The sequence below is a fragment of the Ranitomeya variabilis genome, chromosome 4 (assembly GCF_051348905.1).
Source record: "Ranitomeya variabilis isolate aRanVar5 chromosome 4, aRanVar5.hap1, whole genome shotgun sequence".
Taxonomy (NCBI): Eukaryota; Metazoa; Chordata; class Amphibia; order Anura; family Dendrobatidae; genus Ranitomeya; species Ranitomeya variabilis.
Window position 1 is genome coordinate 247,828,278 of NC_135235.1, and position 60,948 is coordinate 247,889,225.

At 51.3% G+C, this 60,948-nt stretch overlaps 2 protein-coding genes and 1 long non-coding RNA gene across 4 annotated transcripts; all 3 read left to right on the forward strand.

The window, feature by feature from the left end:
• Positions 1 to 16,031: 16,031 nt before the first annotated feature.
• LOC143764144 (uncharacterized) lies at positions 16,032 to 23,808 on the forward strand. The gene is made up of 2 exons (XR_013213071.1): positions 16,032 to 16,156; positions 22,596 to 23,808. It is a non-coding gene; the product is annotated as an uncharacterized LOC143764144 (long non-coding RNA).
• Positions 23,809 to 37,871: 14,063 nt separating this feature from the next.
• Positions 37,872 to 60,718, forward strand: NFRKB (nuclear factor related to kappaB binding protein). Of its 2 annotated transcripts, XM_077249391.1 has the most exons (26): positions 37,872 to 38,010; positions 39,583 to 39,727; positions 40,239 to 40,440; positions 41,492 to 41,619; positions 41,700 to 41,874; positions 41,950 to 42,051; positions 42,300 to 42,373; positions 43,968 to 44,052; positions 44,764 to 44,950; positions 45,065 to 45,173; positions 46,145 to 46,271; positions 46,629 to 46,694; positions 46,764 to 46,843; positions 46,937 to 46,980; positions 47,093 to 47,153; positions 47,300 to 47,474; positions 47,557 to 47,663; positions 48,505 to 48,628; positions 48,707 to 48,786; positions 49,281 to 49,489; positions 49,571 to 49,829; positions 49,936 to 50,130; positions 50,341 to 51,006; positions 51,344 to 51,450; positions 51,955 to 52,090; positions 60,312 to 60,718. In XM_077249391.1, exons 2-26 carry the CDS (start codon positions 39,593 to 39,595, stop codon positions 60,426 to 60,428), a joined length of 3,750 nt encoding a protein of 1,249 aa, XP_077105506.1. In that variant the 5' UTR covers positions 37,872 to 38,010; positions 39,583 to 39,592; the 3' UTR covers positions 60,429 to 60,718. The 2 variants fall into 2 exon arrangements, with proteins under 2 accessions (XP_077105506.1, XP_077105505.1); XM_077249390.1 differs by having other exon boundaries at positions 41,700 to 42,051.
• On the forward strand, positions 55,907 to 57,653 carry LOC143764147 (uncharacterized). Its single transcript, XM_077249392.1, has 2 exons — positions 55,907 to 57,074; positions 57,249 to 57,653. Exons 1-2 carry the CDS (start codon positions 55,991 to 55,993, stop codon positions 57,509 to 57,511), a joined length of 1,347 nt encoding a protein of 448 aa, XP_077105507.1. The 5' UTR covers positions 55,907 to 55,990; the 3' UTR covers positions 57,512 to 57,653.
• Positions 60,719 to 60,948: the final 230 nt, after the last annotated feature.

Sequence of the window (60,948 nt, forward strand, 5' to 3'; positions counted from 1 at the left end):
TTCCCAGAGCTCGTCCTGTCTTCTAGTTTAACCATCAGGTCATTCCAGGTGCACCTAACCACCAGGTCCAGAACAGTACAGCTGGCCCACAAAGTGTTAATGCATCTCAATAGAGGGATAAGAGAAGTTCTGAGACCATTTTTTTTTCTCTGCAGTGTGTTTTGTCTTTCTTTTACCCTTAACCTCTGGGTGGTTCAGGACTCAGGTGTAGATATGGACATTCAAGGTCTGTCCTCTTGTGTTGATCACCTCACTGCGAGGGTACAAAGCATTCAAGATTATGTAGTTCAGAATCCTATGTTAGAGCCTAGAATTCCAATTCCTGATTTGTTTTTTGGAGATAGATCTAAATTTCTGAATTTCAAAAATAATTGTAAACTGTTTCTTGCTTTGAAACCCCGCTCCTCTGGTGACCCCATTCAGCAAGTAAAAATCATTATTTCTTTGTTACGTGGCGACCCACAAGACTGGGCATTCTCCCTTGCGCCAGGAGATCCTGCATTGCTTAATGTAGATGCGTTTTTTCTGGCGCTTGGATTGCTTTATGACGAACCTAACTCTGTGGATCAGGCAGAGAAAATCTTGCTGGCTTTGTGTCAAGGTCAGGATGAAGTGGAGGTATATTGCCAGAAGTTTAGAAAGTCGTCTGTGCTTACTCAATGGAATGAGTGTGCCCTTGCAGCAATTTTCAGAAAAGATCTTTCTGAAGCCCTTAAGGATGTTATGGTGGGGTTTCCCATGCCTGCTGGTCTGAATGAATCAATGTCCTTGGCCATTCAGATCGATCGGCGCTTGCGTGAACGCAAGGTTGTGCGCCATTTGGCGGTGTCCTCTGAGCAGAGGCCTGAGCCTATGCAATGTGATAGGACTTTGACCAGAGCTGAACGGCAAGAACACAGACGTCAGAATGGGCTGTGTTTTTACTGTGGTGACCCCACTCATGCTATCTCTGATTGTCCTAAGCGCACTAAGCGGTTTGCTAGGTCCGTCACCATTGGTACTGTACAGCCTAAATTTCTTTTGTCCGTTACTCTGATTTGCTCTTTGTCGTCCTACTCTGTTATGGCATTTGTGGACTCAGGCGCTGCCCTGAATTTGATGGACTTAGAGTTTGCCAGGCACTGTGGTTTTTTCTTGGAGCCCTTGCAGTATCCTATTCCATTAAGGGGAATTGATGCTACGCCTTTGGCCAAGAATAAGCCTCAGTACTGGACTCAGTTGACCATGTGCATGGCTCCTGCACATCAGGAAGATGTTCGCTTTTTGGTGTTGCATAATTTGCATGATGTGGTCGTGTTGGGTTTGCCATGGCTACAGGTCCATAATCCAGTATTGGATTGGAAATCAATGTCTGTGTCCAGTTGGGGTTGTCAAGGGGTACATGGTGACGTTCCGTTGTTGTCAATTTCTCCTTCTACTCCTTCTGAAGTCCCTGAGTTTTTGTCGGATTACCGAGATGTATTTGATGAGCCCAAATCCAGTGCCCTACCTCCTCATAGGGATTGTGATTGTGCTATTAATTTGATTCCTGGTAGTAAATTTCCTAAGGGACGACTTTTCAATTTATCTGTGCCGGAACACGCTGCTATGCGGAGTTATATAAAGGAGTCCTTGGAGAAAGGGCATATTCACCCGTCGTCGTCACCGTTGGGAGCAGGGTTCTTTTTTGTGGCCAAGAAGGATGGTTCTCTGAGACCTTGTATAGATTACCGCCTTCTCAATAAAATCACGGTCAAATTTCAGTACCCTTTGCCTCTACTGTCTGATTTGTTTGCTCGGATTAAGGGGGCTAGTTGGTTCACCAAGATAGATCTTCGAGGGGCGTATAATCTGGTGCGTATTAAACAGGGCGATGAATGGAAAACAGCATTTAATACGCCCGAGGGCCATTTTGAGTACCTGGTGATGCCATTCGGGCTTTCTAATGCTCCATCTGTGTTTCAGTCCTTTATGCATGACATCTTCCGAAAGTATTTGGATAGATTCATTATTGTATATTTGGATGATATTTTGGTCTTTTCGGATGATTGGGAGTCTCATGTGAAGCAGGTCAGAATGGTGTTCCAGGTTCTTCGTGCTAATTCTTTGTTTGTGAAGGGGTCTAAATGTCTCTTCGGAGTTCAGAAGGTTTCCTTTTTGGGTTTCATTTTTTCCCCTTCTACTATCGAGATGGATCCTGTTAAAGTTCAGGCCATTTATGATTGGACTCAGCCTACATCTGTGAAGAGCCTTCAGAAATTCTTGGGCTTTGCTAATTTTTACCGTCGCTTCATCGCTAATTTTTCTAGTGTTGTTAAACCGTTGACTGATTTGACCAAGAAAGGTGCTGATGTGGTGAATTGGTCCTCTGCGGCCGTTGAGGCTTTTCGGGAGTTGAAACGTTGTTTCTCTTCGGCCCCTGTGTTGTGTCAGCCAGATGTTTCGCTCCCTTTTCAGGTCGAGGTTGATGCTTCTGAGATTGGAGCAGGGGCTGTTTTGTCTCAAAGATGTTCTGATGGCTCTGTGATGAAGCCATGTGCTTTCTTTTCTAGAAAGTTCTCGCCTGCTGAGCGTAATTATGATGTTGGCAATCGGGAGTTGTTGGCTATGAAGTGGGCGTTCGAGGAGTGGCGACATTGGCTTGAGGGAGCCAAGCATCGCGTAGTGGTCTTAACTGATCACAAAAATCTGACTTATCTCGAGTCTGCTAAGCGGTTGAATCCTAGACAGGCTCGATGGTCGCTGTTTTTCTCCCGTTTCAATTTTGTGGTGTCATACCTTCCGGGTTCTAAGAATGTGAAGGCCGATGCCCTTTCAAGGAGTTTTGTGCCTAATTCCCCAGGAGTTCCTGAGCCGGCTGGTATTCTCCAAGAGGGGGTAATTCTGTCTGCCATCTCACCTGATTTGCGGCGGGCGCTGCAGGAGTTTCAGGCTGATAGACCTGACCGTTGTCCAGCAGAAAAACTGTTTGTCCCTGATAGATGGACTAGTAGAGTTATCTCTGAGGTTCATTGTTCGGTGTTGGCTGGTCATCCTGGGATTTTTGGTACCAGAGATTTGGTGGCTAGGTCCTTTTGGTGGCCTTCCTTGTCACGGGATGTGCGTTCTTTTGTGCAGTCTTGTGCTCGGGCCAAGCCCTGCTGTTCTCGTGCCAGTGGGTTACTTTTGCCCTTGCCAGTCCCGAAAAGGCCTTGGACACATGTTTCCATGGATTTTATTGCAGATCTCCCTGTCTCTCAAAGGATGTCGGTCATCTGGGTGGTTTGTGATCGCTTCTCTAAGATGGTCCATTTGGTACCCTTGCCTAAATTACCTTCCTCCTCTGATTTGGTTCCACTATTTTTCCAGCATGTGGTTCGTTTGCATGGCATTCCGGAGAACATCGTGTCGGACAGAGGTTCCCAGTTTGTTTCAAGGTTTTGGCGGTCCTTTTGTGCTAAGATGGGCATTGATTTGTCTTTCTCTTCTGCTTTCCATCCTCAGACAAATGGCCAAACCGAACGAACTAATCAGACTTTGGAGACCTATCTGAGATGCTTTGTTTCTGCTGATCAGGATGATTGGGTGACCTTCTTGCCATTGGCTGAGTTCGCCCTTAATAATCGGGCCAGTTCGGCTACCTTGGTTTCGCCTTTTTTTTGGAATTCTGGTTTTCATCCTCGTTTTTCTTCAGGGCAGGTTGAGCCTTCGGACTGTCCTGGTGTGGATTCTGTGGTGGACAGGTTGCAGCAAATTTGGACTCATGTAGTGGACAATTTGACATTGTCCCAGGAGAAGGCTCAATGTTTCGCCAACCGCCGTCGCTGTGCTGGTCCCCGACTTCGTGTTGGGGATTTGGTTTGGTTGTCGTCTCGTCGTGTCCCTATGAAGGTTTCTTCTCCTAAGTTTAAGCCTCGTTTCATTGGTCCTTATAAGATTTCTGAAATTCTCAATCCTGTGTCGTTTCGTTTGGCCCTTCCGGCTTCTTTTGCCATCCATAATGTGTTCCATAGGTCGTTGTTGTGGAGATATGTGGCGCCTATGGTTCCCTCCGTTGACCCTCCTGCTCCGGTGTTGGTCGAGGGGGAGTTGGAGTATGTGGTGAAGATTTTGGATTCTCGTATTTCGAGACGGAAACTTCAGTACCTGGTCAAATGGAAGGGCTATGGTCAGGAGGATAATTCCTGGGTTTTTGCCTCCGATGTCCATGCGGCCGAGTTGGTTCGTGCCTTTCATTTGGCTCGTCCTGATCGGCCTGGGGGCTCTGGTGAGGGTTCGGTGACCCCTCCTCAAGGGGGGGTACTGTTGTGAATTCCGTTCTTGAACTCCCTCCTGTGGTCATGAATGATGCTTCGGCGAGTTGTCTGTGGACTCCCTCTGGTGGCTGTGAGTGGAGCTGCTGGTTCTGAGGTCGCTTCCTCAGCTGCCCTCGTTTGCGGCTGGGCTGGCTTCTCTATTTAACGCCACTCAGATCGTTACTCCATGCCAGCTGTCAATGTATTAGCACTGGTTCAGATCTCTCTCGGATCTTTCTGATGACCTGTCTACTCCAGCAGAAGCTAAGTCCCTGCTAGTTCATTTGTTGTTCATTTTGCACTGAATATATTTCTTAGTACTTGCTAAGTTCTTGTCCAGCTTGCTAACATGGTATTGCCTTGCTAGCTGGAAGCTCTGGGTTGCAGAGTGGCACCTCCGCACCGTGAGTCGGTGCGGTGGTCTTTTTGCACACTCTGCGTGGCTTTTTGTAGTTTTTTGTGCTGACCGCATAGATTCCTTTCCTATCCTCAGTCTATCTAGTAAGTCTGGCCTCCTTTGCTGAAACCTGTTTCATCCCTGTGTTTGTGACTTTCCTCTTAACTCACAGTTAATATATGTGGGGGGCTGCCTTTACCTTTGGGGAATTTTCTCTGAGGCAAGGTAAGGCTTATTTTCTTATCTTTAGGGGTAGTTAGCTCTTAGGCTGTGAAGAGACGTCTAGGGAGAGTTAGGTACGCTCCACAGCTATTTCTAGTGTGTGTGTTATAGGATTAGGATTTGCGGTCAGCAGAGTTCCCACTTCCCAGAGCTCATCCTGTCTTCTAGTTTAACCATCAGGTCATTCCAGGTGCACCTAACCACCAGGTCCATAACAGAGACCATACTATTGCACTATATTAGCACTTTCATTATGGCTTGCCTTCCTGATTTATGTGATACTGGCAGCTACGTGGGGTATGTGGCACTCAAGATCTTTCATGTCATCCTGTTGTAATTTTTACTGTGTGTTATACTTTATTAAATTTTCACAATAAAATACTCTCTTTAACCTAGGTACTCCATTTTCCTTTTCTATCAGCAGTAAGTATAAGTATTATAGGGTTCACCTCAACAGATACTTTAGATTGATTACTCTCTCATTCACAAACAGGTGTATCCTGCAGACAAGCACATCTTCCACATCAGGTTCCTCATCAGTGTAATACACACAGAAAGGACCCATGTCTTATACTCCTCTATACTCATCAAAAAGGATCACCATTTTATCATATCATCTACTATAATCACAGTAAGTCTAACTTGACAAGCATCACCATACTGCTTTACTAGTGTCGCTGCCAAGCCCCCCTATATTTCATCAATACCATTTCTCCTTAATAGCAGACTAAGCATTCCACTAAGGCTATGTCTCCACGTTCAGGATGGCCGGCGGTATCGCCGCAGCGGCGAAGCCGCTCGGCGCTAAGCCCCGCCCCCTTAATGGGACGCGATCATGCCGGATGTGTTAACTCTTCACATCCGAGATGATCGCTCTCTCCCATAGCGCCCTGTGATATGCCTTGCGGGGACGCTGCGTCCCCGCAAGGTGTACGGGTATGCTGCGATCTGAAAAGACGCGCAGCATGTCCGGAGTCGCAGGGCCGCCGCGTGCGGGTTTCCACGCATAGTGGAGACGGGATTTCATAAAATCCCCTCCACTATGCAGGAACATCTGGACGCTGCTTGTTTGACGCTGCAGCGCTGCGCAGCGTCAAACAAGCAGCGTTTCCTGAACGTGGAAACATACCCTAAAACTTTTTTTTTTAATCAGATACATTTTTCTTGAGTATGACAAATTAAACCATGTATTACTCATGACAGTACATTTTACTCAGGTAACAGTTTTTAGTGTAAAGTATCCCTCCCCCGTCCCTCACTGCCCTTAGAGACCATAACGTAAACAGACAGAACTCACATTCTACACATAATTGAATAGCATACTATCACAACCACTGAACACCTCTCATAGCGTCACATCATTCCCACCGCACTAGTTCCAGTCAATCCATGGTTGCCACAACTTGTTGAAAAGATCCAACTTGTTTCTCTTAGTGTAAATGCTTTTTTCCAGAAGTATATGATCCGTTTGTGTAACAAAGTCTTTTCTATTACTATTACTATTTTGGTCGAGTTGTCCTTTATTATTTCTTCCACGTATCCCAATATGCGTACCATTGGGTTTCTAGGGACAATGCACCCATACACCAGTTCAATACCACTATCCAGAAGGAAGACAGCCTAGGACAATGCCACAGCATGTGCAATATACCCGCCTGAGATTGCGAACACCTTGGGCAATCAGAATTAGGCCTCAGTCCAGCCTTGAATAATCTTTCAGGGGTTCTATAGGCCCTATGGATTACAAATAGCTGCGATAACCTCCCGGAATCACTCATTGAAATTTTAGGCACGTACTCTAAAATTGATTCCCATCTATCATCGTCAATATCTCCCAGCTCAGCTTCTGATTTCCCTCTATCCGTAATAGGATGTTTAACGAGAAAGGCAAATAGAAGATCCCCGTATACCTCCGAAATCACCCCCCCTCGTACCACTATATTTAAGGATAAATTCCAGCATAAGATCTACTTGCATCACTATAAGCCTCTTTCTACTTTGTGTCTGGTGTGCGTGACGAATCCGGTTATATTGGTACATCTCTGAACCCGGTAACTGGAATTCTTCCTGTAACTCCTCAAAAGGTTTAAAGACTACTCTGGCTAACTAGCTGGCCTATCAGTCTAATACCTGCCTCCTGCCAGACCCGAAAACCCTTCATTTGCATAAATTCCTGCAAATATATTTATTGCCCCATATAGGAAAAAACCTAGTAAACCAATTCACCACCCCTCTGATATGCTTCACTTTTTCCCAAACCTTGTGGATTAGGTTGATCGTACAGTACTGAGAACCCGCCTTCATAAAATGTCCTCCCTCCAAACTTTCACTCAGAGACCCCGTTTTTAGTAAGTACCTCAAGCTATTAGGAATATGTCTCCCCCCCCCCCCCCCCCCCCCGTCTCATCCCCCCAGCCTTTAAGATGTTGACACTGTGCCGATAAAAAATATAACCAAGGATTAGAGAGCCAAACCACTCTCCGTTTTCGGCCTCTGTAGTATCTCCTGTTTGAACCTTGGGCTCTTTCCCCCATATTAGTTCACCAAACAGGGATTTAATCCTACGAAACCTACATTGCAGGATCCAGACAGAATCAGAATTGTGCAGCACATAAAGCAGTTGCGGCATCACAATCATTTTTAACAGATTCACCCTACCAACAGGTGTAGTTTATTCCACGCTGAAATTTTTGTACGAATTTTTTGCAATAGCGGGTTTCAATTTAAATCATCAAATCTTGTTACAGGAAGGGCAATATGTATCCCCAAGTATTTAAATGTTTGAACCGACTTTAATTTTGTAGACGTTTCCACCTCCCCTTGACCTTCGTTATCCCCGTCTTTCGGCAGAACATATGATTTGTCCCAATTGATCGTAAGTCCCGAAAACTGCCCAAATTCCTCAATTAGAGCCACCGAGTTACTCAGGAGTCACCTCCGAATCTTCCAAGAAAAGCAAAATATCATTAGCATACAAGGCCACTTTTTCCTCCTTCATTACACAAACAAAACCCTTTACCTCTTGTGCTCCTCGTATTTTAGCCGCCAAAGGCTCCACAGCTAGAGCGAAAAGCAACGTGGACAGCGGACATCCCTGTCTAGTACCTCTAAACAATGAAAACGCCTCTGACAATTTGTTGTTTAGGTTACTTTCACACTTCCGTCGGTACGGGCCCGTTGCAATGCATCGGGCCGACGTACCGACGGACGCTGTGAAGTAACTGCAAGACTTGGGCAGCGGATGCAGTTTTACAACACATCCGCTGCCCATTCTGCAGTCCGGGGAGGAGGGGGCGGAGTTTCGGACGCGCATGCGCTGTCGAAAATGGCGGACGCAACGCACAAAGTTACATGGAACTTTTTTTGTGCCGCCGGTCCGCCAAAACATGACGCATCCGTCTCTAATGCAAGTCTATGAAGAAAAAACGCAGCCTGCGGGCAACTTTGCAGGATGCGTTTGTTTCTCCAAAGACACATTGCGACGTACGCCATAAGACGGAAGTGTGAAAGTAGCCTTACTCCGATTTTCGCCATTGGAGCGGAGTATAATAGCCTCACCCAAGAGATATATTTAGGCCCAAACCCCAGGCGTTCCAGCACTGACCACAAATAAATCCACTCTACACAGTCAAAGGCTTTATGGGCATCCAAAGACACCACTACTCTTTTACCAGCTGGAATTTGCATATTTAAATATAGCCTCCTTAAATTGATTGCTATAGATTTATTGGGCATAAAGCCAGATTGATCCGGATGAATCACCTTGTCAATCACATGGGTCAGTCTGTTCGCTTAAATCCTTATATCTGCCGTTAAGAGTGAAATTGGTCTATAAGCTGTGGATCTTTGTCAGCTTTAGGGATGACCACAACAATGGCCTCTCTCATAGATGGAGGCAGCACTCCTCTCTCCAACGACTCATTAAAAACCCGTTCCAATTTGGTTATTAATTCCACATTAAGAATTTTACAAACCTCCACCGGGATGCCGTCTGCCCCCCCGTCATATCAGCCTGAGCTGCCTTTAATTCTTCCTCTCCAAGTGGCTTATCCATCCCTTCACTATTCTCCTTGCTTAATCTGGGTAAATTAACCTCTTCCATATATTTATCTCTTCTTTTCCCTTTTGTACCCTATAGGAATATAGCTCACTATAAAATTTCCGAAAGACTTCTAAGATTTGTTCCCCCTGAGTAACCACACTACCCCCCTTCGATTTTATGGCATACACATGGGAAGACTCCCGCTGCGCAGACGCCACCACTGATAGCAAGTGCCCCACTTTCTCCCCTTCTGCATAAAATGTCTCCTTTTGAAATGCTCGCAACCTCTCTGCCTTACCCATATGCAGTTGATTGACCTCAACCTGCACCGCCTTCATCCTATTTTGTGCATCCCTTGTGCATTGGGTGCCTAGCGCTACCTCAGCTGGCTTCAACTCCTCCATCACCTCTTCATCTTTGTTTTTAGACCTATTCTTGTGCCTTGAAATATCTCAAAATAAAATCCCTCTCAGATATGCCTTCATAGTATCCCAAACTACATGACTACCTGCACTTCCTTCATTTATCCTAAAAAATTCCACTAGTTCCTCCCCAATCTTTTCCATGTCCAAGAGCTGTAGCCAGAAAGGGTGAATTTTCCATCCCTTCCCAACCCCACTCCCCCGACCTACCAAATGTAATGACACCAGTATCTGATTATGATCCGATAGGACCCTGGGCAAATACACTACCTCCTGCATCCCTTTATTCCCCAAAGCTACATCAATACGAGACAGAGAGCCATACTTCGCCGAATAGCATGAATAGATGCGTTTATCTACATTATGTACCCCCCATAAATCTATCCATCCTATTTCCCTTAAATAATTACCAAAAGTCTTCACATTCCCTTCCCCTCTCATCAAAGCATGTCTACCCATATCCCAATAGTCGTTAGCTATGTTATTAACATCACTTACATACTATAAACACATATTGACCATCTTTGTCTATTAAAACCTCTAATTCTTCAAACGGAACACTTGTATGTACCAGTAGTGACACACCTCTGGTGTAAGTTGAGAACGTCGAGAGATACGCTTTTCTCATCCATCTCTTCTGCAACATATCTACTTTTTCCTCCACCAGGCGAGTTTCCTGAAGGCATATAACCGAGGGTCTCTGTTTCAACAAATATTGCAATATTGCTGCGCGCTTAGTAGCATTTGCAAGGCCCCTGACGTTCCAACTTAAAATTTTAATTTTACCTCCCATGATTAATAAAGGCAAAAATTTGAGTAATTCCCGCTATGGCCTCTAACCCACCCCCCTCCCCAATCCTACTTTTCCCATCTCTAAATCCCAACTGAAGCAACGCCCTAGCTTCTTACCCACCCCCCTTCAAGAACTTTATCAACTCTTTAAATTAAGATCAAACTTACTCTCTATCGGTGATCTGGGAACGCTGTTTTACAGCCTAGAAATACAACCGCTTCACTCCTATACCTCTCCCACCCACCTATATCAAATTAAAATGTCCGTTGCGCCGCCGAACACAACCAACTCAGAACGATAACATTACAAGTCATATCAAAAATGACTCATGGCAATCAATTTTAGAAAATAACAACATTCAGGGATTAACTGTCCCGAGAACACTTAAAACCAGCTTCAACGGGTCTGCTACGCTCCAATGTGCTTAGCATTAAGATCCAGCCATTGTGTCGCCTCCTCCGGATTTTGAAAAAAATGCACCCGGTACAAAGCCACCACCCTGAGTTTAGCCGGATAGATCATTGAGTAGCTCAAGCCTAGGTCTCGCTGTCTCCGCTTGACCTCTACAAACTTCATCCTAAGCTTTTGGACCACTGCAGAATAGTCAGGGTAAATGGAGATCCGGTTCCCATCAATAGTTAGACCATCACAATTCCCGGCCTTCCTCAGCAGGATATCCCGGTCACGATAGTTCAGAATTTTGGCCAGAATAGCTTTCTGGGCCGACCCCGGAGGTAGAGGTCTAGTAGGAACCCAGTGTGCTTTTTCAACCGCAAATAATTAGTGAGGCTGTCACCTCCCACATAATTTTTCAGCCATTACTCAATGTACTCCGTTGGATTACTCCCTTCCACTTTTTCTGGCACAGCAATTATTCTTAAATTATTCCTACGGGAACGGTTTTCAAGGTCATCAGTCAAACTCCAGCTCTGCAATTCGCCGGATGTACTTTTTTCCCTTTTTAACAGTTCGTTAGCCTGATCTTCAACACTCCCCACACGTTCCTCCACTCTCTTCTCAACTTTGCGCATAGCGGAGTTATGAGACACCATCTCTCACTTTAAGTCATCCACTCGCAAGTTCAGAGCGGCAAGTGCAGATTTACAGTACATCACCACTGAGAATATGTCTTTTAGCGTCAGTTATTCCATTTCAGCCATCTCCACATTCATAGACATGTCAGCTTGTGAGGTCAGTTCAGCTGGTGGTGTGGCTCCTTTATCAAGACCTGTATCAACTCTCACCAGGGACCCCTGCTCCGCCATACTACTCCGTGCTCCGTCACCTGCATCCAACAAGTCCCCAGAGTCACTTATCCCTCCAGGTTTCTCAGCCTCCTCCTGTTGTGAAATTGGATTTTGGGCTCCCCCGGTGGCCACTGGTGGAATTGAACTGGTGTGCATCATCCCCTCTGTTCACCTGTTTCCATCAGGATGTGGGAGTCGCTATTTAACCTTGCTCCTCTGTCACTTCCATGCCGGTCAACATTGTAATCAGAAGCCTTTCTGTGCATGTTCCTGCTGCTAGACAACTCCCAGCTAAGTTGGACTTTGGTCCTCGTTTGTTTTTGCATTTTGTTCCAGTTCACAGCTGTAGTTTCGTTTCTGTGTCTGGAAAGCTCTTGTGATCTGAAATTGCCACTCTGATGTTATGAGTTAATACTAGAGTCTTAAAGTAATTTCAGGATGGTATTTTGATAGGGTTTTCAGCTGACCATGAAAGTGCCCTTTCTGTCTTCCTGCTATCTAGTAAGCGGACCTCAATTTTGCTAAACCTATTTTCATACTACGTTTGTCATTTCATCTAAAATCACCGCCAATATATGTGGGGGCCTCTGTCTGCCTATCGGGGAAATTTCTCTAGAGGTGAGCCAGGACTATATTTTCCTCTGCCAGGATTAGTTAGTCCTCCGGCCGGCGCTGGGCGTCTAGGGATAAAAAACGTAGGCAACGCTACCCGGCTACTGTTAGTTGTGCGGCAGGTTTAGTTCATGGTCAGTTTAGTTTCCATCCTTCCAAGAGCTAGTACTTATGTTTGCTGGGCTATGTTCTCTTGCCATTGAGAACCATAACACCTCCGACCTTTACAAATCTCCCCAACTTAGCAATCAGCTCCAGCTTCTTGCCTTTGCCGCCTCCTCTGCAGACTCAGCGTCGTCTTGGATCCGCGAGCCTCCCGCCAATGCCGACTCCTTCTGCTTCCTGCGTGTCATTCCCGGGCCTGGACAACTCTCCACCGGTTCTCCGGACACTTTATAGGCATTCGGCGGCACCTCCAAAATACTTTATTGCGGAAGGTGCAGCGGGAGAGATCCGGCGCACGTCCTCTCACATCACACGCTAGGCCACGCCCCCCCGCATTCTACTAAAACTTAAGAAGCACCGGTTCCTCTAAAGAGCTTTTGGTAGCCAATCTGAACCTGTGCTACACTCTAAGTAAGTTTTTTCTTCTCTTTTTATAACTCCTGATAGTATCACAGAAACAACCAGGTTGTTTTCACTATAGCCTCTATATATAGAAGAGCGCGGTGTTTATTATTGCTTTATATAACTTTTTATGCCAGCAGGTAAACACATAACCTGCTTTAACCACCAGCAGCTCTCTATAGCCATTCCAAACCCCACATCTTTTATCTATACGTGGAGCACATTTGTTTCTCAACGCCTTTGCATTTATTGGTTTTCAAAACTGGATCTCAAGGGGCATATAATCTCATTCGTATTAAAGAGGGGGATGAGTAGGAAACAGCTTTCAATACGCCTGAGGGACACTACGAGAAGTCACATCAGGTACATGTCAGGCAGATCTTACAGATACCCAGAGACAATAAGTTATTTGTGAAACTAGAGAAATATATGTTCTCGTTTGAGGAGATGCCTTTTCTACGATGTGTTATCATCCATTGGATTCCGTATGGTTCCGGTGAAAGTTCTGGCGGAACTGGATTTGGATCATCCTGAGGATTTAAAGGGAACCTGTCACCACGTTTTTGGAAAATGGGATAAAAATAGCGTTAAATAGGGGCAGAGGTGGGCGTTACATTAGTGTGTTTGTTATGCGTTTATTACCCACCTAAGTTGCCGAAATACCTTTGCAAAGTCTCCGTTTTCGCCTGTCAATCAGGCTGGTCTGGTCAAAAGGGCGTGTTGTCTTCCCCCAGATTTTGCGTAGTTTTCCGTTGGTGGCGTAGTGGTGTGCACATGCCCAAGGTCCAGAATCCTCTGCCAGGGGATTTAAAAGAGCGCGCTGTTCGTTATTTCATTGGTGATCGGTGGGCGCGGCCATCTTCCTTTGGCCGCGCGTGCGCAGAAGCGGCGCTCTGCTGGCCGCGGCTTCAGGAAAATGGCCGCCGCGATATCCATCTGCGCACGCGCGGCATCCCGCGGCCATTTTCCTGAAGCCACGGCCAGCAGAGCGCCGCTTCTGCGCACGCGCGGCCAAAGGAAGATGGCCGCGCCCACCGATCACCAATGAAATAACGAACAGCGCGCTCTTTTAAATCCCCTGGCAGAGGATTCTGGACCTTGGGCATGCGCACACCACTACGCCACCAACGGAAAACTACGCAAAATCTGGGGGAAGACAACACGCCCTTTTGACCAGACCAGCCTGATTGACAGGCGAAAACGGAGACTTTGCAAAGGTATTTCGGCAACTTAGGTGGGTAATAAACGCATAACAAACACACTAATGTAACGCCCACCTCTGCCCCTATTTAACGCTATTTTTATCCCATCTTCCAAAAACGTGGTGACAGGTTCCCTTTAAATGTGTTACAATGGTTTTTGGGTTTTGCCTATTACTGCTTGTTCATCAAGAGCTTTCCAGTAGTAGCCAAACCTCTGACGGACATGACCAGGAAGGGGACAGATTTTTCCAAGAGGTCCAGTCTGGCCAGGGAGGCATTCAATACCTTGAACTGTTTTGCATCTGCGCAGATTCTCATACAGCCTGATGTCACTCAGCCTTTTATGATCGAGGTTGATGCGTCTGAGGTGGGGGAGGGGGCTGTATTGTTGCAAGGTGCGCCTCCCGGTAAAACGGCGTCTATGTGCATACTGTTTAAAAAAAACTCATCTGCAGAGAAAAATTATGACCTAGGTAACAGGGAACTCTAGGCTATCAAGTGGGGTTTTGAGGAGTGGCATCAATTTCTGGAAGAAGTCATCCGGTTATGGTGATAGCGGATCATAAGAATCTGGTACATTTAGAATCTGTGAAAAGGTAAAATAGGCATTGTTCTTCACCAGGTTTAATTTTTTTGTCACATGTAGGTTGGGGAACAAAAACATTAACACAGATGCCTTATATAATTGTCCTGAAGGTGGAGATAATTGTCAACAGGTAACTATTCCACAAAAAGGGGTGGATATTGCGTCTATACGCTCCGATCTGAAAAGGTTGTTAACGCTCAGGTAAACTGTTCCTGTTAATCTTCATCTGAGAATCCTTAGTGAACATCATGCTTTGGTCTTGGCCGGCCATCCTGGTAATAAAGCCACCACTGATCTTCTTACTCAGCATTTTTGGTGGCAAGGGGTTCAACAGGATGTACGGGAGTATGTGGCCACCTGCAGTGTCTGGGCGTGTTCCAAGACCTCTCATACTCGTCCGTCAGAGTCACTCCAACCATGGGAGATTCCCAATAGGACTCGTGGGTCAATATTATGGATCTACCAGTAAATGAGGGAGATGTCAATGAGGTGAGATTCACTGCAGTGGTTCCTGAGAGGACCGTGCTCCCATCTCCTCAGCGAGCCACCCATACTGCAGTGGTTCCTGTGAAGGCCCAGCTCTAGTTTCCTCAGCACTGAGCCGCAACACTGCAGTGGTTCCTATGAGGACCACGCTCCCGTCTCCACAGCATTGACCCATCACACTACCGTGGTTCCTGTGAGGACCACGCTCGGGTCTCCTCAGCACTGAGCCGCCACACTGCACTGGTTCCTGTGAGGACCACGCTCGGGTCTACTCAGCATTGACCAATCACACTGCACTGGTTCCTGTAAGGACCACGCTCGAGTCTCCACAGCACTGAGCCGCCACACTGCAGTGGTTCCCGTGAGGGCCCCGCTCCCGTCTCCTCAGCACTGAGCCCCCCACACTGCAGTGGTTCCTTTGAGGGCCCCGCTCCCGTCTCCTCAGCACTGAGCCCCCCACACTGCAGTGGTTCCTGTGGGGGTCCCGCTCCATCTCCGCAGCACTGAGCCGCCACACTGCACTGGTTCCTGTGAGAACCACGCTCGGGTCTACTCAGCATTGACCAATCACACTGCACTGGTTCCTGTAAGGACCACGCTTGGGTCTCCTCAGCACTGAGCCCCCCACACTGCAGTGGTTCCTGTGAGGGCCCTGCTTCCATCTCCTCAACACTGAGCCCCCCACACTGCAGTGGTTCCTGTGGGGGTCCCGCTCCGTCTCCTCAGCAGTGAGCCCCCCCACACTGCAGTGGTTCCTGTGAGGGCCCCGCTCCGTCTCCTCAGCACTGAGCCCCCCACACTGCAGTAGTTCCTGTGAGGGCCCCGCTCCCATCTCCTCAGCACTGAGCCCCCTACACTGCAGTGGTTCCTGTGAGGACCCCGCTCCCGTCTCCTCAGCTCTGAGCCCCCCACACTGCAGTGGTTCCTGTGAGGACCCCGCTCCCGTCTCCTCAGCACTGAGCCCCCCACACTGCAGTGGTTCCTGTGAGGACCCCGCTCCCGTCTCCCCAGCACTGAGCCCCCAACACTGCAGTGGTTCCTGTGAGGACCCCGCTCCCGTCTCCTCAGCACTGAGCCCCCCACACATCATCTCTGATGTAGACGCAACCCAACCGTGACAGGAGGATGAGTGGAATCGCTCTTTACCCAGCATGACCCGCGGCTCCCCTCCCGTGCTGTGATGGACGTCTTCCCACACGGTAGATGCTAGAGTGTATGGGCTCCTTCCAGGTGTGACGTCATTTCCGGGGGCGTGTCATATCGGGAGGGGGCGTGTTCTCCAAGGCGGCAAAGGAAAGCAGCATGACAGCTTGTGGACGCCATGGAGGTTTGTGGTTTCAGGGTGAAAAATGCTACTTGCCGATCGCTATTCGCTATTGGGGGGAGGCCCTGTGGTGGTCGACCTATTTGTCTGTGTGGGGAGTGACCCGTGGTGGGATTTTGGGGGGTGTTGCTGGCTATTGTGGGGGACCCCTGCAGTAGGATTTTGGGGGTCTCTGCTGCTCGCTATTGTGGGGGATCCCTGCGGTGGGATTTGGGGGGCTCCGCTGCTGCTGGCTACTGTTGGGGTCCGCTGCGGTTTTGGGGCTCCGCTGCTGCTGGCTATTGTGGGGGACCGCTGCGGTGTAGTTTTGGGGGGCTCCGCTGCTGCTGGCTATTGTGGGGGACCGCTGCGGTGTAGTTTTGGGGGGCTCCGCTGCTGCTGGCTATTGTGGGGGACCGCTGCGGTGTAGTTTTGGGGGGCTCCGCTGCTGCCGGCTATTGTGGGGGATCCCTGCGGTGGGATTTGGGGGGGCTCCGCTGCTGCTGGCTATTGTGGGGGACCCCTGTGGTAGGATTTGGGGGGGCTCTGCTGCTGTTGGCTATTGTGGGGGATCCCTGCGGTGGGATTTTGGGGGGCTCCGCTGCTGCTGGCTATTGTGGGGGATCCCTGCGGTGGGGTTTTGGTGGGCTCCGCTGCTGCTGGCTATTGTGGGGGACCCCTGCGGTGGGATTTTGGGGGGCTCCGCTGCTGCTGGCTATTGTGGGGGACCGCTGCGGTGTAGTTTTGGGGGGCTCCGCTGCTGCTGGCTATTGTGGGGGACCCCTGTGGTGGGGTTTTGGGGGGCTCCGCTGCTGCCGGCTATTGTGGGGGACCCCTGCGGTGGGATTTTGGGGGGCTCTGCTGCTGTTGGCTATTGTGGGGGATCCCTGTGGTAGGATTTGGGGGGGCTCTGCTGCTGTTGGCTATTGTGGGGGATCCCTGCGGTGGGGTTTTGGTGGGCTCCGCTGCTGCTGGCTATTGTGGGGGACCCCTGCGGTGGGATTTTGGGGGGCTCCGCTGCTGCTGGCTATTGTGGGGGACCGCTGCGGTGTAGTTTTGGGGGGCTCCGCTGCTGCTGGCTATTGTGGGGGACCCCTGTGGTGGGGTTTTGGGGGGCTCCGCTGCTGCCGGCTATTGTGGGGGACCCCTGTGGTACGATTTTGGGGGGCTCTGCTGCTGCTGGCTATTGTGGGGGACCCCTGTGGTGGGATTTTGGTGGGCTCCGCTGCTGCTGGCTATTGTGGGGGACCCCTGCGGTGGGATTTTGGGGGGCTCCGCTGCTGCTGGCTATTGTGGGGGACCGCTGCTGCTGGCTATTGTGGGGGACCGCTGCGGTGTGGTTTTGGGGGGCTCCGCTGCTGCTGGCTATTGCGGGGGACCACTGCTGCTGGCTATTGTGGGGGACCCCTGTGGTGGGGTTTTGGGGGGCTCCGCTGCTGCCGGCTATTGTGGGGGACCCCTGTGGTAGGATTTTGGGGAGCTCTGCTGCTGCTGGCTATTGTGGGGGATCCCTGCGGTGGAATTTGGGGGGCTCCGCTGCTGCTGGCTATTGTGGGGGACCGCTGTGGTGTGGGTTTGGGGGGCTCCGCTGCTGCTGGCTATTGTGGGGGACCGCTGCGGTTTTGGGGGGCTCCGCTGCTGCTGGCTATTGTGGGGGACCCCTGCGGTGGGATTTTGGTGGGCTCTGCTGCTGCTGGCTATTGTGGGGGACCGCTGCGGTGTAGTTTTGGGGGGCTCCGCTGCTGCTGGCTATTGTGGGGGACCCCTGTGGTGGGGTTTTGGGGGGCTCCGCTGCTGCCGGCTATTGTGGGGGACCGCTGCGGTGTAGTTTTGGGGGGCTCCGCTGCTGCTGGCTATTGTGGGGGACCCCTGCGGTGGGATTTTGGGGGGCTCCGCTGCTGCTGGCTATTGTGGGGGACCGCTGCGGTGTAGTTTTGGGGGGCTCCGCTGCTGCTGGCTATTGTGGGGGACCCCTGCGGTGGGATTTTGGGGGGCTCTGCTGCTGCTGGCTATTGTGGGGGACCGCTGCGGTGTAGTTTTGGGGGGCTCCGCTGCTGCTGGCTATTGTGGGGGACCCCTGTGGTGGGGTTTTGGGGGGCTCCGCTGCTGCCGGCTATTGTGGGGGACCCCTGTGGTATGATTTTGGGGGGCTCTGCTGCTGCTGGCTATTGTGGGGGACCCCTGTGGTACGATTTTGGGGGGCTCTGCTGCTGCTGGCTATTGTGGGGGATCCCTGTGGTGGGATTTTGGGGGGCTCCGCTGCTGCTCGCTATTGTGGGGGACCGCTGTGGTGTAGTTTTGGGGGGCTCCGCTGCTGCTGGCTATTGTGGGGGACCGCTGCGGTGTAGTTTTGGGGGGCTCCGCTGCTGCTGGCTATTGTGGGGGACCCCTGTGGTGGGGTTTTGGGGGGCTCCGCTGCTGCCGGCTATTGTGGGGGATCCCTGCGGTGGGATTTGGGGGGGCTCCGCTGCTGCTGGCTATTGTGGGGGACCCCTGTGGTAGGATTTTGGGGGGCTCTGCTGCTGTTGGCTATTGTGGGGGATCCCTGCGGTGGGGTTTTGGTGGGCTCCGCTGCTGCTTGCTATTGTGGGGGACCCCTGTGGTGGGGTTTTGGTGGGCTCCGCTGCTGCTGGCTATTGTGGGGGACCCCTGCGGTGGGATTTTGGGGGGCTCCGCTGCTGCTGGCTATTGTGGGGGACCCCTGTGGTAGGATTTTGGGGGGCTCTGCTGCTGTTGGCTATTGTGGGGGATCCCTGCGGTGGGGTTTTGATGGGCTCCGCTGCTGCTCGCTATTGTGGGGGACCCCTGTGGTGGGGTTTTGGTGGGCTCCGCTGCTGCTGGCTATTGTGGGGGACCCCTGTGGTAGGATATTGGGGGGCTCTGCTGCTGTTGGCTATTGTGGGGGATCCCTGCGGTGGGGTTTTGGGGGGCTCCGCTGCTGCTGGCTATTGTGGGGGACCCCTGCGGTGGGATTTTGGGGGGCTCTGCTGCTGCTGGCTATTGTGGGGGACCGCTGCGGTGTAGTTTTGGGGGGCTCCGCTGCTGCTGGCTATTGTGGGGGACCCCTGTGGTGGGGTTTTGGGGGGCTCCGCTGCTGCCGGCTATTGTGGGGGATCCCTGCGGTGGGATTTGGGGGGACTCCGCTGCTGCTGGCTATTGTGGGGGACCCCTGTGGTAGGATTTGGGGGGGCTCTGCTGCTGTTGGCTATTGTGGGGGATCCCTGCGGTGGAATTTGGGGGGGCTCCGCTGCTGCTGGCTATTGTGGGGGACCCCTGTGGTAGGATTTGGGGGGGCTCTGCTGCTGTTGGCTATTGTGGGGGATCCCTGCGGTGGGGTTTTGGTGGGCTCCGCTGCTGCTCGCTATTGTGGGGGACCCCTGTGGTGGGGTTTTGGTGGGCTCCGCTGCTGCTGGCTATTGTGGGGGACCGCTGCGGTGTAGTTTTGGGGGGCTCCGCTGCTGCTGGCTATTGTGGGGGACCCCTGTGGTGGGGTTTTGGGGGGCTCCGCTGCTGCCGGCTATTGTGGGGGATCCCTGCGGTGGGATTTGGGGGGCTCCGCTGCTGCTGGCTATTGTGGGGGACCCCTGTGGTGGGATTTTGGTGGGCTCCGCTGCTGCTGGCTATTGTGGGGGACCCCTGCGGTGGGATTTTGGGGGGCTCCGCTGCTGCTGGCTATTGTGGGGGACCGCTGCTGCTGGCTATTGTGGGGGACCGCTGCGGTGTGGTTTTGGGGGGCTCCGCTGCTGCTGGCTATTGTGGGGGACCCCTGTGGTGGGGTTTTGGGGGGCTCCGCTGCTGCCGGCTATTGTGGGGGACCCCTGTGGTAGGATTTTGGGGAGCTCTGCTGCTGCTGGCTATTGTGGGGGATCCCTGCGGTGGGATTTGGGGGGCTCCGCTGCTGCTGGCTATTGTGGGGGACCGCTGTGGTGTGGGTTTGGGGGGCTCCGCTGCTGCTGGCTATTGTGGGGGACCGCTGCGGTTTTGGGGGGCTCCGCTGCTGCTGGCTATTGTGGGGGACCCCTGCGGTGGGATTTTGGTGGGCTCTGCTGCTGCTGGCTATTGTGGGGAACCCCTGCGGTGGGATTTTGGGAGGCTCTGCTGCTGCTGGCTATTGTGGGGGACCCCTGCGGTGGGATTTTGGGAGGCTCCGCTGCTGCTGGCTATTGTGGGGGACCCCTGTGGTGGGCTTTTGGGGGGACCTGCTGCTGGCTATTGTGGGATTTTGTGGGGGGGGGGGGACTGCTGCTGGCTGTTGTGGTGGACTTCTGTGGTAGGCGACCTGCTTGTGTGAGGGGGGCTGCAGGCTATTGGGGGACCCCTGACCTGCTTGTGGGGGGGCGACCTGCTGCATGCTATTGGGGGTGACCCATTTTAGTGGGGGGTGACCTGCTTGTGGGGGGGGGGGGGGACCTGCTGCTGGCAATTGGGGGGACCCCTGTGGTGGGATTTAGGGGTGACCTGCTTATGGGGTGACTTGTTTGGGGTGGGAGACCTGCTGCTGGCTATTGGGGTGACCCCTATGGTGGGACCCCTGTGGTGTGATTTTGGGGTGACCTGCGTGCGGGGGACCCCTTTTAGTGAGGGTGACCTGCTTATGGTTGGGTTTGGGGAGGCGACCTGCTTGTTGCGGGACCCCTTTTAGTGGGGGCGACCTGCTTGTGGAGGGGTGACCTGCTGATGGCTATTGATGGGCCCCTGTGGTGGGGTTTGGGGGTGACCTGCTGGCTATTGAGGGGGACCCCTGTGGTGGGGTTTGGAGGTGACGTGCTGCTTACAGGGTGGACCCCTTTTAGTGGGGGCGACCTGCTGCTGGCTATTGGGGAGACCCTGGTGGTGGGGTTTGAGGGCGACATGCTTGTGGTCGGGTTTTGGGAGGGCGCGACCTGCTGTCTATTGGGGGGGACCCTTGTGGTGGATGTGGGGGGAGACCTGCTGCAAGCTATTGGGAGACCCCTGTGGTGGGATGTGGGGGTGACCTGCTTGTGGTGGGATGTGGGGAGTCGACCTGCATGTGAGGGGTGACCTGCTGCAGGCTATTTGGGGGACCCCTGTGGTCAGATTTGAGGGCGACCTGCTTGTGGGGAGGCGACCTGCTTGTCGTTGAATGTGGGGAGGCGACCTGCTTGTCGTTGAATGTGGGGAGGCGACCTGCTTGTCGTTGAATGTGGGGAGGCGACCTGCTTGTCGTTGAATGTGGGGAGGCGACCTGCTTGTCGTTGAATGTGGGGAGGCGACCTGCTTGTCGTTGAATGTGGGGAGGCGACCTGCTTGTCGTTGAATGTGGGGAGGCGACCTGCTTGTCGTTGAATGTGGGGAGGCGACCTGCTTGTCGTTGAATGTGGGGAGGCGACCTGCTTGTCGTTGAATGTGGGGAGGCGACCTGCTTGTCGTTGAATGTGGGGAGGCGACCTGCTTGTCGTTGAATGTGGGGAGGCGACCTGCTTGTCGTTGAATGTGGGGAGGTGACCTGCTTGTCGTGGAATGTGGGGAGGCGACCTGCTGCTGGCTATTGGGGGGATCCCGTGGTGGGATTTGGGGATGACCTGCTGCTTACAGATGGAACCCTTTTATTTGGGGGTGACCTGCTGCTTACTGGGGGATCCCTTTTATTGGGGGCGACCTGCTTATGGGTTGGGTTTGGGGGTGGGGCTGAAGAGGGTTTAAGCTGGGTGGGGGGTGGACATCGAAGGGGGTGTGTGCTGGGTGGGGGGGGTCCACGTCCGATGGGTGTTGGATGTCCGATGGGGGTTTGTGGGGGTTGGACGTCCGAAGGGGGTGTGTGCTGGGTGGGGGGGTCCACGTCCGATGGGGGTTTGTGCTCGGGAGGGGGGGTCCACGTGTGATGGGGGTTTGTGCGGGGTGGGGGGTCTGCATCTGGGGGTTTGCTGGGTGGGGGGTTCCACGTCCGGTGGGGGTTGGACGTCCGATGGTGGTTTGTGGGGGTTGGACGTCCGATGGGGGTTTGTGGGGGTTGGACGTCCAATGAGAGTTTAAGCTGGGGTGGCGTTCGATTGGAGGGGGTGTCTGATGGGATTTATGGTTGGGGCAGGGGGCGCCATATTTGGATTTACGCTTGAGGGGAGGGAATGTCTGGTGGGCTTTGGATTTATCCTGTGGGGTCCGCTGGTTAATGTGAGGTGGATGTTCCTGGCTGGGGGAGCGAGGTTATGCTGTGTGGCCATCTGGTTGATGTGGGGGGGGGGGGGGGCTAATGCTTCATTGGGGTACACAAAAAAAATATGAGTGTATGCTGCTTATGCTATGCAAAAAAAAAAGGTATTTCCCTGTAGAGTAGGCCACACCACCAACTGGCACGAAGCTAATCCTTTTTAGCTTAATGTCAGTAGGAGGCAGACATGGGTCTGGACCACCCAGCTCAGTTCTGACTTAGGTTTTGGGGGGGTTTTTTTATTAACGATTTTCCTTTTTCTTTTTTTTTTTCTTTTTTTTTTTTTTTTTTCAGATACGGCTTTTGAGGGCGACAGTGGAATTGTCACTCTAATCTCCCACCTAGAATTGTCACTACCATATCATCTGTGGTCTACGAGGCAAGGCCCTAACACATCAAAAGTGTTTGTGGTTCCCCAGAGGACGGTCCATGCCACGAATCCCCCTACCCTCTGGCCCCCCCAGAGCCAGATAGAGTAGGGAGGGAAGACTAATCCGTTATGTGCCAGCCGCCGAAAGGTCTGCGTCCAGGTTATTCCATGCCCATCTTCATCATCGGTCTGTGAAGAATGATGTGTGACCTTCAGGACAGGTATATCCTACCAGGCAGTGAGGGGGCTACTTTAAAAAAAAAAATAAAATGGAAAGGACAGGACAAGTATGTCCTAGTTTGCCCCTGAGCAATATGGACATCTTCTGGGGAAACCTTCCTATTCATGCAGCCTCCATGTTTTCCAGAGGCTCCTGTGACCCTGCTCTTAAAATATCCAGGCTTCGGTCTAGGCCTTCTCTGGTGGCCGGTCCACACCGCCAGTGCCCTGAACAATCATGCACACCAACTTTCTAGTGTGTCCTACTCTGCACCTATCAGTTTAAGAGTACTTCGCTTCTGCAACAGAGGACTAAAGTCTGCCTCCCAAGACATCTGCTGTTCAATTTTGGTTGTTTTGGAAATGTTCTGTCCAAAAAACCGACGGGACAACTCTCCGACCCGCCAGGAAAAGATGAGACCTTCCTTTAGGCCAACCCCCTCCTGGCATCCATGAACCCACCAGCACTGGTCTGCTAGGCCTGGATCTAGCAGACTCTCTTCGACATGATGGGGCGTTCCCACCTTGGATGTTTCTCAGGGTCGGCTGCCGTGTCCTTCACAATTCAAGGCCGGTATTACGATCTCTGGTCTGGGACACCGAAACCTCAGACATCGGAGGCAGGCCTGGGGGGAACAGAGCCACATACCAAACCGACAGTCCAGCCCGCATGCACCAACAGCATACTACAGTTTTACAATACTTAGAAATGCATAAAATGAAACAAGCAAAGGCATAAAGTTATTCAATGCAAAAAATGTAGTTTTATAAAATTGGAAATGTTTCTATATCTAATGGTAAAATGATATTTATCCAGTATTTCTATAAGTAAAAGTCTGAGATTTCTGTGGGAAATGGTCATTTGTTCCTCTTAAACCAGTTCTGAATGTAAATAAAACATTACTCTGATGAAGTCTCCACATTGCATTTTCGCCTTTCATTTCATGCGTAGGGCAGGACAAGCCCATGATGTATCTGTGTAACACATGGAAGGTGCTATAATAACAGCCGTAGACTGGTTTCACACCAGCGTTCGGCAGGGCTGCGGATGGCAGCCTTCTTCCTCCGTTAAGGCTACTTTCACACTAACGTCGCTTGCTGTACGTCTCAATGCGTCATTTTGGAGAAAAAACGCATCCTGCAAAGTTGCCTGCATGATGCGTTTTTTCTCCATAGACTTTCATTAGCAACACATTGGGACGGATTGCCACACGTCGCATCCATCATGCGACAGATGCGTCGTGTTTTGGCGGACCGTCGGCACAAAAAAAGTTCCATGTAACTTTTTTGTGCGTCGAGTCCGCCATTTTCGACCGCGCATGCGTGGCCGAAACTCCGCCCCCTCCTCCCCGGAACTCACAATAGGCCCCGGATGCGTTGTAAAACTGCCTCCGCTGCCCACGTTGTTCTACATAAAACACACTGTCCGTCGGGCCGACGGTTTGCGACTGCCCGTACCGACTGACTAGTGTGAAAGTAGCCTTAGCCCTGCTCACTGCCACAACTCTTCATTCAGTTCCGCCTACGTCTGCATGCGTCCTGCATACCCTATCTTTAATATTGGGTACGCAGGCCAAGCGGATGCCTCCGCATGCGTTGTTTCAACGCTGCGCCGACTGCAATAAAATGCAACATGTTGCGTTCGACGCAGTTCAGCGCATCTTCAAAATGAGGCATGCCTGCGTACCCAATGTTAGATAGGGGACGCATGCAGACTTAGGCGGAGCTGAAGGAAGAGGCGCAGCAGTGGGCGGGGCTTAATGGAGGAAGAAGGCTGCCGAACGCTGGTGTGAAACCTGCCTGAGACAGGTAAGCCACTTTTGAAACAGTGTTCACATGTACAAGCTCTTAGCCCCTTTGTGGCGTGGCCAATTTTTTAAAATCTTTATATAGTAATAACTCTGGAATGCTTCAACATCCCATTGATTTTGAGATTAATTTTTTTTTTCGTGTTATATTAGGCTTTATGATAATGGTAAACTTGAGTTGATATGTTTTGATTTATTTTGTAAAAAATCAGAAATTTTACAAATTTTAAAAAATATAAATTTTTAATGATTTTCCCTTTAAGGCCGGAGTCACACTAGAGAGGAATACGGACGAGTGCTATGCGAGAAAAAAATCGCATAGCACTCGAACCAATGTTAATCTCCCATCACTTTTTTTTTCACGGCCGTATATGTGCGAGTGAAATTGCAGTATGCTGTGATTTGCACCGTATATCAGCCGAGACTCGCCAATGAAAGTCTATTTGTGCAAGAAAAACTCGCACCACACGAGCCTTCAGTGTGACTTGCGAGAAATACGCAACGGTGTCCTTTGAAAGGCCGACAATTCAGGTGCAGTGTACAGTAAAATCACACTGACAGGTTACAATAGAATAGACATATACACACAGTATAGGTGTATATAAAATCTAAAGAGATACACTACAGACCAAAAGTTTGGACACACCTCATTTAAAGATTTTTCTGTATTTCATGACTGAAAATTGTATATTCACACTGAAGGCATCAAAACTATGAATTAACACGTGGAATTATATACTTAATTTCAGTTTCACACTTTTTTGTTATGTCTTATATTCTAGGTTCTTCAAAGTAGCCACCTTTTTCTTTGATGACTGCTTTTCACACTCTTGGCATTCTCTTGATGAGCTGCAAGAGGTAGTCACTGGGAATGATTTTCACTTCACAGGTGTGCCCTGTCAGGTTTAATAAGTGGGATTTCTTGCCTTATAAGGGCTGTCCCACACGTCCAGATAATTCCGGTACCGGAATAAATCGGTACCGGAGTTATCCGTGTCCGTGTGCCTGGGAACTCACGGAGGCCATACCTGCGGCACACGTGTGCCGCCCGTATGGCGAGTGGGTACCACACGGAGCGTGTGGTACCCACTCTGCATGGTGCTGAAGCTGCGATTCATATCATCCCTGCAGTAACGTTTGCTGCAGGGAAAATATGAAGAATAGTGTTTAAAATAAAGATCCATGTGTCCGCCGCCCCCCCACCCCCTGTGCGCCCCCCCCGCTGGTCAGAAAATACTCACCCGGATCCCCCGTCGGCAGTCGCTCCTTCCTGGTCTGGCCGCAGCTTACTGTATGCGGTCACGTGGGGCCGCTCATTTACACTCATGAATAGGCGGCTCCGCCCCTATTGGAGGTGGAGCCACATATTCATGAGTGTAATCGGCCGCATACAGTAGAGAAGCCGCGGCCAGACCAGGAAGGAGCGACTGCCGACGGGGGATCCGGGTGAGTATTTGCTGACCAGCGGGGGGGCGCACAGGGGGTGGGGGGGCGGCGGACACATGGATCTTTATTTTAAACACTATCATTCATATTTTCTCTGTAGCAAACGGTGCTACAGGGAAGATATGAATCGCGGCTTCAGCACCATGTGGGGGGGACAGCGCTTACTGTAGCGCTGTCTCCGGCACGCCACACGGACCCCAGACGGAGAATGTCCGTGTGAGGTGCGTGTTTTACACGGACCCATTGACTCTATTGGGTCCGTGTAATCCGTGCGCTCCCACGAACACTGACATGTCTCCGTGTTTGGCACACGGAGACACGGTCCGCACACGGTCCGCACAAAATCAATGACATCTGCACAGATGCATTGATTTTTATGGGTCTACGTGTGTCAGTGTCTCCGGTACGGGAGGAAACTGTCACCTCACGTACCGGAGCCACTGACGTGTGAAACCGGCCTAAATGGGTTTGGGACCATCAGTTGTGTTGTGCAGAAGTCTGGTGGATACACAGCTGATAGTCCTACTGAATAGACTGTTAGCTGCTTTTTTCCTGCCATAATACAAATTCTAAGTAAAGAAAAACGAGTGGCCATCATTACTTTAAGAAATGAAGATCAGTCAGTCCGAAAAATTGGGAAAACTGAAAGTGTCCCCAAGTGCAGTGGCAAAAACCACCAAGCGCTACTAAGAAACTGGCTCACATGAGGACCGCCCCAGGAAAGGAATACCAAGAGTCACCTCTGCTTCTGAGGATAAGTTTATCCGAGTCACCAGCCTCAGAAATCGCAGGTTAACAGCAGCTCAGATTAGAGACCAGGTCAATGCCACACAGAGTTCTAGCAGCAGACACATCTCTACAACAACTGTTAGGGCTTGTTTCCATTTGCGAGAAACACATCCGTATCTCGCATGTGGAAACCAAGCTGTGGCGCCGGCACTTTGGAGCAAAGCGTGCAGCTCCATGTGTTCCTATGCGGCTGCATGCTCCGCTCTGGAGTGCCGGTGCTACAGCTTGGTTTCCACATGCGAGATACGGACGTGTTTCTCGCAAATGGAAACAAGCCCTTAAGAGGAGACTTTGTGCAGCAGGCCTTCATGGTAAAATAGCTGCTAGGAAACCACTGCTAAGGACAGGCAACAAGCAGAAGACTTGTTTGGGCTAAATAACGCAAGGAATGGACATTAGACCAGTGGAAACCTGTGCTTTGGTCAGATGAGTCCGAATTTTAGATCTTTGGTTCCAACCACCGTGTCTTTGTACACAGAAAAGGTGAACGGATGGACTCTAAATGCCTGGTTTCCACCGTGAAGCATGGAGGAGGAGGTGTGATGGTGTGGGGGGCTTTGCTGGTGACACTGTTGGGGATTTATTCAAAATTGAAGGCATACTGAACCAGCATGGCTACCACAGCATCTTGCAGCGACATGCTATACCATCCGGTTTGCTTTTAGTTGGACCATCATTTATTTTTCAACAGGACAATGACCCCAAACACACCTCCAGGCTGTGTAAGGGCTATTTGACCAAGAAGGAGAGTGATGGGGTGCTACGCCAGATGACCTGGCCACCACAGACACCAGACCTGAACCCAATCGAGATGGTTTGGGGTGAGCTGGACCACAGAGTGAAGGCAAAAGGGCCAACAAGTGCTAAGCATCTCTGGGAACTCCTTCAAGATTGTTGGAAGACCATTCCCAGTGACTACCTCTTGAAGCTCATCAAGAGACTGCCAAGAGTGTGCAAAGCAGTCATCAAAGCAAAAGGTGGCTACTTTGAAAAACCTAGAATATAAGACATTTTCAGTTGCCTTACACTTTTATTAAGTATATAATTCCACATAGTTTTGATGCCTTCAGTGTGAATGTACAGTTTTCATAGTCATGAAAATACAGAAAAATCTTTAAATGAGGTGTGTCTAAACATTTGGTCTATACTGTCTGTGTGTGTGTATGTATGTGTGTGTGTGTATATGTATATGTGTATATATATAATATATCACACGGACAGTGGAATAGCTGATAGTTAATTTGTCGGCTTCTGTTAAATCATTGCAGAGGCTGACAGGATAGGAGACATGGTTTACATACAGTAAACCATTGCAGAACAGTTAGACTTATATAGGTCAGTGACTAATACGGTTAGTAGTGTGTGTGTGTGTGTGTGTGTGTAAAATTTGGGGCCTGTATGTATTTAATAATGTTTTCACTGAAAAAACTGGCGTGGGCTCCCGCACAATTTTCTGTGCCACAGAGGGAAAGCCAGTGACTGAGGACAGATATTATAGCCTAGAGAGGGACCATGGTTATTGCCACCCCAGAAAAGGTGCATCTGTAAGATGCGCCAATTCTGGCACTCAGCCTCTGTCTTCTCACTGCCCTGTAGCGGTGGCATATGGGGTAATAAGGGGTTAATTTCACCTTTGTATTGTAAGGTGACATTAGGCCAGCTTAGTAATGGAGAGATGTCTGATAGATGCCTCTCCATTACTAACCTGTGGGCTTGATGTTACTTGACAATAAAAAGGTGACATCAACCGCACAATTATGAACCCCTCTGCTACAGGGCAAGTGGGAAGAGCGAGGCTAAGTGCCAGAATTGGCACATCTATAAGATGCGCCATTTCTGCGACGGCTGAGAGCTGATGGTTTTTAGCCTGTGGGGCTGCCAATATCCATGGCCTCTTCACAGGCTATAAATATCAGCCTACAGCTGTCTGCCTAGCATTTGCTGGTTGGATTTTATGTCAATATTTTGTGTCCCCCTGTAAAATAGCCAGTAAAGGCTAAGCAAACAGCTGTGAGCTGATATTAATAGCCTGGGAACCTTTATGGTTATTGGCTCCTTTCCAGAATAGTAACATCAGCTGTCAGCTTTCCCACTGCTGGTTATGAAAATTATGCGGAAGCCCATGCAGGCTTTATTTTTTGAAAAATAAACATTTTGCATTTCACGCAGGTTTCTTAGTTGTTTTTTTTACAGCATATGTAGGTTAATTATGTTAATGCTCCTACATGGGTGTGTGTGTGTCTTTAGTTAATATTAATGAGGGTATCTCGTGAAGAGTTTGAATAAGGAAATGCATCAAATTCCTTTATTTTTATTTTTTTAATATATCTTTATTTAGCGCTCACGATTTACAGAAACGCATCAAATCCGCATAAAAAAGTACAGAATTTCCACTGCGTTTTCTGCTAAGAGACGCACTAACCATGCAGACATTTCCTCAAGCAAATCTGCAACGTGCGCACATAGCCTTAACCATTATGCGTCCATATTCATTAATGAGCAGAACCACGTGACCGCTGAACACAGGAAGAGCTGCCCGGAGACCATCGGACATGCAGGGACCGTGCCAGGAGCAGGTGAGTATGTGACAGCCGCCGCTTCCCCGCCGACAATGACTCGAGTATAAGCCGAGAGGGTCTCTTTCTGCCCCCAAAAATTTCGGCTTATACTCGAGTATATACGGTACAGCACTCTAGAAGGGTGTGTATAAGGCCATATAGGTGCTGGTGGTACTATATATGGGGAAAACCTGGTGACAGGTTCCCTTTAAGAAACCTATGGAACTAGGTTAAAATTAGCATTTTTTTGGATGGTGAAAAACTTGTAATTTAAATATTGATGGTGGCTGAACTGCAGGTGGTCTGTGTCGCTTCATAAGTTTAAGGCCGGGGTCACACTAGCGTAGAATACGGACGAGTGCTATGTGAGAAAGCATCGCATGGCACTCGGACCAGTGTTAATCTATGGGGCAGATCACATCTGTGATTATTTTTTCATGCCAAATCAGCATACGAGAACAATCGCAGCATATATACCTGACAGGGGCCCATACAGTCTATATCTACAATAATATATACCTGACAGGGGCCCATACATTCTGATATCATCACTAATATATATACCTGACGGGGCCCATACATTCTGATACCATCACTAATATATACCTGACAGGAGCCCATACATTCTGATATCATCACTAATATATATACCTGACGGGGCCCATATATTCTGATATCATCACTAATATATATACCTGACAGGGCCCATACATTCTGATATCACTAATATATACCTGACAGGGCCCATACATTCTGATATTATCAGTAATATATACCTGACAGGGGCCCATGCATTCTGATACCATCACTAATATATACCTGACATGGGCCCATACATTCTGATATCATCACTAATATATATACCTGACAGGGCCCATACATTCTGATATCACTAATATATACCTGACAGGGCCCATACATTCTGATACCATCACTAATATATACCTGACATGGGCCCATACATTCTGATATCATCACTAATATATATACCTGACAGGGCCCATACATTCTGATATCACTAATATATACCTGACAGGGCCCATACATTCTGATATTATCAGTAATATATACCTGACATGGGCCCATACATTCTGATATCATCAGTAATATATACCTGACAGGGGCCCATGCATTCTGATACCATCACTAATATATACCTGACAGGAGCCCACACATTCTGAAACCATCACTAATATATACCTGACAGGGGCCCATGCATTCTGATACCATCACTAATATATACCTGACAGGAGCCCACACATTCTGAAACCATCACTAATATATACCTGACATGGGCCCATACATTCTGATATCATCACTAATATATATAGCTGACAGGGCCCATACATTCTGATATCACTAATATATACCTGACAGGGCCCATACATTCTGATATCATCACTAATATATACCTGACAGGAGCCCATACATTCTATATCTACAATAATATATACCTGACAGGAGCCCATACATTCTGATATCATCACTAATATATACCTGACAGGAGCCCATGCATTCTGACAGGAGCCCGTACAGTCTACAGTATATCTACAGTAATATATACCTGACAGGAGCCCGTACATTCTGATATCATCACTAATATATACCTGACAGGGCCCATACATTCTGATATCATCACTAATATATACCTGACAGGGCCCATACATTCTGATATCATCACTAATATATACCTGACAGGAGCCCATGCATTCTGATACCATCACTAATATATACCTGACAGGAGCCCACACATTCTGATATCATCACTACTGTAATATATACCTCACAGAGGCCCATACATTCTGATATTATCACTAACTAGCTGTACTACCCGGCTTCGCCCGGGTTAATGACTGCTGTTAGCAAAATAGAATGTGTTAACAAAAATTTATTCTGCACACAAAAACCACAAAACAAATAGATAGAAATGTAATTATTAAAAGGCAAAAACTAAGCTAATAGAAGAATTTCACAACATATATTAGCTTTGTTATACTGAGAATGTCTTTGTTGCCTATATTAACCAATCAGAGCTCAGGTTAATTAACTGTAGCAAAATAGAAGCTGAGCTGTGATTGGTTGCTATTGGCAGCCTGATAAATCCCCAGCCAACAGGAAGCCCTCCCCCCTGGCAGTATATATTAGCTCACACATACACATAATAGACAGGCCATGTGACTGACAGCTGCCGTATTTCCTATATGGTACATTTGTTGCTCTTGTAGTTTGTCTGCTTATTAATCAGATTTTTATTTTTGAAGGACAATACCAGACTTGTGTGTGTTTTAGGGTGAGTTTCATGTGTCAAGTTGTGTGTGTTGAGTTGCGTGTGGCGACATGCATGTAGCGACTTTTGTGAGATGAGTTTTGTGTGGTGACATGCGTGTAGCAACATTTTGTGTGTCGAGTTGCATGTGACAGGTTAGTGTAGCAAGTTGTGTGCAGCAAGATTTGTGCATGGCGAGTTTTGCGCGTGGCGAGTTTTATGTGTGGTGCGTTTTGAGTATGTGCAAGTTTTATGTGAGGCAACTTTTGCATGTGGTGCAACTTTTGTACATGTGGCAATTTTTCTGTGTGTGCAAGTTTTGCATGAGGTGAGTTTTCCATGAGGTGAGTTTTGCACGTGTGGCGAGTTTTGCGTGAGCCTAGTTTTGCATATGGCGAGTTTTGCATGTAGCGAGTTTTGCGCGTTGCGAGTTTTGAGTGGTGACTTTTGTGTTTCGACTTTTATGTGGCGAGGTTGGTGTGTGTGTGGTGAAATGTGTGCTGAGGGTGGTATATGTGTTCAAGCACGTGGTAGTGTGTGGCGCATTTTGTGTTTGTGTTCACATCCCAGTGTGTGGTGAGTATCCCATGTCGGGGCCCCACCTTAGCAACTGTACGGTATATACTCTTTGGCACCATCGCTCTCATTCTTTAAGTCCTCATTGTTCACATCTGGCAGCTGTCAATTTTCCTCCAACACTTTTCCCTTCACTTTTTCCCCATTATGTAGATAGGGGCAAAATTGTTTGGTGAATTGGAATGCGCGGGGTTAAAATTTCACCTCACAACATAGCCTATGACGCTCTCGGGGTCCAGACGTGTGACTGTGCAAAATTTTGTGGCTGTAGCTGCGACGGTGCAGATGCCAATCCCGGACATACACACATACATACATACACACATTCAGCTTTATATATTAGATATACCTGTATGTAATCTCCTGTATATAGTATATACCTGTGTGTCATCTCACCTATATATAGTATATATCTGTGTGTCATCTCCTTCTGTATATAGTATATACCTGTATGTCATCTCCTCCTATACATAGCATATACCTGTATGTCATCTCCTCCTGTATATACTATATACCTGTAGGTAATCTGCTCCTGTATATAGTATATACCTGTGTGTCATCTCCTCCTGTATATAGTATATACCTGTATGTCATCTCCTCCTGTATGTAGTATGTACCTGTATGTCATCTCCTCCTCTATATAGTATATACCTGTGTGTCATCTCTCCTGTATATAGTATATATCTGTGTGTCATCTCCTCCTGTATATAGCATATACCTGTGTGTCATCTCCCCTGTAAATAGTATATACCTGTGTGTCATCTCCTCCTGTATATAGTATATAACTGTATGTCATCTCCTCCTGTATTAGCCCTCGTTCACACGTTATTTGGTCAGTATTTTTACCTCAGTATTTGTAAGCTAAAATGGCAGCCTGATAAATCCCCAGCCAACAGTAAGCCCTCCCCCTGGCAGTATATATTAGCTCACACATACACATAATAGACTGGTCATGTGACTGACAGCTGCCGGATTCCTATATGGTACATTTGTTGCTCTTGTAGTTTGTCTGCTTATTAATCAGATTTTTATTTTTGAAGGATAATACCAGACTTGTGTGTGTTTTAGGGCGAGTTTCGTGTGTCAAGTTGTGTGTGTTGAGTTGCGTGTGGCGACATGCATGTAGGGACTTTTGTGAGATGAGTTTTGTGTGGCGACATGTGTGTAGCAACTTTTTGTGTGTCGAGTTGCATGTGACAGGTTAGTGTAGCAAGTTGTGTGCAGCAAGTTTTGCGCATGGCGAGTTTTGCGCGTGGCGAGTTTTATGTGTGGTGCCTTTTGAGTATGTGCAAGTTTTGTGTGAGGCAACTTTTGCATGTGTTGCAACTTTTGTGTATGTGGCAATTTTTCTGCGTGTGGCAATTTTTCTGCGTGTGCAAGTTTTGCGTGTGGCGAGTTTTCCATGAGGTGAGTTTTGCACGTGTGGCGAATTTTGCATGTGGAGATTTTTGCGCGTGGCGAGTTTTGAGCGGCGACTTTTGTGTTTCTACTTTTATGTGGTGAGGTTGGTGTATGTGTGGTGAAATGTGCGCTGAGGGTGGTATATGTGTTCGAGCACGTGGTAGTGTGTGGCGCATTTTGTGTGTGTGTTCATATCCCCGTGGTGGTGTGGTGATTATCCCATGTCGGGGCCCCACCTTAGCAACTGTACAGTATATACTCTTTGGCGCCATCACTCTCATTCTTTAAGTCCCTCTTGTTCACATCTGGCAGCTGTTAATTTGCCTCCAACACTTTTCCTTTCATATTTTCCCCATTATGTAGATAGGGGCAAAAATGTTTGGTGAATTGGAAAGCGCGGGGTTAAAATTTCACCTCACAACATAGCCTATGACGCTCTCGGGGTCCAGACGTGTGACTGTGCAAATTTTTGTGCCTGTAGCTGCGACGCCTCCAACACTTTTCCTTTCACTTTTTCCCCATTATGTAGATAGGGGCAAAATTGTTTGGTGAATTGGAAAGCGCGGGGTTAAAATTTCACCTCACAACATAGCCTATGACGCTCTCGGGGTCCAGACGTGTGACTGTGCAAAATTTTGTGGCTGTAGCTGCGACGGTTCAGATGCCAATCCCGGACATACATACATACATACATACATACACACACACACACACACATTCAGCTTTATATATTAGACTAGCTATTGAACCCGTTCTACGCCCGGGTGGCGAGCATTTATATTGGTATATGGTCACCATCCTGTCATGTGCTGCTCCATCCTGCGTCCCCATCCTGTCATGTGCTGCTCCATCCTGCGTCCCCATCCTGTCATGTGCTCCTCCATCCTGCGGCCCCATCCTGTCATGTGCTGCTCCATCCTGCGCCCCCATCCTGTCATGTGCTCCTCCATCCTGCGCCCCCATCCTGTCATGTGCTGCTCAATCCTTCGTCCCCATCCTGTCATGTGCTCCCATCCTGCGCCCCATCCTGTCATATGCTGCTCCATCCTACACCCCCATCCTGTCATGTGTGTGCCCCCATTCTGTCATGTGCTGCTCCCATCCTGTCATGTGCTGCTCCCATCCTGCGCCCCATCCTGTCATGTGCTCCCATCCTGCACCCCCATCCTGTCATGTGCTGCTCCCATCGTGCGCAATCATTCTGTCATGTGCTGCTCCCATCCCGCGCCCCCATTCTGCCTGTTCCTGTTTCCATTCTGCCATATGTTGCTCCCATCTTTCTCTCTCCGGCTCTACTGCCCGAGTGCGGCTGTGCTGAGTGCGGGCGGCTGTGCTGAGTGCGGGCGGCTGTGCTGAGTGCGGGCGGCTGTGCTGAGTGCGGGCGGCTGTGCTGACTGCGGGCGGCTGTGCTGACTGCGGGCGGCTGTGCTGACTGCGGGCGGCTGTGCTGACTGCGGGCGGCTGTGCGTGGCTCTGCTGAGTGCGGGCGGCTGTGCGTGGCTCTGCTGACTGCGGGCGGCTGTGCGTGGCTCTGCTGACTGCGGGCGGCTGTGCGTGGCTCTGCTGAGTGCGGGCGGCTGTGCGTGGCTCTGCTGAGTGCGGGCGGCTGTGCGTGGCTCTGCTGAGTGCGGGCGGCTGTGCGTGGCTCTGCTGAGTGCGGGCGGCTGTGCGTGGCTCTGCTGAGTGCGGGCGGCTGTGCGTGGCTCTGCTGAGTGCGGGCGGCTGTGCGTGGCTCTGCTGAGTGCGGGCGGCTGTGCGTGGCTCTGCTGAGTGCGGGCGGCTGTGCGTGGCTCTGCTGAGTGCGGGCGGCTGTGCGTGGCTCTGCTGAGTGCGGGCGGCTGTGCGTGGCTCTGCTGAGTGCGGGCGGCTGTGCGTGGCTCTGCTGAGTGCGGGCGGCTGTGCGTGGCTCTGCTGAGTGCGGGCGGCTGTGCGTGGCTCTGCTGAGTGCGGGCGGCTGTGCGTGGCTCTGCTGAGTGCGGGCGGCTGTGCGTGGCTCTGCTGAGTGCGGGCGGCTGTGCGTGGCTCTGCTGAGTGCGGGCGGCTGTGCGTGGCTCTGCTGAGTGCGGGCGGCTGTGCGTGGCTCTGCTGACTGCGGGCGGCTGTGCGTGGCTCTGCTGACTGCGGGCGGCTGTGCGTGGCTCTGCTGACTGCGGGCGGCTGTGCGTGGCTCTGCTGACTGCGGGCGGCTGTGCGTGGCTCTGCTGACTGCGGGCGGCTGTGCGTGGCTCTGCTGACTGCGGGCGGCTGTGCGTGGCTCTGCTGACTGCGGGCGGCTGTGCGTGGCTCTGCTGACTGCGGGCGGCTGTGCGTGGCTCTGCTGACTGCGGGGGGCTGTGCGTGGCTCTGCTGACTGCGGGCGGCTGTGCGTGGCTCTGCTGACTGCGGGCGGCTGTGCGTGGCTCTGCTGACTGCGGGCGGCTGTGCGTGGCTCTGCTGACTGCGGGCGGCTGTGCGTGGCTCTGCTGACTGCGGGCGGCTGTGCGTGGCTCTGCTGACTGCGGGGGGCTGTGCGTGGCTCTGCTGACTGCGGGGGGCTGTGCGTGGCTCTGCTGACTGCGGGGGGCTGTGCGTGGCTCTGCTGACTGCGGGGGGCTGTGCGTGGCTCTGCTGACTGCGGGCGGCTGTGCGTGGCTCTGCTGGAGGCCTGAGCAGGCGGGGACACCGGCGCGCTGTGGGGGTCAGGTGCCGGGGTCGCCGCTAGCTCAGGCCCCCGGCACTTGCTATATTTACCTGTCCTCCCGTTCCACTGCTGCGCGCCGGTCTGTCTTCCGGGTCCTGTCCTCTGGCTGTGACTGTTCAGTCAGAGGGCGGCGCGCATTAAGCGCGTCATCGTGCCCTCTGAACTGAACGTCTCAGGCAGAGGATGTGGAGGACGGAGGCTCGCGCGCAGCGGTGGAACGGAGAACAGGTAACTATACTCACCCTCCTGGCTCCGTGGCTCGTCCCCGCTTCTCCGTTGGAGATCGCGGTGTGCGTTCAGTGCTTACGCATACCACGATCTCCTGGGAGCGTCACTCTGTGGGGTCCAGACTGCGCCGGCGCTTGCGCTTGCGCAGTCTATAAAGGCTTCGGACAGAGTGACGCTCCCAGCGTTATATTATAGATATACACCTGACAGGAGCCCACACATTCTGATACCGTCAATGATATATATATATACCTGATAGGAGCCCATACATTCTGATATCATCACTTATATATACCTGACAGGAGCCCGTACAGTCTATATCTACAATAATATATGCCTGACAGGAGCCCGTACAGTCTATATCTACAATAATATATACCTGACAGGAGCCCATACAGTCTATATCTACAATAATATATACCTGACAGGAGCCCGTACAGTCTATATCTACAATAATATATACCTGACAGGAGCCCATACAGTCTGTATATACAATAATATATACCTGACAGGAGCCCGCACAGTCTATATCTACAGTAATATATACCTGACAGGAGCCTGTACAGTCTGTATATACAATAATATATACCTGACAGGAGCCCGTACAGTCTATATCTACAATAATATATACCTGACAGGAGCCCGTACAGTCTGTATCTACAATAATATATACCTGACAGGAGCCCGTACAGTCTGTATCTACAATAATATATACCTGACAGGAGCCCGTACAGTCTATATCTACAATAATATATACCTGACAGGAGCCCGTACAGTCTATATCTACAATAATATATACCTGACAGGAGCCCGTACAGTCTGTATCTACAATAATATATACCTGACAGGAGCCCGTACAGTCTATATCTACAATAATATATACCTGACAGGAGCCCGTACAGTCTATATCTACAATAATATATACCAGGAAGGAGCCCATACACTCTAGCATCTTCAGTAATGAGCCGGCTAGAGTGTATGGGCTGCAGTCAGGCACCTGGAAGGAGCCCATACACTCTAGCATCTTCAGTAGTGAGCCGGCTAGAGTGTATGGGCTGCAGTCAGGGAACCAGGAAGGAGCCCATACACTCTAGCATCTTCACAGTGAGCCGGCTAGAGTGTATGGGCTGCAGTCAGGACCTGGAAGGAGCCCATACACTCTAGGCTCAACCCTTCCCACACAGCAACGGTTACTTCCGGGTAGCTGCCCTGCATCCTGGTACCGGAAGTGTTACCCACGTGTGGTTGTTTGCTTCCGGCGGGTCATATCCGGCAAGGAAAGCGGAAGCCGGTACCGGGCAGGATGTTCCCGACAGTGAAAGGACGAAGTGGACAGAGCAGAGGGATGAACGTCACCGATAACAGGAGGTGAGAGGCCGGGGAGACCCGAGTTATAGTCCCCGAGACAGAGGAGAGGAGAGGTCTCCCAGGTGAGGAGGGAGAGGAGAGGTCTCTGAGATGAGGAGGGAGAGGAGAGGTCTCTGAGGAGAGGAGAGGTCTCCGAGGTGAGGAGGGAGAGGAGAGGTCTCCGAGGTGAGGAGGGAGAGGAGAGGTCTCCGAGGTGAGGAGGGAGAGGAGAGGTCTCCCAGGTGAGGAGGGAGAGGAGAGTTCTCCCAGGTGAGGAGGGAGAGGAGAGGTCTCCCAGGTGAGGAGAGGTCTCCCAGGTGAGGAGGGAGAGGACAGATCTCCGAGGTGAGGAGGGAGAGGAGAGGTCTCCCAGGTGAGGAGGGAGAGGACAGATCTCCGAGGTGAGGAGGGAGAGGAGAGGTCTCCCAGGTGAGGAGGGAGAGGAGAGGTCTCCGAGGTGAGGAGGGAGAGGAGAGGTCTCCGAGGTGAGGAGGGAGAGGAGAGGTCTCCGAGGTGAGGAGGGAGAGGAGAGGTCTCCGAGGTGAGGAGGGAGAGGAGAGGTCTCCGAGGTGAGGAGGGAGAGGAGAGGTCTCCCAGGTGAGGAGGGAGAGGAGAGGTCTCCCAGGTGAGGAGGGAGAGGAGAGGTCTCCCAGGTGAGGAGGGAGAGGAGAGGTCTCCCAGGTGAGGAGGGAGAGGAGAGGTCTCCCAGGTGAGGAGGGAGAGGAGAGGTCTCCCAGGTGAGGAGGGAGAGGAGAGGTCTCCCAGGTGAGGAGGGAGAGGAGAGGTCTCCCAGGTGAGGAGAGGTCTCCCAGGTGAGGAGAGGTCTCCCAGGTGAGGAGAGGTCTCCCAGGTGAGGAGAGGTCTCCCAGGTGAGGAGAGGTCTCCCAGGTGAGGAGGGAGAGGACAGATCTCCGAGGTGAGGAGGGAGAGGAGAGGTCTCCCAGGTGAGGAGGGAGAGGACAGATCTCCGAGGTGAGGAGGGAGAGGAGAGGTCTCCGAGGAGAGGAGGGAGAGGAGAGGTCTCCCAGGTGAGGAGGGAGAGGACAGATCTCCGAGGTGAGGAGGGAGAGGAGAGGTCTCCCAGGTGAGGAGGGAGAGGAGAGGTCTCCCAGGTGAGGAGGGAGAGGAGAGGTCTCCCAGGTGAGGAGGGAGAGGAGAGGTCTCCCAGGTGAGGAGGGAGAGGAGAGGTCTCCCAGGTGAGGAGGGAGAGGAGAGGTCTCCCAGGTGAGGAGGGAGAGGAGAGGTCTCCCAGGTGAGGAGGGAGAGGAGAGGTCTCCCAGGTGAGGAGGGAGAGGAGAGGTCTCCCAGGTGAGGAGAGGTCTCCCAGGTGAGGAGGGAGAGGAGAGGTCTCCGAGGTGAGGAGGGAGAGGAGAGGTCTCCCAGGTGAGGAGAGGTCTCCGAGGTGAGGAGGGAGAGGAGAGGTCTCCGAGGTGAGGAGGGAGAGGAGAGGTCTCCCAGGTGAGGAGGGAGAGGAGAGGTCTCCCAGGTGAGGAGGGAGAGGAGAGGTCTCCCAGGTGAGGAGGGAGAGGAGAGGTCTCTGAGGTGAGGAGCAGGGCTGTGTGTGCTTCCTCCCATTTACTTTCCTTCCCCCAGTTGAGCAGACATGGATTCCCTGGAGGCGATGCTGACCGATCCTTTGGAGCTTGGGCCGTGCCTGGACAGCAGTGGGACGGGGATCCTGGAGCCGTGCCTGCTGGGAGGGACGAGGGTCAGTCTTCCTGAAGACCTGCTGGAGGATGTAAGCACTATATATGTATATCACCCTGAGGAGTATATACCAGCTATCAGCCCCCACTACTACGACCTCCAGCAGTGTGATTGTGATTGACTTTGAGCCTCTTTCCTATTGTACAGACCTCTTCTTGCTGTCAGTGTATTGGAACAATAATTCTCTCCGCTTCTCATTCCATCCCACAGTTGAGGGTTCGTTACATTGTATCCAGGGTAGATGATGTTGTGCGTGTAGGTGAAATGTTCGAGGTTGCTGTGTGCGCACTGTAGGCGAACCCTCCGCTGTGAGAAGTCATTGCTCCGGAGGTGTGCCATTGGGTGACTCCGCAGGAGTGCTGCAGTACACGTGACGGCAGTGGGGCATCTTCAGTCCCCCAGCAGACCCTGGGCCCTGTGTGCTTCGTGCTTATCTCTGCTATGATGAATAACTCCCGGAGAGGCTCTTGTCTGATGCTGGGGGGATTGTGTCTCCAGGTGATTGCTCTTTGATCGCTGGTTTCCCACTTCTCTCCTTCCAGCCGGAGCTCTTCTTTGATGTGGTCAGCATGGACACGTGGCACAATGTCTTGTCGGACTCGCAGCGGGAGCATCTGCGCCAGTTTCTTCCATCCTTCCCAGAGAACAACTCGCAGCAGCAGGAGCAGGCGCTGCAGACCCTCTTCAGGGGCGAGAACGTGCGCTTTGGGAATCCTCTGCACACTGCCCAGAGGCTCTTCAGGGGTGAGTTCAGCTCCGCAGCACAATAAATGCAGATCATTGTAGAATGGCAGCACTCCGCCTTGCTGAGTGTCCAATTACTCTGTTTCCCAGAACTGGGAGAGTGCTCCGGGGGAGGGGTCCGGCACAGGGAGGGTGCTCCTGGGGGAGGGGGTCCGGCACAGGGAGGGTGCTCCTGGGGGGGAGGGGGTCCGGCACAGGGAGGATGCTCCTGGGGGGAGGGGGTCCGGCACAGGGAGGGTGCTCTGGGGGGAGGGGGTCCGGCACAGGGAGGAGGGTGCTCTGGGGGGAGGGGGTCCGGCACAGGGAGGAGGGTGCTCTGGGGGGAGGGGGTCCGGCACAGGGAGGAGGGTGCTCTGGGGGGAGGGGGTCCGACACAGGGAGGATGCTCCTGGGGGGAGGGGGTCCGGCACAGGGAGGGTGCTCTGGGGGGAGGGGGTCCGGCACAGGGAGGAGGGTGCTCTGGGGGGAGGGGGTCCGACACAGGGAGGATGCTCCTGGGGGGAGGGGGTCCGGCACAGGGAGGGTGCTCTGGGGGAGGGGGTCTGGCACAGGGAGGGTGCTCCGGGGGGAGGGGTCCGGCACAGGGAGGGTGCTCTGGGGGGAGGGGGTCCGGCACAGGGAGGGTGCTCTGGGGAATGGTCCGGGACAGGGAGGGTGCTCTGGGGGAGGGGGTCCGGCACAGGGAGGGTGCTCTGGGGGAGGGGGTCCGGCACAGGGAGGGTGCTCCTGGGGGGAGGGGGTCCGGCACAGGGAGGGTGCTCTGGGGGAGAGGGTCCGGCACAGGGAGGGGTGCTTTGGGGGAGAGGGTCCGGCACAGGGAGGGTGGTCCTGGGGGAGAGGGTCCGGCACAGGGAGGGTGCTCCTGGGGGAGGGGGTCCGGCACAGGGAGGGTGCTCCGGGGGAGGGGGTCCGGCACAGGGAGGGTGCTCCGGGGGAGGGGGTCCGGCACAGGGAGGGTGCTCTGGGGGAGGGGGTCCGGCACAGGGAGGGTGCTCTGGGGGGTCCTGCACTTGTCTTATTCAAACCTTCTCATTGTTTTCCTCCCTGTCAGACGGTCACCTGAACCCGGAGGTGGTGAAGTATCGGCAGCTGTGTCTGAAGTCCCAGTACAAGCGATACCTGACGTCTCAGCAGCAGTATTTCCACAACCTGCTAAAGCAAATTCTGGCGTCCAGGAAGGTAATGGTTTTCCCGCTGCAGTGGTGTCGGGTTGGGGCCTCGCCCTCTCTGCATGGGTCACCCCTGTCTATTGTTTTTAGGAACTTCTAGATACTTCAAGGAAGAAAGGTCCAGACCTGGTGATGAAGAGGAAGCCGGGCTCCCTGCGAAACTCTCCTGAGGAGAGAGAGAGGCGAGCGCAGCGGCGGTACCTGAAGATCCTGCGGGAGGTGAAGGAGGAGTGCGGAGACACCAACTTGTCCACTGAGGAGGAAGGTGCGGATCTAGAGCAGCGGCCGTGTGTCCGGCGCTCCCCCGCACATGTAATGAAGCTTTTCCCTTTCTGCTTAGATCTGAGCTCCTGGTCTCCGCAGTCTCCCACCCAGACCCCCGGAGCTGCTGTTCCTCTTCGCTCAGTGCCTACACTATCCACCCAGGACATGACGACGGCAGGTGAGTGCTGCCCAAACATCGTCGTGTTCCCATCTAGGAATCTGCAAGGTGTTGTTCCTTTTAAAGTGTATTTCATCCTTCACTGCATTTTATTCACAAAAACAAATTTGTCTGTAGTCTCGTTCCCTGGGGCGTTCCGGTGTAGACTCCATGTTCCACGAGACCCCCTGAGCCCCATGATTGGCTGCTGCGCCGTCATGGTGTCATCAGGAACATCCCCTCTAATCTCCCTATCTCTTCTATTGAAGATAAGGCTGAGTTGTCGGAGCGCGACCTGAAGCTGCTGCTGCGGAAACACCGGGAGAAGCGGAAGCACCAGCCGGTAAGTAATGCGGGGTCCTGGATGAAAGTGACACTCCATCCCCCAGACTCCTATATTCGGTGCAGCCCCCCCAGAATCCTATATTCGGTGCAGCCCCCCCCCAGTCTCTTGTATTCAGTGCAGCCCCCCCAGACTCCTATATTCAGTGCAGCGCCCCCCAGACTCCTAAATTCGGTGCAGGCCCCCCCCCCCCCCCAGACTCCTATATGCGGTGCAGGGCCCCCCCCCCCCCCCCCCAGACTCCTATATGCGGTGCAGGGCCCCCCCCCCAGACTCCTAAATTCGGTGCAGGCCCCCCCCCCCCAGACTCCTATATGCGGTGCAGGGCCCCCGGACTCCTATATCCGGTGCAGACCCCCAAGACTCCTATATTCTGTGCAGGCCCCCCAGACTGCTGTATACAGTGCAGGCCCCCCCCCCCAGACTCCTATATTCTGTGCAGGCCCCCCAGACTCCTATATGCGATGCAGGCCCCACCCCCCAGACTCCTATATTCGGTGCAGGCCCCCCAGACTCCTATATCCCCCCAGACTCCTATATTCCGTGCAGGCCCCCCAGACTCCTATATGCGGTGCGGGCCCCCCTCCCCCCAGACTCCTATATTCGGTGCAGGCCCCCCCCAGACTCCTATATTCGGTGCAGGCCCCCCCAGACTCCTATATTCGGTGCAGGCTTCCCTCCCCAGACTCCTATATTCGGTGCAGGCCCCCCCCAGACTCCTATATTCGGTGCAGGCCCCCCCAGACTCCTATATTCGGTGCAGGCCCCCCCAGACTCCTATATTCGGTGCAGGCCCCCCAGACTCCTATATTCGGTGCAGCACCCCCCCCCCCCCCCCCAGACTCCTATATTCGGTGCAGCCCCCCCCCCAGACTCCTATATTCGGTGCAGCCCCCCCCCCAGACTCCTATATTCGGTGCAGGCCCCCCCCCCCCCAGACTCCTATATTTGGTGCAGCCCCCCCCCCCAGACACCTATATGCGGTGCAGGCCCCCCAGACACCTATATGTGGTGCAGGCCCCCCTGCTCAGTGGACGGACATTTTCTCTTTTCTGACTGCTGTCAGTGGACGGACATTTTCTCTTCTCTGACTGTGCTCAGTGGACGGACATTTTCTCTTTTCTGACTGTGCTCAGTGGACGGACATTTTCTCTTTTCTGACTGCTCTCAGTGGAAGGACGTTTTCTCTTTGACTGCTCTCAGTGGACGGACATTTTCTCTTCTCTGACTGCTCTCAGTGGACGGACATTTTCTCTTCTCTGACTGCGCTCAGTGGACGGACATTTTCTCTTCTCTGACTGCGCTCAGTGGACGGACATTTTCTTTTTTCTGACTCGCACCCTGTGCGTATTGTTCGGTGAAGGTCAGCAGACATCTTGAGGACAGTAATGAGAAGCACCCCCGATAATAGAATTCATAGTGATGTGACTTGCCCAGTCCTCATCCCTGGCCCCCGCACAGGCAGCTCTACACGACATCCACTAGATGGGGCTGAAAGGGGGGATTTCTAGGCCAGTCATAGGGCCCCCAGTAGATTGTTGGGGCCCCCACCACCTGTGATCGTTCATTGTATATCCACCCGTTTATGATGCAGGATCATCCGGATCTTATGACGGACGACGTGACAATGAATGACATCATGACTCGGGTTAATGCCGGCAGGAAAAACTCTCTGGCAGGTAACAGACGGCATATCAAATCACAATTTAGTGGTGTCCTCAGCCTAAGATCCCTCCAGGATCAGTAATGTAATGTATGTACACAGTGACTGCACCAGCAGAATAGTGAGTGCAGCTCTGGGGTATAATACAGGAAGTAACTCAAGATCAGTAATGTAATGTATGTACACAGTGACTGCACCAGTAGAATAGTGAGTGCAGCTCTGGGGTATAATACAGGAAGTAACTCAGGATCAGTAATGCAATGTATGTACACAGTGGCTGCACCAGCAGAATAGTGAGTGCAGCTCGAGTATAATACAGGATGTAACTCAGGATCAGTAATGTAATGTATGTACACAGTGACTGCACCAGCAGAATAGTGAGTGCAGCTCTGGAGTATAATACAGGATGTAACTCAGGATCAGTAATGTAATGTATGTGCACAGTGACTGTACCAGCAGAATAATGAGTGCAGCACTGGGGTATAATACAGGGTGTCTCAGGATCAGTAATGTAATGTATGTACACAGTGACTGCACCAGCAGAATAGTGAGTGCAGCTCTAGGGTATAATACAGGATATAACTCTGGATCAGTAATGTATGTACACAGGGACTGCACCAGCAGAATAGTGAGTGCAGCTCTGGGGTATAATACAGGAGGTATCTTAGCATTACTTTGTTCCTGTGATGTCCGTGTTTTGTTCTGATCTTAGTTTGTGGTTTTTCAGCGCTCTTTGATTTGGCCAATATGAAGATAAGAGTAAAAGACCGAGATGAAAGGAAAAAAAAGAAGATGAAACCTATAAAGACGGAGCTGGATGATTACCCTGATGCGGGTGAAGGAACGGACATGATGCCGGCGCTGCTGCCCAGTGACTCCTCTGTCCCCGTCCCCCTGACTGCAGTGAAGGAAGAGTGAGTCCCGTCCTTGTAGCTGCAGATTTGTGTGTTTCCGGCCGCTTTTTTTCGGACACTGATGACGGCTACTGCAATTCTCGTCTTTACTGTGTCTCCACTTGTCTTCTACAGACCCATGGATGACGTGAAGCCGCCATTACTGTTCAATGAGATCTCTGCCTGCTTCTTCACCCTATTATTGGATATTCTGATGGTGGAGGGCCCCTGCAGTCTCATGTTGGTAAGCAGCGGACATGACACTTCAGTCAGATTATCTTCTATTACAAGTCAGACCTTTCACTTGTGGGGGCGCTGTGGAGTCACATTACAGCCCTGGGTATGCTTTTTCTGCCTGTAGCTTCATTCTTATATATAAATCATTAGTAGTGATGAGCAAATATACTCGTTACTCGAGATTTCCCAGTATGCTTGGGGGTCCTCCGAGTACTTTTTTGTGCTCGGAGATTTAGTTTTCATCGCGGCAGCTGAATGATTTACAGCTACTAGCCAGGCTGAGTACATGTGGGGGTTGCCTGGTTGCTAGGGAATCCACACATGTACTCAGGCTGGCTAACAGATATAAATCATTCAGCTGCCGCGATGAAAACTAAATCTCCGAGCACTAACAAATATTCGGAGGACCCCCGAGCATGCTGGGAAATCTTGAGTAACGAGTATATTCGGCCATCACTAATCATTAGGACTTTTTGGGGTATTTGCACACTATCAGTAATTCGGGTTCGTCCCTGCGTACTTGTGCAACGTCCAACCCACAGCGTTCAGATGTTACAGCAGAGTGGATGGGGTCTCCAGAAATATGCAGCGCATTTTTCCAGACTGCAGCATGTCCATTTATCTTGCTCAGTCTCTGCCATATAAATGTCACCCGTACCATGTATTGGACGCGGTGATTCCGCACGGTTCAGTGATCACAGAGGAGTCACCTGCACTCAATAGCCGGCAGCGGACGTGTGCTGCGTCCAAAGTGCTGCCGATTCCTGACCGTGTGCACCGACCCTCAGGGTTTTAGCTGCTGAAGGTAAAAACAAATGTCTCGTTCAGTGACAGGGAGCAGAGACTTTGAAACTGAAGAGAGATTAATAATGAGAAAGCATCATAGGGCTGCTGAGGTTTTCAATACGGTTCTTAAGCTTTGTGGACTGCAGCGCCCCCAGATGCAGGAGATGATGATGATGATGATTTGTTTTACAGTTGGAGGAGAAGGTGTCGCAGTGGCAGTCTTCGCCCGCCAGCACCCTGAACAGCTGGTTCTCTGCTGTCCCGAACTGGTGCGACTTGGTGCATTCAGCTCTCGTGTATCTCGGTGCGGACAGTAAAGGTGAGTGCGGGGGCCGGGGGATATGTGATAATTAGAGATGAGGGTCAGGGCTTATTTGGCAAGTTATAGCTCTTACCGAATAAGCTGCAGAGGGAACCCGGCTTCCTGGAGCGCGCCGGCTGATCCGCGCCGCAGCTGCATGTGTCCGGCTGTGTCACAGCACATGTATGGATGGCCTGTTTGTTGGACTCTCCGTGTGTTGTGCTTGTCACAGAGTCGTGACACATGCAGCTGCGGCACCGAACAGCTGATCAGCCGGCGCGTGGCCCGATCAAATTCGCTCATCTCTAGTGATAATCTGTGGCTGCTGAGAACAGAGGAAATGTTTAGTAACGATTCCTTGTTTCCTCTCCTCAGGGACATTATCTGGTTTCATTCCATATGTGGAATTAAAGGAGAAAACCCAGCAGTGGCGATGTCTCGGTGAGTCCCTGGCGCCTCCTCTCTCCTGTGGCGGTGAGTGGAGCTCTGACTTTCTCGGTGTTTGTTTAGGACCCCCCGGTGACTCTGAGAAGGAGCTCGTGGCTTTGTTCCACCTCTGGCTGGAGACGAAGGATCATATATTGTCTAAGGTGAGATCTGCGAGGGGGAGGATGTTAGTAGAGATTGTGGCCCCGTGGAACGTCTCACATTCTGATATTCTGTGGCTTTGATGTCTTCTCCAGGAGAATGATGATCTTGCCGACATCGCAATGCCGATCCCCAGAGTGTAAGTAACGGGGTCACGGCTTATGACAGGGCATGGGCTCCGCATGTGGGTTGGGGGCCGCAGCCCACGGCAGCAATGTTTTGTATGTTATTCTCTGGTCTTGATGTTGTAGGAGGACGGATTACATTGTGCGCCCCAGTTCTGGGGATGAGAAGCGGATCTTCCAGGAGCAGGTGAGACTTCATAATACGTCGGCCCTCGCTGCATCCGCCTCATCACTTTGTCCTCCGGCTCTGTGTACATTGGATGTTCCTTCTTGTTTTACTCCCCTCTGTTGCTGTTGTCTAGTTAACGCTTTCTTTATTTGCCCCTTTCTCAGGAGCGTCACCGTTATCTCCAACCCCACAGGGCCTTCACGTTCCGCCTGCACGGCTTCGAATCGGTTGTGGGTCCAGTGAAGGGCGTATTTGACAAGGAGACATCACTGAACAAAGCGCGAGAGCATTCCCTGCTGCGCTCTGACCGGCCGGCGTACGTCACCATTCTTTCTCTTGGTGAGCGGCAGTGATGGCGGCGTCATGAGGAGGTGTTTTCGGTAGCGACGGTCTGTGTGTTACCGCTTCTACTTTCCACCAGTGCGAGATGCAGCTGCTCGACTCCCGAATGGAGAAGGGACACGTGCGGAAATCTGCGAGCTGCTTAAAGACTCCCAGTTCCTCGCGCCAGATGTGACCAGCGCGCAGGTGAGTTGGGTGCAGCCATTACTGGAGAACCTGCTGACGGGAGGTGACGGGGATCGTACATGGAGCGCGGGGGCAGATCTTCAGGCTGGATGTAGATAAGATGGTGGGTGAGGAGTTCAGGGGTCGTCAGTGGTCACTGTCTGCGCCTTAGCACGGATCTCGTGACTTGCAGACGCCTGACGTCACACTTCTCAGATTTCTTTAATCCCTGCTGTAAGGTTCTGTGTGAGGGACGAGGGAGACTCCATTTTGGATTTATCACTTCAGGCCCGATAGATTATCCAGAGATCTCCCTCCATTCCTGAAATGGCCCCCCTGCCCTTGGAATAAGTACACAATTCCCAAAGACCAGAACTTTACCATTTGGCCAGAGAATTAGAGGCCACGTGTTAATGAAGGCAGAGAGGAGCAGAGCTAGGACCCCCTGCTGTCCTGTGTGCAAGGCGGCCCACATCAAGGGACGGAGCGTCAGCGACATCTAGAGATGAATGAGAGGGTACCATGCATCTCAGGGTGAAGTCCGATATACCACCAGAACCCTGGGAGCCCCCCGCACGCACCTTGTGTCTCATATTTCTCTAGCAGTCCCGGATACCGCACTATTGAGACTGGCCCTCCAGAACCTCTTAGCCGCCCCAAGATTGCACTCTCACGACTACTTATCCTAGGAGCAGTTCCCTGACTGACCTGAGTGTAAGGGGGCTCCAGAGAGCTGTGTGTAAGCTCCGTCATAGACTGGTGATGGCTGTAGCTCTGGCTCCCTGTCTCTCATGTTTTCCTTACATTCTGGGTGCGGTCACTTTCCCCGTCCGATCATCTTGCCCCTCGGCTTCGTTATCAGGTTAACACTGTGGTGAGCGGAGCCCTGGATCGGCTGCACTACGAGAAGGATCCCTGCGTGAAATACGACATTGGCCGCAAGCTCTGGATCTACCTCCACCGAGACCGCAGCGAGGAAGAGTTTGGTAAGGCTTTTACCCCGAGCTTTCTGCAGAAGTCCTCCAGTGCTGTCCCATCCTACACGCTCATGTTTAATCTTGCAGAGAGGATCCACCAGGCTCAGGCGGCCGCGGCCAAAGCCAAGAAAGCGCTGCAGCAGAAGCCGAAGACTCCGTCCAAGATCGTACGTAGCGGAGCCGAATATTAGATCTGTGTCCCCGAGCCTCGCAAATGGCGCCCCATGGTCCTGTGAAGACAGTGATGAGCTGAATTAGAAATCCCATCACTGCAGTCCTGTCAGGCCCTCGGCCCGTCGCCCAGGAGCCCGCTGCCCGTCGCCTTTCTATCTTACTATTTCCCACAGCGGAGCGTTTTATATAACAGTATCCAGTCTTCTGTGAGACAAACATCCCAACTCCAGACTGATACATTGTAACAAACCATCAGAATAGATCTTTCTTTTGTGTGTCGCTCCGGCTGTTGTGTGAGTACAACTCCCAGTGTGTTAGGCCATGCTGGAAGTTGTAGTTTTACACTGTGTGGATGGCGTTTCAGTAACAAATGGATGTGACGTGGCGTTGATGTAGGAGGCGTCACGTGTGACCCTGAACCGTCGTCTCTGGCGCCGGCTCCGTGTACAGACGAGTTCATACAGCGACATTTGCTTTGTTTTTTCAGAAGTCAATCAGCAAGGAGTTTTCGTTGAAGAGCGGTGGTACCCCAGACCCGCTGAGCCTGGGTGAGTGCAGCATGCCCCCGACCCCTGGGACCCCCAGCACTCCCACGACCCCAGCTCTTCCAACAACACCAATGTCCCCAACTACATCTGCAGCCGTCAGCAAAATCCTTAGCAGCGGCGTCGCAGAGCCCCCGAAACTTAATCCGAGGTAAGACCCTGCAGACCTCCAGGTGGCCGATAGCTCCCATGTTGGGTTTGATTGTAGGTAATGGTGTCCTGTCTCCTGCAGCGTTCTCCTGGTGTCTTCTCCTACCATCCCTCAGCTCAGCACATTACTGACCCCTCCGGTGACCAGCCAGATGACCACCGTGACTCCAGGACCTGTAAGGACGTCCACCGCCCCAGCTATCCCCCAAATGCGAATTGTGACGGCCCCCGCTCCAGTCACCCCTGCGCCGCCATCGGCCGCTGTATCGCAGCCACTCTCCCCAGCAGTTTCTCACATCAGATTGCCGGTCACATCCTCGACCACCAAGGGGATCCCGCAGGTGAGTTAGAGCCGGGCTGGGGCCGGTCTGCCCACCACGTGACAGGGGGCCGGCCCCCCGCCCACAGGTACTGCCGCCATTCTTAGTACTGTCTCTTTAAATGTAGGTAGTGACAATGCCAGTGAAGACGCCGCTGGCTGCTGCTGCCCCTCGTCCGGGGGTCTCGCTGACGACTCGTGCAGGGATGGTGGTGACTACTTTGCCCTCTTCTACGGTCGTCTCCTCCAAGCCGGTGGTCAGTTCTGTAGCGACCGCTCCAACCATCCTGCAGAGCATCACCGGCCAAAGCATCCTGAAGCAGGTAACGAAGGGGCCCTGCTCCGGTGTGGGGATATTATAGGCTCCAGGCAAGGCGTTGCTGCCCTCGTGCGGTTACTCTCAGCTCTGGGTGTCCCCGCGCCAGCAGCACTCGCAGTGCGCTACCTGTAACATCCGTCTGCTGCAGTAATGGTACTGGGTGCGATCGACAATAAATGGGCTCATAGTGGTTATTCCTTCTCTTCACCACCAGGTGGCGATGTCTGGGCAACTTGGCATGAAATCCCAGCCAGCCTCCAGTCTTCCTCTGCCCACCACCAATCTGCGGATACAGGGCAAGGACGTGCTGCGTCTTCCTCCGTCGTCCATCACCACCGATGCAAAGGGTCAGACTATTTTACGCATCACACCGGACATGATGGCCACATTGGCCAAGTCCCAAGTTACCGCCGTAAAGTTGTCGCAAGAACTTTTTTCTGCCTCCCCTGCATCTAGCAACAGCAAAAGCCTTCTCCACATGACACCGAACTCGTCCTCCCCGTCCCCTCCAGCTCCTGCGACTGTCAAAGTCACCCCCGAGGTTAAGGTCGTGGAGGCCAGTAGTTCTGGGTTTAGACTAATGCCAGCGCTGGGGATGTCGGTAGCCGATCACAAGACCAAATCCACCACCTGTGCGGACAGTAAACCTGCCACCACCATACGGATCGTGCAAGGACTCGTCCCCCCTAAGGCTGCAGCCCCTCAGAGCATTAGTGTAACTGCTAAGCCGCTGCCTGTGGTGTCCTCCACCGTGGTCAGCCCTGTTCACACCGCTCCAACCGTCAGCCTGACGCCCGTGACCAGCGCTGGAAATAAACCTCTGAGCGGAGTCCCTGTGGGAGCCGCCGTACGGCAGATTCCGGTCACAGCAACTCAGCAGGTGAGATCTTTCATCCGGGGTCACTGGACCCTAATAGGACCCTGTGTTGTGGCGCGGGGGCCAGAATGCCCACCATTGCAAGGATTCACCAAGCTCATTAATGGCTGATTTGCAAAGTGAGGTATGAAATGGCCGGAGTTGCAGCGATGGCATTCTGGATTCTGGGAAAGCTGGCTGACAACAGGAAGCTTTGATGGCAGATGTAAAGATTACTCGGCCATTATTTGGCAGGTGACAGGTCCTTGGCCACTTGCAGACAAGGACTCGTCCGTTTTCACACAGGACGGTGCAGCTCGTTTCATCCAGTTCCTGTTTTTACATTTTTCTCTTTTTTAAGGGAAAGCTCCCGGCGAGGATCACAGTGCCGCTGTCCGTGCTCAGTCAGCCCATGAAGGGGAAGAGCGTTGTGACCGCGCCGATTATCAAAGGCAACTTGGGAGCAAAGTAAGTGTCGTCCGCCGTGAGTCACCGGTGATGTCCATGAAACCCTGCCACCATAGAACGGTCAGTGTGATCAGATCTAGTAATACTCGGCCAGAACTGCCGCCTGGTGGTCTCGTACAGTGGCAATCCCCGGCCTCGGTGGTCTTGTATGTTACGTGCTGAGCTTATGGCTGAGGCCAGTGATTGGCTCCTGTGGGGGCATGGGATGTCATAGGTGTAGGGAAGGAAACAAAGAATTGCAGGGACCACCAGAGCGTCGGTGCTAGAAATACTGGGGATTCAGCAGCTGCGGGCTTAGAGCTTTTTCGTCACTTTCTGCTTTTGGTCATCATTAGTGTTTTATTCTAGATAACCCCTTTAATTTGGACTGTCCCATGAGCAGAATGCCGCCGGTGCTGCCGCTGATCTCGTGCTGTGTGGTTGGCGGGGGGCGAGCGGAGGATTACATGATGGCGCTATAGATCAGCAGGGGGGAGAGGTTCTCATCTGTGCGTTTCTCCGTAGTATCAGCGGTCTGGGGCGGAATATCATCCTGACCACCGTGCCAGCGGGGACCAAGCTCATCGCCGGAAACAAACCTGTCAGTTTCCTGACCACTCAGCAACTGCAGCAGCTGCAGCAGCAGGGACAGGCCACGCAGGTAAGAGGGTCACTGGAGCCATTGGCCACTGTGGGGTGGACGGGTGTGTTATGTTTCCACGTCATTAGAAAGCAGTCAGGATCCATGATGTAGACCGCGCCTCTATCCCTGGAGAAACGGCTGGAGGGTCTCCGTGACGTCCACCATGCCCGACGGGTAGTGCCACCTCCCAGCCACCAGGGGTCACCGCAGCAGCAGCTTGTGATGTTCTCTGCCTTCTTTTTATAAGGAGCCTGATCGCAAGAAAAAGCATCTCCCTGTAGCAGGGACCTCAGGAGCGCGGCGCCAGGGGCCGACGAGGTTATGTTCTCCCGGCAGCAGGGACATCAGGAGCGCAGCGCCAGGGGTCAACGAGGTTATGTTCTCCCTACAGCAGGGACCTCAGGAGTACGGCACCAGGGGCTGACGAGGTTATGTTCTCCCTACAGCAGGGACCTCAGGAGCGCGGCACCAGGGGCCGCTGAGGTTATGTTCTCCCTGCAGTAGGGACCTCAGGAGCGCGGCTCCAGGGGCCGCTGAGATTATGTTCTCCCTGCAGCAGGGACCTCAGGAGCTGACGAGGTTAGGTTCTCCCTGCAGCAGAGACCTCAGGAGCGCAGCACCAGGGGCTGACAAGGTTATGCTCTCCCTGCCAGTCACCGGTGTGTTAGCGAACAGTCGGCATTCAGTGCAGGGTGAGCATGACGTGATCACTCCCCCGCAGCGCCCGATCGTGGGCCCGCGCAGCACACAGGGGAGTGATGACCGTGCGATCAGCGTATAGCGTCACAGCCCCGATCTCTGGCAGAGGACGTATGTGTGATCAGTATGTAGCTGCGGATTACCACGGTGTAGGTCAATTTCTTTCCCTCGTGCTGAGTAGTTAGATTTACAGTACAGACCAAAAGTTTGGACACACCTTCTCATTTAAAGATTTTTCTGTATTTTCACGACTATGAAAATTGTACATTCACACTGAAGGCATCAAAACTATGAATTAACACATGTGGAATTACATACTTAACAAAAAAGTGAAATTATGTGTTATATTCTAGGTTCTTCAAAGTAGCCACCTTTTGCTTTGATGACTGCTTTGCACACTCTTGGCATTCTCTTGATGAGCTTCAAGAGGTAGTCACCGGGAATGGTCTTCCAACAATCTTGAAGGAGTTCCCAGAGATGTTTAGCACTTGTTGGCCCTTTTGCCTTCACTCTGCGGTCCAGCTGACCCCAAACCATCTCGATTGGGTTCAGGTCTGGTGACTGTGGAGGCCAAGTCATCTGGCGTAGCACCCCATCACTCTCCTTCTTGGTCAAGTAGCCCTTACACAGCCTGGAGGTGTGTTTGGGGTCATTGTCCTGTTGAAAAATAAATGATGATCCAACTAAACGCAAACCAGATGGAATAGCATGCCACTGCAAGATGCTGTGGTAGCCATGCTGGTTCAGTTTGCCTTCAATTTTGAATAAATCCCCAACAGTGTCACCAGCAAAGCACCCCCACACCATCACACCTCCTCCTCCATGCTTCACGGTGGGAGCCAGGCATGTAGAGTCCATCCGTTCACCTTTTCTGCATTGCACAAAGACACGGTGGTTGGAACCAAAGATCTCAAATTTAGACTCATCAGACCAAAGCACAGATTTCCACTGGTCTAATGTCCATTCCTTGTGTTCTTTAGTCCAAACAAGTCTCTTCTGCTTGTTGCCTGTCCTTAGCTGTGGTTTCCTAGCAGCTATTTTACCATGAAGGCCTGCTGCACAAAGTCTCCTCTTAACAGTTGTTGTAGAGATGTGTCTGCTGCTAGAACTCTGTGTGACATTGACCTGGTCTCTAATCTGAGCTGCTGTTAACCTGCGATTTCTGAATCTGGTGACTTGGATAAACTTATTCTCAGAAGCAGAGGTGACTCTTGGTCTTCCTTTCCTGGGGCGGTCCTCATGTGAGCCAGTTTCTTTGTAGTGCTTGATGGTTTTTGTCACTGCACTTGGGGACACTTTCAAAGTTTTCCCAATTTTTCGGACTGACTGACCTTCATTTACAGTAATGATGGCCACTCGTTTTCTTTACTTAGAAATTGTATTATGGCAAGAAAAAAGCAACTAACAGTCTATTCAGTAGGACTATCAGCTGTGCATCCACCAGACTTCTGCACAACACAACTGATGGTCCCAACCCCATTTATAAGGCAAGAAATCCCACTTATTAAACCTGACAGGGCACACCTGTGAAGTGAAAACCATTCCCGGTGACTACCTCTTGAAGCTCATCAAGAGTATGCCAAGAGTGTGCAAAGCAGTCATCAAAGCAAAAGGTGGCTACTATGAAGAACCTAGAATATAAGACATATTTTACCCTTCGCCACGACAGCACCCCACATGAGAGAGAGGGATCCGCCCATAGTAACAGGAAACCTACAGAATAAAAGGAGGCGGTCCCCTCTCCTCCTCAGTTTGGGTTTCCTGTTCCTATAGGAATCCCTGCTTACCTACAGAAGAGGATCCTTGGGCCATGCACCCGCCTGCGTCGGTCTCTGAGGGAACGGCAGGGGCTGCGGTTCCAGAAGCAGCGGCGGGGGAGCCCCTGCGTGCAGCCTCCCCCCTCGTCTGGTCAGCCACCATGGTCCGGGTCCGGTCACCGCTGGTCCGCCCGGCTCCATGAGGACGCGCGCGCTCAGCGGCCGGCTTAATATCCACAGCCGCCGCATGGTGAGGAGGGGCGGCACGTCTAACCCGGAAGTCGCCTGAGCACTTCTGGGTTAGGTCCGGGGAGGTAGGAGATTCGGCGCCAAATTTAAAAATGCAGCGCTAGCATCGGCCGGTGTGTGAGTATGGCTTCACCGGCTGACGAAGCGCACTTACCTGCAACAGAGCAGCGTTCTCCCAGCAAGGAGACAAGCGCCAGGAGCAGCACTAAGAGTGGTGGTCAGCCTCCGGACAAACGATCTACCACCAAACAGAGAGATCACTTGTCAAAAAATCCGCCTCCAGAACCGGTACCTGACGGCTTCACTGGGTGAGTTTTTAAAAAAGCCTCTTCCTATATGCTGATATATGTTCCTCCTGTATCCCCTTCCTCTAGACTAAAGGTACCTTCACACTAAACGATATCGCTAGCGATCCGTGATGTTGCAGCGTCCTGGATAGCGATATCGTTGTGTTTGACACGCAGCAGCGATCAGGATCCTGCTGTGACATCGTTGGTCGGAGAAGAAAGTCCAGAACTTTATTTCGTCGCTGGATCTCCCGCTGACATCGCTTGATCGGTGTGTGTGACCCCGATCCAGCGATGTCTTCACTGGTAACCAGGGTAAACATCGGGTTACTAAGCGCAGGGCCGCGCTTAGTAACCCGATGTTTACCCTGGTTACCAGCGTAAACGTAAAAAAAAAAAACACATACTCACATTCCGGTGCCCGGCTTCCGCTTCCCTGCACTCCTCCTGCATCCTGTGTAAGTGCCGGCCGTAAAGCAGAGCGGTGACGTCACCGCTCTGCTCTGTGGGAGATGCCGGAGATGTTCGGCGCTGACACAGGATGCAGGAGGAGTGCAGGGAAGCGGACGCCGGGCACCGGAATGTGAGTATGTGGTTTTTTTTTTACATTTACGCTGGTAACCAGGGTAAACATCGGTTTACTAAGCGTGGCCCTGCGCTTAGTAACCCGATGTTTACCCTGGTTACCAGGGGACTTCGGCATCGTTGGTCGCTGGAGAGCCGTCTGTGTGACAGCTCTCCAGCGACCACACAGCGACTAAACAGCGACGCTGCAGCGATCGGCATAGTTGTCTGTATCGCTGCAGCGTCGCTTAGTGTGAAGGTACCTTAAGAAAAGGACACACAAGTCCAAGCACAAGGAATGTGCCTTATGTACGCAGCCCCTTCTGGATTCTTATACCAAAAGGTTATGCTCAGAATGCATCATGCTAACCGTACGGCAGGAGAATATAATGACTCCGTCTGACGTTAGAGCCATAATCCGGGAAGAAATGCAGGGGTTGGCGCATACAAGTAACACCAGTACCCGCCAACCAAGCAGGTCCCAATCTCCAGCAAGCTCAGAATCAGACGTTGTACATAGATCCTCAGACGAATCTGAATCTCAGCCGAGTTCATCTGAGAATGAAGGGGGGCTTTGTCTACCTAACAGCAGTGTAGACAGCCTAGTAAAATCTGTCAGAAGCACGATGGGGTGCCCAGATGAGAAGGGGAGAAAGTCAGCTCAAGACATTATGTTTGCGGGGTTAGTACAGAAAAAACATAGATCCTTCCCCGTCATACCCACGATTAAAGAGCTAATTAAAAAAGAATGGGATAAGCAGAATACAAGAGGATTTCTACCATCATCCTCTAAGAGACGCTATCCCTTCAGTGATGAGGAACTGAATTCTTGGTCAAAGGTGCCAAAAGTTGATGCTGCAGTTGCTTCAACTTCCAAACAATCGGTCTTGCCAGTTGAAGATTCGGGGGTCCTAACTGACCCGTTAGACCGTAAAGCAGAAGCCTTACTTAAAAGATCATGGGAGGCTAACACGGGGGCATTCAGGCCAGCTATCTCTAGTACCTGCACCGCAAGGTCGCTACTAGTGTGGATGGAACAGTTGGAGGAACAAATTAGAGGTAGAACTTCGAGAGAGTCAATCCTACCAAAAATCCCTCTAATAAAAGAAGCGATAGCATTCCTGGCAGATGCCTCTGTGGATTCGCTACGCCTAGCAGCCAGATCAGCCGGCCTATTGAACACAGCCCGGCGAGCACTCTGGTTAAAAAACTGGAAAGGGGACGCACAGGCAAGAGCAAAACTTTGTGCGATCCCCTGCCAGGGTGAGTTCCTTTTTGGGAAAACATTGGATGAGCTCTTAAATAAAGCGGGAGAACGAAAGAAGGGCTTCCCTAACCAATATCTTCCATCTTACAGGAGAGCCTTCAGAAGATGCCCCTTTACCAGAAGCAAACTGTTTGAGACTCAAAGGGAGCTCTGGGAGACAAAGGATCCAAAACAAAAAGGTGCTCTGTTTAGCGGATCCTATAATACAAAGCGTAGCAAGTACCGCTGACCATGAAGTAGGCGGCAGATTAAGATTTTTCTTTTCTAAATGGAAACAAATAACATCTAGCCATTGGATTCTGGACATTATTCAATGTAAGATGCGATTATCTAATACGATCTTGTCCCTACAGGAGTTGGGTTGGATCATCAACTTCGAAAAGTCCAGGCTGAATCCAGAGACAGTTCAAATATTTCTAGGAATCCAGCTAGACTCCGTAAGTCAGAAAAGCTTCCTACCGCATTCAAAAAAAGTGACTATTCAATCAGAGGTGTCAGAGGCAATGGAAAGCCCACACATGACACTAAGGAAGGCTATGTCCTTACTGGGATCATTATCCTCATGTATTCCAGCTGTGCCGTGGGCTCAATTTCATACCCGCCAATTACAGTATGAAGTATTGTCAGTCCAGGGGAAAAAAGGACATCTGGAAAGTAAACTATTTCCAGAGATGTCATAGAATCCCTATCCTGGTGGCTAGATATGGAACACCTTTCAAAGGGTGTACCATGGATAATGGACCCTTCTAAGATAATTACCACCGATGCCAGCCCTATGGGGTGGGGTGCACATATGGAGAATGATCTGGCCCAAGATACCTGGGATCAGGCAGAATTAACATGTTCTTCCAATTGGAAAGAATTAAGAGCGGTAGAATATGCCTTAAATCATTTTCTTCCACAGATTCAAGGAGCCCATGTAAGGGTTTTCTAGGACAATTCCACCACAGTGGCATATGTAAACCGTCAAGGTGGTACACGGTCAGGAAGTCTGATGACCATAGCAGCAGACATCTTCCAACTATCAGAGTCTCATCTTGCATCCTTAACAGCCTTACACATCAGAGGTGTAGAAAACACCAAAGCAGACTACCTCAGTCGAAACATGCTACGCCAGGGGGAATGGACCTTAAACAGAACCATATTCAAAATGATAACAAGAGCATGGGGTATACCTCAAATAGATCTGTTTGCCACAAGAGACAACAGACAGGTAAAAAGGTTCGCTTCCCTGAACTTCATGGATCATCCAGACATGTTGGACTCCCATCACCACCCTTGGAAGTTCAGACTGGCATACGCCTTTCCTCCGATGTCTCTGATTCCACTAGTGATCAGGAAAATCAGGAGGGAACAAGCAAGAGTAATCCTCATTGCACCTTTTTGGCCAAAGAGTCCATGGTTCTCTTGCCTCCAGAACATGTGTCTATGCGATCCATGGATTCTTCCATCAGACAAGGAACTACTGTTCCAGGGCCCCTTTTTCCACCCGCAAGTAAAAGGGCTTCACTTGACGGCGTGGAATTTGAGAGGCAATTAAGTTCAAGCGGGTTTTCAGTGGAACTAGTAAACACCCTGTTACCAAGTAGGAAAATAAATACCACCCTAATATATAGTAGGGTATGGAATAAATTCTTAAACTTTTATACAGTACCGTTCACTAAGCAAGTTCCGGTAATACCTATTCTAGAGTTCCTACAAAAAGGTAGAGAATTAGGATTATCGGTAAACACCTTTAAGAGTTCAAGTCTCAGCGTTAGGAGCCCTATATGGATGCAATATAGCAGCCAATAGGTGGGTCTCCAGATTTATAAAGTCTTGTAAACTAAGTAATCCGGTCCATATTCCCCGTCTACCTCCGTGGGATTTAAATTTAGTACTAGAGACCTTAACTGGCTCCCCATTTGAGCCACTAGATTCCATACCTCTAAATGTCCTAACATATAAAGTAGCCCTACTGGTAGCCCTAACCTCAGCTAGAAGGGTTAGCGACATCCAGGCCCTGTCAGTAGACCCACCTTTCTTACTAGTATTTCAAGATCGGATAGTCCTAAAACCAGATCCCTCATACCTCTCTAAGGTGGCATCCACCTATCACAGATCACAGGAAATATTTCTCCCTTCCTTTTTTTATTCCCCTGTAACTCCAGAACAACATAAGTTTCACACCTTAGATGTCAGAAGAGCCATCCTGACCTATATAGAAAGGTCTCAGACATGGAGGCAGAGTAGGGCTCTGTTTATCTCCTTTCAGGGCCACAAGAAAGGACATGGGGTCACAAGAGCTACCATATCTCGGTGGATCAGAGAAGCTATCTGCTTGGCCTATACATCAAAGGGCGAAATTCCTCCAGTGGGTATAAAAGCACATTCAACACGAGCCATGGCTTCCTCCTGGGCGGAACAAGCAGATGTACCAATCCATTTAATATGTAAGGCCGCAACCTGGTCTACACCTTTTACAACCATTATAGACTCGATCTATCTACATCTTCTGATCTGACCTTTGGTAGAGCTGTTCTTAGTACGGTAATCCCACCCAAATAATGACTCTCTGAAAATCTCTCATGTGGGGTGCTGTCGTGGCGAAGGGTAAAAAGCCGGATTACTTACCAGTAATGCTCTAATGAGTCCACGACAGCACCCATTTACTACCCTCCCTAATTATGCACAGTTCTTTCTTTTAAGCTCACAAATAATGGTTGTATAGAGTTTAAGACATTTATGTTGCTGAATAAGAATTAATACTAAAGCTTTTTGCGGTTCCCTTTTTATACTCTGTAAACTAAACTGAGGAGGAGAAGGGGACGGCCTCCTTTTATTCTGTAGGTTTCCTGTTCCTATGGGCGGATCCCTCTCTCTCATGTGGGGTGCTGTCGTGGACTCATTAAAAGAGCATTACCGGTAAGTAATCCGGCTTTTTCAGTTGTTTCACACTTTTTTGTTAAGTATATAATTCCACATGTGTTAATTCATAGTTTTGATGCCTTCAGTGTGAATGTACAATTTTCATAGTCATGAAAATACAGAAAAATCTTTAAATGAGAAGGTGTGTCCAAACTGTTGGTCTGTACTGTATGTCATAAATGAATCTACAATTTAGTTTCCAGAATGACTGCATCTTTTCCTCTTGTCGGGCGTCTGACGTTGGAGCGGGTGGATGCAGGTTGTGCGTTTCGCACCGTCCTATATGAGACTTTCCACCTGTGCAAAAGTGAGGAGAAAACTGAGCAATGAGCGGCTGCCGGCCGCTTCCAGAACGCTGGTTTTCCGAAACCTCTACAAAATACCCAAGAGGCAGTGTTATAAAAATACCGACTTCTGGGGGTCCGATGTATGATTAGTGGGTTTGGGCTGCTTCTTCCAATCTATTATTTTTGTGTGTAATGTGGAAACGCTTTCCTTCTCTTTGCTAGGTGCGCATTCAGACTGTCCCTGCGACACATCTTCAACCGTCCTCCTCCGCCACATCCAAGGCTGTATCCACTGTTGTAGTAACCACCACCCCTCCCCCAAAACCAGAGCCTCAGTGACTGGGGCCCATTGGGATAAGAGCCGGTGCAGCCGTCATGTGCTCTCCAGCGGACAGGACCCGTCCAGGGCGCGAGCGAACGTTGGTGCTGTGGGCACAGACCGTGCGGCCTCCTGCCAGAGCAGCAGTGGACGGAGAATGGTGCGGTGCTCAGGACTTGCACAGATTCTGCTGGACGCAGACTACGTCTATGGACTTATGTTTTATGCTGTAACAGCAAATGGTGAAAAAAAACTAATATATATTTACCTTTTGCTTGTAAATGTAAAATATATTTAAGGTTCAAGAGAAGATACTGAAAGGAGCGATGTGTGACTACTTCACAGTGACCTGAAACACTCTGTGGAAGGAACAGACCCCCGACGTTTATCTTGTGCCCCTCTATTTGCCTCTGACCCGTCCTCATACACAGCCCTGTGGGTGATGGATCATGGGCTGTCTCACTTGTCTATCTCGGGTGCACGCCGCTTCCCCGCTCTGCACACCGTCACTTAACACACAGTTTATGGGGATGGCTGGCG

What these genes read in the sequence shown, in the direction of transcription:
- NFRKB (XM_077249390.1), top strand. Translation starts at nt 39,593, where the DNA reads ATGGATTCCCTGGAGGCGATGCTGACCGATCCTTTGGAGCTTGGGCCG. An exon ending in AGAAGCGGAAGCACCAGCCG is followed by an intron (nt 42,374 to 43,967) that starts GTAAGTAATGCG and finishes TTTATGATGCAG; the next exon opens with GATCATCCGGATCTTATGAC. An exon ending in CCGCAGCGAGGAAGAGTTTG is followed by an intron (nt 48,629 to 48,706) that starts GTAAGGCTTTTA and finishes TTAATCTTGCAG; the next exon opens with AGAGGATCCACCAGGCTCAG.
- LOC143764147 (XM_077249392.1), top strand. Translation starts at nt 55,991, where the DNA reads ATGCTAACCGTACGGCAGGAGAATATAATGACTCCGTCTGACGTTAGA. An exon ending in AAAGGATCCAAAACAAAAAG is followed by an intron (nt 57,075 to 57,248) that starts GTGCTCTGTTTA and finishes TTGTCCCTACAG; the next exon opens with GAGTTGGGTTGGATCATCAA.